Genomic DNA, 64,594 nt, shown 5'->3' with positions numbered 1-64,594 from the left:
ATTAAGTTTTAGGCTCTAGGTTTAATAACTGATCCAGAAGTTTTGGAAGCTAAACTGTCAGACTATCTATCGCTAGGGCAGTGCCCAGTGCTCTGAAGCTTGGCTTCACTATATTGAATAGACAGGCTTAACTTCAAGCAATCATTTCAATTCGGAGATTAGAAGCTGCTCAGAATCAGTATTCTGTGTGTAGCTGGTATTACCTTTCCACAGACACAGTAACAAAGAGTCGCTGTGTCTCCCGGCATGGCCCACAGCCTGATGAATAGGTTTATAAACAGTCTTGTCAATGACAATGGGAACAAGCCACCTGATAAACCCAGCGTAGGGGCTGCCTGCAATCTGCGCCTCAGTCGGGACTCTGAAAGGAGGGGGTATTTTTATAGAGGTGGAGGAACGGGTAAGGAATTGTTTTAAGAAATAAAAGCAAAGCAGACATTAGCTTTTTTTTTTTTTTTTCCAACTAGCTGTATGTCTTTTGCCGGAAGAATGTGATTTTTGTGACTTACCTTTCTGCTGTAAAGAAAGGGAAGATTCTGGCTTTCGGAAATAACACCCAAATCTCAGGTTATTTCTTTCTACTTCCCAGTAGACATTTTCACTTCTCAAGCTCCCCTGAGAAACTGTCCTCCCCTTTTTTTGGCAGAACTAATTTAGGATTTTTGCATCTACTTCATTTGGGACAAGACAGCTGCTGCCAGCCACAGGCTTTCAGTGCCCTGTGACTTACGGCTTGCTGGTATGATACGAATCAATCAGAAACGTAGCTCCTTGGCCTCTTGCTAGTCTCAAGGTGTTTCATCTCCATTAACCACATTAGTACAGCCCTGCTTTACAGTGGCTGCTGCTACTGAAATATTGTTTGGCTGTTGGAAACAGAGTATGGGGCCATCACAGGCACAGGCAATGCCAGTCCTCATTTTTTCATGCTTTTCACTAATTTAATCTCCTCCTTACAGCTCCCTCCACAGCTATCTCCATTTTTGGTAATGTCTTTGGAGTGAGGAGAAGGAACTAGTCCTGCTTTAAATAGAAAAAATTCTATCCCCTACAGTAAAGCTGCACCTATCTTCCTTCAGGAGAAAATATCAACCAAATGGAAGTGTGCAGCTATGAATCCCAAGGGAGGTGCATTGCTAACTTCTCATTTTTTAGAAGCTCTTGACAGTCGATGCAGGACTCAGACTAGTTCATGTCTCTGTAATGCTACAGAGGCTGATCAAACATCACAGAAGAAATGGTATCTGTCTCAAATGTACAGGAAAGCTGAATGCTGGAACCTGAAAGCTGGCTAGAAATTGCTGCCTTCTTCCTGCACAGCTATGCCTAGGTATTTCTAGTTATTTATCCCAGCTCTCTGAAAGGCCAGCCTCTGAAGCCCGTATTCATTATGGATAGTGCTCCACAAAGGCTGTACTGAGATCAACAGAGCTGTTTTTGGACAGAGCTCTATATGCTGCAGTACAAGGTTATGGGAACCAGGCTGAAATTCTGGCTCATTGGAGTCGATGGGACTTTTGCCATTGATTTAATTGGAGCCAGAATTTCCTGTCACTAACAGTGTTAAAAGCAGGCACTAATCCAAGGGCATGAATGCAGAGGTTTGCTAAAGCATTTATTTTAGCAGCATGGCCCAGGTTTGCTGCTGCAGGAGTGCGCTTGGTGCTGGTGTAACTTCCCAGGGATTGATGGGATGGCAGTGCCATGACCCAGTGTTCCCTGCCCACAGAGGACAGTTGGCAGCTCTGTTTGCAAAGTTCTCTTCAGACCTGGATTTTCAGCTGGAGGCTCTGTTTGTTTGCGGTGGAGCTTTCTGCCATGTCTGGGGAGAGAGAACAACAGCATGCGCACTGTGCTCCTGACACCCTTTACAGAGAAATCATAACCTATTAGCTACAAATCTGCCTGCACTATGTTTGTTCTCGTTAATAAATTATGCTGGAGAATAAATAGATGCTAAATTACATCCTGGCCTGGCCAGAACTTTTATCTTGCCTGTCAGGACTGTGTAATGTTAATTATAGCCTGCCTCAGCTGCCCTCAGGGAGAGCTGGCAAATGGCTGCAGCAGTCATCTGTGACTCTCCTAGCTCTTATTTGATTTTTCATTTAATCAATGCCCAATAAATCTGTAATCTCCTGAGTTTGGACATCTGTGTTTAACGTATCCAGGGAGTGACCTAATTAAATTCCAGTTTACACCATCCCAGGATGGGACTGGACACTTGGATTTCTGCTTTTGCGGCATCATAGCAGTGGGGAAATATCCCCATGCTTGTCAGTGACCTTTGTGAAGCCCAGGGAGGCCCAAAGAAGAGGATTTCGGGAATAAAGCAGGACAAATCTTTTGAAAAGTGTTGCAGAGGTTGTTTGTTGTTCGCGGTACACTCAAGGCCCTGTGCTTGCTAGGCACAGCTGCAAAAACATGTCTACTGGAAAGTACTCCAAAGAAGAGCTGCTATTCAGCTGAGCACATCCTATACTGGCGTGTAAAGGACAACCCTTTCCTGCAAAATATCTATCCCTCTGGCTCAGCAGGGACTGTGGATTTTATAGCCACCACATTTGTGTAGTGCAATGAAGATGAGCCATGCCAGCTCTGGTTTTGGGTTGAAGCGTTGTGTCTTGCAGAACAGGTCTGAGTGTTGAACCTTTGCTTTGCACAGATCAATAGCATGTTTAAGCAGGAGCCATTCCAAGTGTGTGCAGCTTGAGGAGGCTGTTAATCTCTTTGAGGTGACCCACTAAAAGTGAGCATGACACAGACTTCATTATCACAGTTTATGCAAAGAAATGATGCTGTTAAACCCAGCTTAAAGACAGGGAACGGACAGACAATGCTTAGAATTACTGTACTGAGTTTCACGCCCTGTTTTTGGCAATAGCAGTAGTGAATATTTAGAGATTAATGCAAAAAGCATAGAGTATATGTAGTGCTGCTGTCAGACTGTTAGAGTCTTAAGGACTTCCTGTGCTGGAGGGCACCTCCAGACCATCGCCTTTAATAGATACTGATGACTGATAGAATGACAGATAGATTTCCTGCTCTTTGGTAATGCTTTATCAATCCTGTCCACAGTGCTTTGCTTATGGCCATGAACCAAAGCATTTTATCTGCAACTAACTTACTGCTCTCAACCTCTTAATTTTCGGAAATGCTTGCTCTGGATGAAATGGATTAACAGGCCATAGTTTTAATTTCAGATGAACAGATGATAAATTGTTATGCTGAGGAAGGAGATTTGCTGTTTGTGTGTGGTTGGTAATACAGTTTAACCTTCCTGTGGACTATTTTCTCCACTGAGCATTATTTCCATTAGAAAGAACAGATTTCATTATTTTATGGGTTAAGAATCTGATTTGTTTGCTTTGTGCTTCTTTCAATAAACTTCGTTTAATAAACGCTAATTGTTCTTAATGCCTTAAATTAATTACAGTCATTTTCACTGCCCCTCTGTTTCTATGCTGCATCGCCAAAGGATCTCCATGGCAACTTGCTCACCAGGGTGAACATGCGCATTCAGCTTCTCCTTGGGCCTGATGGTTCACAGACAGCTCTGGGCCTGGAGACAGCACAGGCTGTTCCCTGCCCTCTTGGCTGATGGTTTGCAGGGTGAGGAGCCCAGAGCGGCTCAGAGCAGTGGGGGATGAGGGGGTCTTGGTGTTACAATACGAGCTGGGAGCAGCCGCAAGGTCCACCCCCACCGGCCAGATGAGCAATGTGCCTCACTCAGGGGCCTCAGTTTCCCCTTTTGTAAAATAGAGATGAACCCAGCTCCCTCTGACAGGTCAAATGCTTTAGGATCCACTGATGGAAAGGAAAATAATTGGTTTACATCTCTCTCTCTACTTTTGTGGATGGGATTGATTCTGTATGAGGTCAGGGCCCTCCAATTTCTCCTACAGAAGGAAGCACAGACATCCCAGGTCCCAAGACTTTGCCTGTATCGGCAAAGGCTCACACGCACAGAGGCCTTGGGCTTCTGGTTGGCACTGCGTGGCCATGAAAGTGCAGCGATGTTGCTGGAGAGAGGAAAAAAAAAGCAAGAGGAAGTTGCTAAAACAAAGGAGAGAGAAGTGTGTGTGCCTGAGCTCTCTTGCAGCTCGAGGGAGGAGCGGGGAGCTGCAGTATGCAGGCTGGGGACAGAGCCTCTGGAGGGGAAGGCGCTGCACCGCCTTCAGTGGAAGACAAAGCATCCCACCTGACCCAGGGGAAAGTGATGAACAGCTACGGCGTTTACACCTCGCAGGCATGCTGCATCAAAGAACCCACAGAAACCTAAACCTGGACTGTGGCCGCAAGGCTTGGCAGTGTGCGTTTCCCCCTTGACGTGCCATCTACTCTGTTTCCGCTTAAATTACAGCTCTTTCATCTTTCCTCTTCGGAGTGTGCACTCTTGGTTACTGCCTGCACCAATTGTCCTAGGGAGACCTGGCAAATGGCTAGCAGAGGTAAACAAAACAGTAACAGCAGCAGACCGGGTGCTGGGGTGCGAGGAGAGGCTGGCTGGGGGCTGGGGCGCGGGCACCCCGTGGGGTGGGTGCCTGGGAGCGCTGCCTGAGGGCTGCTGGAGCCTGGCGAGCGGGAGTCACTCTGCCACCTGTTACAGGGTACCTTGAGAAACAAGGGTTAAAAGTAAGAAAGAAAAATGTAGAGAAGATGCTTTGCAACAACTGCACCTGGTACTTAGACATACTAGAGATAAAGACTGTCTTCACTGACTCTCTGCTAACTAGCAATAATGATTAGCGCAAGGACGAATCGTAGAAAAATAGAAAAGACTGCCAAAATAGTGCCCTAGAGTTAACTTGTCTCATTATAATCTCATTTTAATACTAAAAAACACACCTCCTAGGTAGAGAAGCCCCAACCCAATTTAGCCCCCTCCTCTCTGAGCATGCGGGGTGAATTAAAAGAGAACTGTAACTTTCAGATGAAGTAAGAAAAGTATTAACCAAGAGTTAATTAAGGGGTAGCACCAGTCGGCGTAACTAACTTTGTTCTAAATCCCTTTTCATGATTTTAACGCGGTGTGCAAGCTTTGTGGAGAAATCCCCCTGCACCCGGCGCCGCAATAAACATGCCTGCGTTATAACTCTGCGTGAGCTGTGAAGTTCGTTGCCGCGTGTCACACCCCAGCACCTCGCCGAGCCCTCCGTCTTTGGAGGTGGGACCGGGTGGTCTTCGAAGGTCGCTATCCCCTCTCCCTGCCCGCAGCTCTGCTTCCAGCGCGGGGTGTCTCCCGCTGGCCCGAGCAGCGCGCGCCGGCAGGGCTACAGGCGTCCCCCAGCGCCGGCAGGTGGCAATGCTCCACCGCGCACTGCGTGGCCACGCCGGGAGCCGGGGAGGCAGCCCGGCCCCGCGGCCGCCCAGCCCGGCCGGGCCCCGGGCCCCGCGCCGTGGCGTGCCGAGGGCGGGGAGCCGGCAGCTCCCCGGCGTGCGGGGAAGGGGAGGGAGCGCGGCTTCGCGGCAGCCAAAGTCGGGTCCAGCTCGGCCCTGCTGGGCCTAGATCAGCCCGGGGAGGGGCGCGTTTTGGCAGCTGCTGGGCCGGGGGTTTGGCATCCTCACAGAGGCGGCGGAAGCACGCCCCGTTCTTGCTCCGTTTGGGGTACCGGTGAGAGGAAAGCCTACTTCTCCCTGTCTTGTCTCTGCGAAGGGGAGCGCAGCCCTTCTTCACCCCTCCACCCTCTCCCCTGTCTCCGCGGCTGCGGAGCTCATGAGGAGGAGAGAGGTGTTCCTCGCAGTGCATCTCTAAATCCGCCCGCCCCTGCATATGACAACCCCGCTCCCACAGCTGGAGCTTCTAGCGGCTCCTAAGGGGAGGATTTGGTGGGCCAAAGTAGTGCGAAGGAGACGGGAAAGAGGGGGCTCCGAGCGATGCATGGGACGGTTTTTTGCGTGACTGTACCCTGCAGAAGCAGGCGGGCAGGCAGGAGTGCTGAGCAAAGCCACACTCCCCCGCCTCCTCCAGCTCCCATCTGGGGTGGGCTGCAAGGGTTGTCTGTCATGCATAATGTACAGCTTTGCTGCAGTGATTCTAAGTCAGTTGGCTTTAAAACATTAACATGACGGGAAGAAATGCTGTTTTTTTTTTGCTCTTCTCATACGCTTTGGGCAGGAGCCTTAAAGGGACAGAATTGAGATTAATAAATGGGAAAGAAGGAAAATAGTGACAGCTTGTCTGCAGATGTTTGAGCAAACTTCCAACGTATAATTCACCATTGGAGAAAGAAGGAACAGCCTCGGTATCGGCAGTCAAGAAAGAAGGAATTGCTAGTATGATGGGGAATGTGCTAATTTGGGACCATTATGTCTGTTCCTTCCTCTGACACATACTTCCCGCATGAACTTGGTCAAATCCCTTAGCCTTTGTCTGCCTTCATTTTCTGACTGCAGGGCAGAGGCACAGCCCCTGACCGCTTGGAGGGCACTGTGCTAAGGAGTGCTGTCTGAGTCTGCTGTGGGCTCCGTATGAACAGCAACTGTGGCCAAAAGCAGGAGTGCTTTTGAAGTGGGCATTTTAGGTGGGATACAAAGAGGCAAGGATGGGGCTGCTCAGTGACGTTAGTGACTAGACCATATCCATTCTTACAGTGTCCCTCATTTACCTTCCACAGCATGGGTTTCTCAGTTCAGCAGCTCCACTGGCTGGGGGAATGTATTCTGCTTCTCTTCCTTACTATTTGGTATTTCTTCATGGGCCAGTGACTCTGATATTCATTGCTGCGTTGTTGGGAAAACTAAATGAAAACATAGGGCAACAAATCAAGGAGCAATTGCTTCAGTGGCTTTTGATGAACTCTTTGCAGCTGAGCGTGAATTTTTCCAATGACTAGCATACACGTGCATTTTCCCATGATGTTTGTTGCAAGCGGTACAAAGTCCTAAGTCTTGCAATTATTTTGCCTCTGAAAACCTTACTTGAAGCAGGGTGGGTCTTCCTCCTCCTGACAGCCACTCTGAATTTGCTGACACACACATGGGCCTGGGAGCCCAGCTATCCACATGCATAGCTTTGGTATTTCCGGGCTATCCAGAAAATGGCCAGGGCATTGCCTCCGCCATTGCTGCTCATGAATGTATCAGCAAAGGCAGACTGACGCTTTTCTGCCAGGGAAACTCTCTTGCACAAGAGCCCTGATGCTCTTTCAGGGGCACACAGGAGACTCCAGTTTCTTAAAAAAATTTTGTATTGGTGGCGTGTGCTTGTGCACTCAGCAGGAGTTTGAGATTGCTGGAGGTTACCCTTCAAGTACAAGAGAAGCAGCACTAACTGCTTTTTTAAGCAGCATTTGTACGGATGGGAGCATGGCCTAGAAATCTAATTGAGTCCGATGTTTTGTGTTTCCTTAGCTTCAGAAGACGGGCGAATTGTGCCCTTTTCTTATATAAGCACTTTCAGTTCTGGCTTATCTGGGTTTCTATGGTCCTGTTTAAAATGGCCTCCATCACAGACAGTGAGTCTTCGCTGCAGATTCCATGCTAGGAGCTCTTTTCTTGCTATGGAAAGCAGTATGTTTTTAAATTGACTTAATAGCCATTGGACTCTTTTTTTTTTGCTTAGCCTGTGCCTCCAAAATACTCATGAATTTTACCCTAACGTCTTGAAACATTTCTTGTCTTGTTACATTAAAAACATTTTCCAGAGAATGTACAGGCTGTAGATCAACCATTTCTGGTACCATTCTAATTTAAAAGCAAGTAGATATTGTATAATTGCAAATGTCTTGGATAACTTCCTTCTGACAAGAATCTTCCTTCTGACAAGAATCCTCTAAAGGCTTGTTTGTCCAGGTTTGGACTAGTGGGATGCGATTTTTCTTTTGCTGAATTTCTCTTACAAAACATTTTCAGTTACAAAACATTTTGCATCTTAGTCCTTCTGTTTTTAGTACTGTGGATAAAATCTCCTGAGCTATTACTATGACTTGCGTACCAGACATTTGAGTCAGACTTTGATCACTCTACATGGAAGAGTTGAAGAAGTGGGATCTTTTTTAGCGGGTGGAGGAAGAATAGCAAAGGTGCTAAGCTCTCGTTCAAGTACTCTGGGAGAAGAGGGTGCAGACAAGTGTCTAAAGAAGGAATCAGTAGAAGCAAAAATGGAACAGTAGGAAATCTGCAACATTGTCAGTGATTCTGCAACAGATGTGACTTTAGATCCTTAGGAGTAAAGACACATCTCAGCAGCTGGGAGGAAAGGCAAGTCTAGCAAGTCACCTGCTCCCAGCATTGGATGTGCATTTCTCCAGCTCAGCAGCATGCAAAGCTCTCTCGTCAATACATTCGCATTTCAAAATATGCGTATAGCTTGGCCTCCTGAGAGCTCACTTAGCATAACATCTAAAAAGACCCCAAACCTTCCTTTTTTTCTCTTCCTGGTGAAACAAGCATGAGAAGGCTTTTCTTTTATTTTTTTTAAATTAGTGTCTAAGACTGACCTCAAAACAGCTGAAATCCTTCATCATCGAAAGCAACCCTTGCCTCAGCTGGAAGTGATCAGCATCTGCATTTATTGCTAGGGAGCCACTACCCTAGCTTTGCTTGGGAAGCCTGACTGTTGGATCTGAGAGTGCCTAGACCATCCTTTGTATGCAGCACAGACATGGGTGGTGAGTGGATGGTTTAGTGTTTTTATGCTGTCTGTAAGGCTTTACTCATCAGTCAGAATATTGAACAGGTCAGTACTATCTATCAGCATATAATTCTAACTAAAGAATAGGAAAACAAAAATAAAATCACAGAATCAAAAATGAGTACATCTAAGAGATAAAAATTACTTGATTGCGTCCCTGTAAAGCTACTTTTGCCTTACTCTTTGAGATGTATTTGACAGGGCTTTTCAGAGCTACCTGTCCTTTAAATCAGCTCAGGAAGAAACTGATGCCAAGACTGACCTGTGCTTTGAAGAGACTTCACTGTTAGTCCCACAGACCCCACGTCTCTACCTTTTCTTCTCTGTCAATAGTTGAGATGGACTTCTGTGATTAATGCACACGATCTGGTGATGTCAGTCATCCTTCATGACAATTTGACTACAGTAACAGGCTGTGAGTTTGATTATGTAAATTTCTTGTAAGTAACCAGTGCAATTAAAACAGCAAAGTGCATCAGAATTTGCATTAAAAATATCCTAGTCATTAAAGTTGCTTGTGATTTTTCTCCATGATCCACAGCTTTGGAAAGCTTTTTTACCCCTTCAGTCCTACCAGTTAAAAGATGGCATTTTCTGTCTTGGAGCCTAAGAAATGGTCAGCAGAAGGAAATTGTTACTCTTAAGAGCCTTATTGCTTATTAATGGCGGTAATTAAATGGATCTAACTAAGCTGAGAATATCATGAAGCGTAAGAGCTGGTCTGAATACTACACTCAAATTAATAAAAAAATTGATGTAGACAATAGCTAATGTCTGGGAAATGCTCTTGAGACTGTAATGAAGACAATTGCCTCCCTTAAGCTTCCCTTCACTATAATATAGCTAAAAATAGCTCAGGTCGACACTTGGAATAGAGCAGCTGTTGTGCAACAGCATTAGCTGCCACAGAAACACCTAAAATAGATTAAGGGGTGGAGGACCCAGGCTGTTATCCTGCTCCTGACTTAGCCAAAGGAAAGGAGAAGGAAAGCAAACAGCTGGAGCAGAGCAAGGAGATGAGCTCTGCAGCGGTGCATGGAGGAGTTAGTACTGTAGGATGCTGTATCCGCAGCACCTTGGATGGTGAGATGCTATGGGATGCTGCAGTCACCAAGTGGGGTTTTGGGAATTCTGAAATGAAATATCTCCCTAGCCCTCCTGTCTGTCTAATGTGGGTGCTTGTTGGGCTTGGGAACATGAAGCTGGGAACATAAGACAGGACCAAATCAAGCAAATGCAGTAAGTGGTGTTTTCTCTCTTGTCCCTGCTAAACCTGGATGAAGCCTAGCTCCCCTAGGTCTGAGGAGCAGGAAAGGATTTGAAACAGAAGTACGTGAGAGTTTGCTTGAGTGCTATCTCTGTGTAAATAACAAAAATTTGAAGCCTAAATGTGGTATTAGTGCCATTTCTGATGAAAGTCTCCAGGGTTTCCAACTTGTTATAGAATAAAATGGCTTAGTGTTTGCACGGCAGTCCCGGGATGCAGCCCAGGGCTGCACCTCTGTGCGCAGCAGAGCTGTGCCCCTTCTGTAGCAGCTGCATCTTGGAAGATGAGCCAATCTGGCCTGGCTCCCCAGGAGGGTCTCTAGAGGTAGGTGTGGAGCGAGAAGAGGTATGGAAGATCGACACTGTCAGTAAAAGCTAAGCTGGCCCAAAAACCTGATTTCTTTCTTCTTTGCTGAACTTCTGCAAGGCAAATGGGGACCATCTTAATAGTGTGGTGAATTACAAATTCCTTTGAGTCAATCAGTAGTGAATAAAAAACCTGAAAGAACTAGGCCCATATTATAGCGGCTTGTTCTTAAAAGTTCACTGAAGTCGCCAACTTGATTATTAGTGACACTGCAGGTATACTCAAAGCCATGTCTGAGATGATCAGGACTTCATTTGTGGAGTTATTGTATGGACATTTAATGAAAAACAATCCCTGCTCAGTGGAGGGTACATACTAGATGCACTAAATGTGGCGAGACTGGGAGCAGGGAATAGTGTTATGATCTCTGAGAAACTGTTTAGAGAGAAATTAAGGAAGCCTGTAACAAAAGTTAGAAATTAAGCAAGATCTCTTGAGTACCACTGTGTTATTTTTATGGATTAATCACAAGACAATCATTTCTCCTTTAAAGTGCATCCTCTGTTAGCCGAATGTCAGGCTGAAGTAGAAAATGCAGCCACTGCTGAGCTAAAGCATTCTAAGGCGTTTAACAGCTACACAACAGTGCTTCCTTATTGGCACTCTACAGTGGCAAGTGAAGGGCGAAAGAAAATGAAACTGTTGACATATTTACACTGTACATCCTTTATGCTGAGAATCTGCTGTGCTGCTTAATGCTATGTGCTGATGTATTAATATTTAATTCTTATACAATCACAGGAGAGAAAGGACTATTTGAAATTTAACCCACAACATACAATCAGAGTTGCAATGTTTTGTGCCTATGCTAACCTCATCAAAGTTGCAATTGTCCTGAGACTGGTGTAGAAGAAAACCAGAACCAAGTGAACAATTGCTTTTCTGGATAGCATGCACTCTGCTCTGGGATACAGTGTTAGGTCTTTAAGCTTGCTGAGCTGTTGGAACGCTTTGCTTAAAATGAGATAAGACACAAGCAGGAAGTTAGTAGTAAAATGTGGGTAGATGTATACAGAATACTTTGGCTTTCTGCTGTTAAGTGGAATACAAATTTTGGGTTCTGGATATGCTCCATATTTTGCTGTTTCTCAATAGTCCAAGTATTTGTAATGTGGACTTGACTTGAGTCTGCTGACTAGTAATGGTCATAGCAATGAGAAATCAATGATCTATTGAGCTTGCACAGCTTTACCTTCTGGGCTTTTGTGCCTACTAGACACGAAGAGTAGTTAACAAAACCCATCGAGGCTGATGGAGAATGAGTAAGTACGTGGGAAAGGCATGTGTGAGAGTATGGAGTATTAAAGAGTGTTTCCATGAGGGTAAACCCCTGTAAGAGCTTCTGAAGGGAAGAGGAAACTGCTGTTGACAAAAATTAATTAATTAGCCAAGTGCTCCAGTAATCTCTAACACATTTACGCAGCAATAATTTGCCTTACTCCAACAACCTGATTAATCAGTTTTCTCATGTTGTAATGTTGCCTGGTGGTGGAACCTGTCACTGGATATACTTTATTGCTTTGCTATTCACCACCAGTAATCAACAATGGAAATGAACCAACCAAAAACTTGCACAATATCCTAATACTGTGATAAAGGGAGGAGCTGTAAGAATTAAAATGTTTTTGCAGTGTTAGACAGCATTCAGTGACAGCTTGTTACTAGAAGGTACCACACACAGGCTAAGAAATAAGGCCAAGCTTTTCTTTGTCAGCAGTTATGTAGCTTCCCTCAAGAAGTCCTGCTTTGTTCCAGAATAAGGTTCACTACGAAGTGTAAATGTTTTTCCAGTCAGGCACACGCTGGCTGCCTGCATTTTCTTTCCCACTGGCTGGGAAAAAATAGGACCTCTGCTCTTAGCTGATCCTTCCTTGTAGCTGCATTAGATTTTGCTGCCTTAGGTTGAAGTTGGTAATAGAAAAGTTTATCTTTAAAAGCCTGAATGCAGCAACATTTGAGCTAAAGGAGCCAATTCCATTTAACCAGAGGCTCCCAGGATTGCTTGCAATCTTGTCCTGCATTGCTGAAATCAAGGAGACCTTGCAGGTGATTAATAACGGGAGCAAGGCCAAAGCATGCTAGAGCTGTGCGTTATAAAGCTCTTTCATTTGGAAATATTTTTTGCTAGGTATATATGAATGTTTACAATAAATGTTTTATCATTCACTCTTTGTGCAATGACTGGATGGGAGGGTGATCAGAACAATTAATCCTATGGTGGATTTATTGCAGCTCTCCAATAATTTATGAAAGGCAAATACTCAGTCCTGCCACTTGGATGTATGCTTTAAGGCACATGCTGAGGTCAGGAACGGTGCCAGATAAAACACCTTGTAGCAACAGCCAGCAGATCGATGGACAGTCCTCTGAGTAAAGTTTCTGATTTCCGAGAGAGGGAGAGGTGAGCGTTGCTGGAAACAGAGCTTTTATCGCTACTTAGCGTGAAATGGCCTTAGAGGTCCTGCCTTGAAGGGTGCTGTACCTGCAAGCAGACCAGTATGTGCTACAGGGGAAGAAGTTGTGTCCTGCCACTGATCCTATCTGCCATCATCAAAACTGGAGCAAATCAGCACAACTGAAAGGCAATGTGTGAGTGTGGTACCAGAGACCTGGGGTTCTGCCCTACATATCTCACGGGGAGGTAGTGAAGAGATGACTGTAGGCATGTGTCACATCTCAGTCTAATTTCATCTTTTTCTGCAGAGCAGTGTAAGTATGTGTGCCAGAGCTGGGTGTTTTCTCTGATGGGAGGAGACTGAGAAAAGCTGTCTTTAATTTATCCTGGAGGAAGAAAGACTAAAAATAGAGAAGAGAAACCAAGCAGGACAATGATGGTAGCGGGGAGAGGAATCCCTGGGTATGAGCACACATCACGGGTGCGTCCATTTGTTCATTGCAGAACTGAATTCAAGTGATGACAGACCCTTTTCTCTTCCAGAGGACCCACTGGCTCGTCAGGCCTAGGAGGACCATTATCCAGGCTTATTTGGCTTGTGTTTTGATGTCGCATTCTCCATTTGTTGATATGATGATGCAGGAGAAAGATGCCACTGGGGCAGGCTGCTGCTATCTAGACATGCAATTACACTATCAAATTTGCCTCTTGGTGGGTAGCCTTAAGTGTATGAAAATGCTGATCTCTACTATGCAGAAGGAAGTGGAAAATACAGCCATAATGACTGTTTTGTAGTGCTGAGCATGAAGTAGTGATTAAGGGTCTGATTTTTGTTTTGTTTTGTTTCTCCATTGCTTAATCCAGAGACAGTAGTGCCAGGCCAGGTAAGCTGATCTGCAAACCTGTTCTGGGTACTCCTGGCATAAACCAGCGAGTGGCTGGCTCAGAGGGACAAGGTACAAAAGATCTCATCCCTTGGGGCTCAGCTTGGACGCACCCAGGTACTTATCTGTACCTCAAAGAAAGATGTATGAGTCTGCTCAGGAGTTAATTTTGCCAGCCAGAGACTTTCCTGCATTTTGCATTTCAAGCAGGGTGGATATGAGGAAGAGGAGCAGGGAGACGGATTCTTGGGAAAGAAAGGTGTTCAAAACCAGCCTTCCACAGAGGCTTGGGTAGGGTGGTGGCATGGAAGATGCTTGGCAAAATACATTAGGGGTTGGATATGCGGAAACATGGAGATCAGGGCAAGGAAACCCTTTCTGGTTTGACTATGCGTTCTGTATTGGTAAAAAAGACTGCATTTAAGAAATCTGGCCTCTCTGCCAATTCCTTCTCCCCCCCGGAATACCATAAGAGACTCCAAATTTAGGCTAGTCACTTGGGTGACTTAAATTTGAACTTAATTGGTATCAGTACACAATGGAGATATTCTCCTCTTCCTTTCTAGATTTTTCTGACCTTGAAGAATGTCAGGAGGTGCCTTGTGCTCTCTCTGCCTTCTCCTTTTTGAACTCTCAGAAAATTGGAGATAAAATTCAAGTTGAATTTGATAAAAAAATTATTTTCATTTGAAAAACCAAACAAACAAAAAACCCCAAACCACCCCAAGCAGTTTCTCTGCAAAAGTCTGTCCTGATTGAAGTAAATAACCAAGCATTTTGTGGGGAATGAAAGACAGTTCCCAGCTCCTTCATGGGTTTCTGATTTAACTGTATATTAGACTCCTGATTTTTTTATTTTTTGCCTCTCCAAAGCCCCTAATGATCCTGAAGCTGTGAGGTGGGATACATCTTAATACCAGAGCCACATGTGTGCCAGAAATCAGACAGAAGATCAAACGACTTCTTCCTCCTGGCCCCTAGAGATGATTGCTGTCCTGATGCTCTGCTATTGGGAGAAGGCTACTGTGAACTGATTTATTTTTTTTTAAATCAGGACAGGATTGCCCTGAAACCACGGCTGAGATGTGGGTCACCTCTCTGTGAGGCAGCGTAAATATGCATGTGAATGTGTGAGCTCAGTGGAGAAAGTGCTGGCTGAGCCCACCGGACAGAGCAGGGCTGGAAGGGGCAGCGGGCTGGGGGTCTTAGGATGTACATGGCTTTCTTTAGGTCATGCGGGAGGCCCAGGGCAGAGGTAGGAAGTGAATCCAGTGCTCCCCACTCAGGCGTCAGATCTCTGTATGGTGGGTGTAAGTGTTTGGCCCCACTTGAGCATTGTTACACCTACTGTAGTCTGAGTGCTTGTGTGAAGCTTCCTCCAAGAGCAGAGGCAGAGGAAAGGAGCTGAATTTCAGTCTGCAGAAAGAGAAAAGAAGCTGAGATGTAGGAGTAGCTGATACAGGAAAAGTCTGAGTTCGTCTGCAGGGAGGTGGTGCTGGGAACTCGGAGCAGCCAAGCACACTCCTGGGAAGCTCTGCAAGACCGGAGTCCTCCAGGACTCCCCATGGAGATGGGGAAATCATAAAGCAAAAGACATTCCACTCCATGAGAAAATTGTTTAGGGAGGATTTACTAATGGCTCATTCTCATATATCAGTTACTGTTAGTTTGCTCTAGTGTGTTAATTAAAGGTATACTTTGTGTGCAGCTGTGTACGTTGTTAAGGAGCTGGAGCATGTGAATTTGCAAGAAAATGTCACCAGCTCCTTTGCATCTGTTTACTTCATTGCATCTTGGCTCTCAGCTCCTAAGTGAATGCTTTGTCACTTGCTACTGGTATCAGTCCCTCCTTGTGGCACAGTGGGAGCGCTGAGTGATGACGTGAACAAGGCCAGGGGAGCATCGTCTCCAGCAAACACCCTGTTTGCTGAAGACAAACACACCTCTCTCCTCTCTCTGAGCCCTGGGGCTGGTCCTCTGAGCTCTAACTTAGCCAAGCCTTTGTCTAAAGTGTTTATAGTCCAATACGCAAGGCAGTGAAAACTGTGCCAATTGCTTTCTGGATAAGCACTGTCTATTAACGTGTGGAACAGAACAGAAATGTGGCTCTTACTGAGACTGAACACTTGCATCTCTCTCCTCATAATTTTGTACCATAATCCAGGAATGATTTTTGAGCCTCTCAGAGTGCTGTAGTCTCTGGCACAGTGACTGATGAGACATCTGCTCTATGACGTGTTCTATAACAAACAATTCATTATTGCAAAATGGACTTGCAATCATTGGCCTAGGAGCTTTGATTTTAAAGTGGAACTCTGCAGTCTCACAAATCCTGCTCTGGGGTTTATGCATCATGTTTTATACCAGTTGTGAAACCTGAACTTAAAAAGACAATGGATATTTAACATGTTTAGCAATTTAGTTGACATGTTTACTTTTCTTGAATTAGTCCATTTTGGAGACAAACACGAAAGCACACAGGCTTATTAATAGAGATCAGTGTAGAGACCTGCACTGCCCAAGGAAATAATCTTCTCTGCTCTCACATTCTTGTTTGAAATGTCAACACCAGTATGTGGGGCTTGGGGAAGGGATGTGTTTGACCTCTTGGCACCAGCTCTGCCACTTTGGTCGGACCATAGATCTTAATAAAAGAGAAGGTAGCCAGGATTTGGAGGGAAAGTGGCTGTCACGGGACAGGACTCACTGGGGAGGAGGTGAGCAGATAAGGATGATTCTTGCTTTCTCCTCCCTCTCCCTCCTTCCCCAGCCCCTTCTTTTCAGGAAGGTGACATGACAGCTCCCAAACTGAGACTCATTTCCACCGCTTCCCTAGGGAAGGCTCACTCTGCAAGGGGCAGTATCTTGCTCTTCAAGCAATTGTGACTTAAGCAATGATTGTGCTGGGCTACTCACAGTGGAGTTCTGCCACAGCCCTCAGAAAAAGACAGCTTGGTTTTTGCTCTTTTTTGCTTGCCCTTTTCTGCTGCTTGTGCAATCTGCTATAACTGAATTGCATGGTGGTTTGTTTGCTTCACTCAAGTGGCTCTGCTTGGCTGGAGCTTCATGATAGCCCACTGAATCCAAACACATCCAAGGGCTCTAATATAATCACAGAGCTTTGTGCATCGCTCGAAATCTCAACTACTCTGTGTCGTCATGAGAGATAGGCACTACTGGTTTCTAGAGGCTGTGATTTAATGTGAAGATGGGGGACTGGAAGCACTAAACAATAGCTGTAGTTCAGTCTTAATGCAGCTCACTCCCTGTGAGGGTGGAAAATTATAGATAAACTTCTCATATTGGCAAGAATAGGCCTGATCCCAGGAGCTTTACTTAGTTACAAATAAGTATTTAATGCAAGCTGTTTCCTTGTCACCTGTTTGTTGGCTTGTAACAATTTGTTTGTCTTGGTTTTTTTTTAATATGGAATATGATCTGTCAGAGGAAAAACAATGCAAACACTGTCTCAGCTGCTAAGTTATGGCTTGAAGTTTAGGGTGGTTCTATCTATCCGGCAATGGGGGTGCCATTGGCATAGCAAAGAGGTTGGTGCTTTGGTCCTTGCATGGAGCCCCAGGGCTGCCAGAAGCAACTGAATTCCCTAAGAAGGGAATTTAGGATATCAAAGACTCACCTGCCAAGGTGAGGGTCAACTCTAGGTATTTTTGTCCATGTTGTTTTGAACACATCAGAATTGTTACCACTGGTAAGTCTTTGCTATTGTTTAAACGAACCCCCAAGCAAGATCACTGCTCACTAAATGTTCAGGTGTCTTCCTTCCACCCTTGATTAGTTCCTATGTCCTTTCACTGCTTAAAAAAATGAATAGCATCATTCAAAACCAGGTAACACTGTGAGTTGAGGAGGCACTGACACAGCTGAAGTCTCACATGGTGGAGCAAGGCTTGCTTTGTGAAATTCTCCTGAACCTTGTTTTTCTGGTTTGGACCTGTCCTTGTACTTCATCAGGTATATAGTTGAGATCAGCTTTTGGAGATGATACAGATGGGCCTGCTTTGTCCAGGTATATATCCCAGTTTTATCCACCAAGATTTCTGACCTGGTCTAATCTTAGCAGAAATGGGCCAATCTGAGAGATTTTGTGATCGCTTGTAATGGGGAGCTGTTCTTACACCAAGCCAGGATGCCTTCTGTGAGGTGCCTGTTCTCAGCCTGTGTGCCAAAACTCAGTGGAATACACTTGAGGTATCATGCAGCCTGCTCTCTGGAACGAGCTCTGGGCTTGGGATGGGGCAGCTGGGAGTCACACAGCCCAGTCCTTGCTCAAACAGATTTGTGATGCCAAAACAGAGGCTCTTGGGAAATTCTCAGCTCCAGTAATTAGAAACACACTAGTTTCTAGCCTCAGTGGTCACACCTTCTCAGCCAGTGTAACAGGGTATTTCTTGGAGTCTTCATCCAGTATCAGCAATGAAAAAGTCAAGGAAAGGAGCATGCAAGGGGATGGAATAACACAGGACACAGCACAAGTGTGACACTCTTCTCTGCCCATCTCATGGCAAAGAGCCTGATCCTGTGCCAGCCATCCAGCCGTCAGGGCCACAAAAAAGCCATTGGGCTCCTCCAGTCCTGGGGGCTAGCAGGTAGCTGGCCTTACTTGCGAGAGGCAAGTTAAGTGCTAACTCTGTTACAGCAACTCCCAGATGGAGATCTTTTTGGCACTAGCCTCTGATGGTGGAACAACTTGAGAGGCAGCTGCAGACATGGGCAGTGCACTGCACGGATATAGCTGACATGGATCAGCCGTATGTTATCCAACTCGCCTGACATGCTTCTTGTCTCTATAGAAAGCATTCAAACACGCTAGTGCACTAAAACAGAGGGGGGAGCACATGCTGCGGCTGGTGCTGGCTCACCACCTAACCGGGTCAAATCCTGGTGACTGTATTCATTAAGCTGTTCTTCCGGCCAACTTCCAGCAAGATGTGATTCCTTTCCTGTCTGCTAGGTTAGTGCAACAGAAACCAGATCTGTCAGGAGCTGTCACACAACAAAGGCAAGCATGGTGAATACATATTAAAAATAACACCAGAAGCAATGGATGCTGGGTCCAATACAGCCACGTCTGCTGCATTAGCACAGCTCATATTTTAATAATTGTATCCACTGCTCAGACAGCAGGTTATGCTGCCAAGGATCCCCCTGGGCTTTGCAAAGAAAATCAGGCTGGATTTTCCAACTTGCCTGTCCACCATTGCAGAATGCTAGTGAAATACATACACAGGCTTGCAGGCACAGCTTATTGTGCTGTTTGTAATTGCTTTAGTGTCACCTAGGATGCCCCTTCCACAGGGATTGTTGTCTGGCTGTGGGTTTGTACGGTATCTCGCACAGAGACTCTGATCTGAGGCACACTGTAGTCACAGCAGAGGAGTAATAATGAGAAATAACCCAACTCATCTCAGTATTTGAATAATTCTGGGCACAGAGAAACTGATGATAGCAGCTATCCCTGGTGTTTGAGGGCCTGTGAGCAGCCTGCCTGGGTTTGCAGTAGTGGTTGGAGAAAGGTGTCGGTGTGAATGTTCACCATTGCTGAAATGCAATTGACTCTTTGGTGCTTGGTGTGTTCTCCGATGTTTGGTTGTGAAGTCAGGGTGTTCTGTCTGAGGGCGAGTGAAAGATCTGACCTCACAAGACCTGTATCTTTCACTTCTCAAGCCATGAGTTCTTACCAAAAACAAACATCGAACTTTCACCCACTCTCAGTAGGATCCCTCAGCCCTCCTGCTCCAGCCTGTTTTACCTCATTCCTTTTTGATGCTCTCCCTCTCTCAAAACCTCTTTTGTCGTTTTCCGTCAGTTGAACCCAAGGTTTTATGCAGCAGCCCTTCTGGTGTTTGTCTTTGCAGCACAGACCAGGAGTCTTGACCCAGCGTGCTGAGTGCCCCGAGAACTCAAGTCTCAATATATGAACTTCCTTTGGAGATCCGGAGAGGAGTGTGAGCTATCCAAAGTTCACAAGCTCCTTTAGGGACTTTTAGCCAGGTTGTTTTCTGCCTTAGTTCTGTGTTTCGTAAGAAAAGAAAGAGGAAAAAAAGTTTCTGCTCTGCAGCTGAAGGTAAATCTGCAAGGGGACTTTTCTTTCTTGAGTGACTTTGTGGAGTTTTTTGTTGAGATTTTTCCATGCCTGACTGCTCAAGGACCTTGAAAGGTCAGGCAGATTGCGCTGACAGTCTTTCAGTACCATGCACAGCCAGTATGCCTGCACAGATGTGTGCAGCAGCAGCCACGTGCTTCCCTGGGAGGGTGTGTTTTCTATCTGGACATGAATCATGTAAAGAACAGGCCCAGAACAGCCCCTACATGGCCCCCTCACACCAACAGCACATGAAGAAAAACAGCTGATTCTCCATGTCAGGCTTTCAGAAGAAAGCCTTATCCTCCTTTTTATCAGAGAACAGAAGGCAGATGGAAAGAGTCAATAGAGACAGACAGTCAATAGAGACAATATGGGGAAACTGGAGCATAACGCTGGCTGAGGGTAGAGGGCTGGAGGTCAACAGAGGTGAGCTCTTGGACGGGAAAGGAAATAATCTCTGTAAATGCTAGATTCACCATTATTCTTGAGCTATATCTGGATAGACAGCCCCTCACAGAAGCGGTAATAACAGGAGAATGGAGTAAAAATCCCTCCCACAGTAGCTTCTTGACTAAGATAACAAGTGACTGAGCTGGAATGTGCCTCTGTAGCATGCTTCCAAAGCATTTATATCATCCTGGGGATGGCAGGGAGTTGTAGTTGACAGCAGCCTTGCAGTGAAAGGCTGCAGGAGGTGGGGACACAGATGAATAAATGCAGGCAGGAATGCATACGTGCTCGTGCAGGAGTGCAAATGTGCATACCATTACACTGATGGATGTACTGGGAGTGTTTGAGGACACATGAACTAGCAAGAAGCATGGGACTGGGTGGTGTGTAGGTGTCGGGGGGGGCTGAACACGTCTGGCTAGCCATGTGGATGTGTATGGGTGTCAGAGTATGAAACAGTGTGGGCACAAGCCTTAGTGAGAAAACAAATTTCTCCCCTGGCACAGTGAAGTCTGATCTGCATTCCTGAATGTCAGTCACACTTGCCAGTTACGTCCTGGACCAGAAGGAGAACGGATGTTTTCTTTGCCAGAAATGGTAATGCTGAAAAGCTCTACAGCCTGAAAGGCATAAGGAAAAATTTTCTGCGTTTGAAGGAAAGTGCTTTGGCGGCGTGGGATGCCTTTTTGTGCTGGGGCTATTAGCATTGCCTCGCTGGCTCTGCACAGGGTGACCCCTCCACGGACCCTGGTGTCAGCAGGCTGCTGAAGCTGAGCAAGCCCCAGAGCCCTGCCTCAGCGAGTGCAGCAAGAACGGACTCCTGAATATTTGCTTGGAGGTGTAAATGTGGTGTTTCAGCTGGGACCTGGCTCTGTTACAGCCCGGTGTTGCACGCGGGATCTCCAGTCTGTATTTGCAGAAGCGTGGCCTCCCCATGAAATTACCCTGTGGCTGTGCCAGCTTCTCCCCCCCGGCCTCCTGTGCTGTACCTCGGCAGAGGCAGCGGGGCAGCCCCGGTGCTATTCTGGTGCCTGGAGCACGCACCTCATTCTGTCACACTGCTCGTAGAGACGGTCTTGCTACAAAATCAATAGGTAGATGTTCCCTGCTGTGTGTTTATGCTGGGGCTGGAGATAAATCTAACTCGTTTGGATGAATACACAAGGGGAAGGAATTTAGAAAGGAAAAATGCCTTGGTGATGTTCAGCTTAGCTTGTTGCTATGCAACATCGTGCTGTAACCATAGCAACGCCCGGAGAAGCACCTTCTACAGACCTTCTGATAAGGGCTGGAAAGAAAATGCAATAGAGATGCTGGGTGCTCCTCCACACTAGGGCAAGTATGGGCTCAGTAGCCCAAATCTGTTCCAGTATCCTGTGGGTTCACTTTGGCAGCTTGTATTCCTACGGGTGGTTATTTTCTGCAGTTACTGCTTCACAAAAGGGTTGGGTTTCACTGCTTTTTGGACTGGAAGCCTTTGTGTTAAGGGGACCTGAACAGAACAGCAACAAAACTTCTGGGAACCCAACTGGGCAGTAGCTACATGGAGTTATGTTGTCCTGTAAGCAAAATAGCAATTTTTTTCTGTGTTACTATTCCTGGTAAAGGGAAGAGAAGCATGTCCTTGCCTGAGACTCTAACTGTTCCTGCAGGGTCAGAGCAATTGAAACTGTCAGAAATAAATACCCCCTGGTCTTACCAGTATCAGATTCTTATCCCTTCTCCTGGGGAAATGGCCCCAAATGAAAACAAGGAAAGTAGTGGAAAACTGGAGATGGGAATGAGGTCAAAATGAGGTCTTCCTGAACCAGCACGAAATGTGAAGCCCTGGGTGGCTGTCCCAGCAGATCTTCCTTTTCCTGGTGTCCAGTCTGCAATCTTGGCTGGGGTGGAAGGTGGCTTGCTAAGTCAGCTCTTCACATGATAGCTCCCTTATGTACTCAGAATAGAGGAGTCTCCTTTGCATCTTTTTGAAATGTGGTACCTGCCAGAATGCAGCTCAAGGCACATTGTGTTTTAGAGGATATCATAATTATCCCTTCTCACTGCACCAGGAAGGGGAGAGTTCTTGCTCCAAAGGTCTAATACTTTTACGTGGAGGAATGCACAAGCCACAGGATAACGTAACAGAAGGTACCAGCTGGAGACACTACTGCGGAAGAGATAATTAAAGAGATTTTAAAGAGAAAGCAGCTTTCAGGAAGAATGAACATGCACAGAAGTAGGAGGCTTGGAGTAGAATATGATAAATGTTTGGGATTAAGCATTAAACCCAGAAGGGGAGAGTAATCTGGATCATTCCTGAGGAGTAGGAGTGACTGACTATCCATCTGGAGTGTTTCATAGGTATGTGGGTGAAGTGAGCATGTTTCTGCTGGTAGTGCAGATATGCCGATAGCATGCTGAAATAAGGATATCCATCCTCCAGCCATAGTCTCTAAGGGGATCCCAAAACCTGTTGAAAGATAGGACCGGTGGTCGGTAGGGCTAGTTTAACCAGCCAGATTTGCTGGCTAGGTTTACAGTAGCTCATAGATTTTATTCTGCTTTGCTTTAAAAGTCATTGTGGGAAGTTAGCTCTGTAGTTGAGAGCAGTAATCGCCCTCCAGGGAGAAGAAAAAGCCTGAAACGGTTCTCCAGATGTGGAGCTGAACAGGAGGCAGTGACAAACAGCCTTGGCTGCTGTCTAGCTGGGGGGACATGGCGCTTTGCTTCTGCGTGAGTCCAGAGACGTGAAATTTGGGCAGTGGTGCTGTATGCTGGTCCCTGTGCTGCTTCACCTCCGACTGTGGAGCCTGAAGCTGATGGGTTAGAGCTGGTGCCTGAGTAGGACCACTGCATGGCCACTCCCTGCCGGCAGGAGCCCTTTCAAGCTCAGCCTCATCAGAGGCTCGGAAACATCCTAATTAAATGAACCGCAGGTGCAGAGGTTGCTAAGCAACGCCATTATCATGCAGCAGCCATCCCATGCTCTCACCTGCTGGAGCTGCCTCCCCTCTCTCCCCGGGCAAGGTTCCCCCCTCCTGCCTTGGCTGACACAGGGAAATTTGCAGGGGCAGGTTTGAAGCAGGAGCTGTTGTTTGCATATGGACAGCCGAGCCCTCTTCGCTTCTGGCTCCTTGAGAAACCCCAAGCAGGGAAACTGCCCTGGGGTTGGGGTAGTTTGTAGGTGCTTAAGAACTAAGCAGGCAAGCGCAGCGTCAGGCTGGGAGATCAGCAAAAGCTGCTGAGACACAACAGGGCAGTCACTATGAATGCGAGCTTGAGTGCAAGATGGGAGCCTTGGAAATGCACCCATTGATTCTCCTGGGCAAAGGCTAGAACAAATTCAGGCGGCCTCTGGAAAGGAGTCCCCTTTGTCTTTCTCGATGAACTGCAGTCATAGTTCATTAAATGCCTTCTAATCCGTAAAACCTGTTAGTAGGACACTTGCAGTTCATCACCAGGCATTACAGGGCAGCCCTGGCTGAGAAGAAGGCCCTCCGAGGGGCCTCCGGTGCTGGGGGAATAGTGAGGTGTGTGCCCCAAATGCACTGCCCTGCAGCATCACCCAGGTGTCATCCTCCTATGGCATCCTTCACTTTGTCACCTGGAAGGGTTGAGTCAGCAGCAAATTACTTCCCTTCCATGGTTTTCCGTTCTGCGAAAGCCACAGTACTGTCAGCCCTGGGAATAAAGCTTCCCAACCCCTGAGTGGGAACAAGCCGGTTAGTTGCATTGCTGTTGTGAGCACTCATGCAGTTCCCACTAGCCAGCCCTGAAGGAGGGGGTGCAGGAGGCATTATCCTCTGCCCACAAGCCCCCAAAGTTGTGAAGGATGGACTTCAGCAAAAAATCCAACCCCTTTTATGTCACAGGAATGGAGTTCAAGACAAAAGGCAGCTTAGGACAGCTGTGAGGTTATGTGGCAGGATGGGGAGTCAGAGTACTGCTGCCTGCCTGCAAGCAAATTCTCCTTTCCTCTTCTGTCTGCCCCCCCCCCCCCCCCCCTTTCCTTTTCTGCCAGCTTATTTGCTCAGAACTGGCTCCAAATATTAGGGCTATTCACAGTTAACCCAATATTCTCTCTCGAGGTAGAGGAATTTAAGCAGCTAAAGTCTCAGCAATTGCCTCACTGTCCTCTGAAGTCATAGGCCATGGATCAATTCTGACCAAGACTGTACTTTTAGGTCAAATCTGTAGCAGGGAGGGCTAATATTTATCTGCTGTCAAGGCTAAGTAGGGGACAGGCTCCCACCCTCCTTTCTTCAGCAAAAATGGTGAGGTTCATGCCCTGTGTCCCATGTGTGAGGAGAAGCCCTGCTGCTGGGTAGGTGCTGCAGATTGGATGCTTTCACCCCCAGCCAGGCCCTATGTTTCCCTGTTAAGCGACCTCTCATGATGTGCTTTGTCTTCCCATGCCTTGTTCCTCCATCTGAAGCCTCAGGGTAGAAATGCCAACCAAAACAAAAAAGTGCTTGGGGACGCCCAAGTTCAAGAGCTCAGTCTCCTGCTGATACATGACAAAATGTTGTCTCTCCTTTGAAGTGCTGTTGTGGTAGATGTGGGTTTTGAGTTTCCTTCTCCAAACCAGAGTTTTCCGCCACTACTTCTGCCATTTTTTACGGCAGATGATATTTAGTCATTGACTTTTATTACAAACACAGTCTTTTTATTAACTTTGAGGGAAAACTGTTTCCCAGGTGATCATTCTTCCACAGAGTTCCAGACCAGCAGCCCACAGCCTCACTTGCTAAATTGAACTTCCTTATGCCAGTATTTCACTGGCAGTAAATCCATCCATGCTACCTTGTCCTGCTTTTGAAAAGCCATGAAATTCCCATGCATTGCCAGTGAAATAACCACAGTAAGGAGACGTATTAAACAGATTGAAGTTCAGTCCGAGCCATTGTGTTGCTTGGATCAAGATAGCAGTTATTGATACCAGAGGAATATGAGATTTGCAACATTCAGTGAACAGCTGCTGGCTTAACTCTTACAGAGAACAAATTAGAAAAGAAGCAGGGTTTTGTTCCTTTGGTGTTTGCCCACTATCTATAACATTCCTGAGTTTCTTCCGAACTCAGAGAGAGTGGCAAAAAAAAAAATCTCCTCTTCACCAGGGCTCCAGACTTAGCTGTGGGGGATAGCAGCACCCAGGGACTCTGCTTGTGGTCTAATCTGCTGAATGTTGCAAACTGCCATATTGACCGGCAGGTTCTACCGCATCTAGGGCTCTACTTGAGACCTGCTAGCAGAGTCTCGGAGTGCCTACCAGCAGTGCATTCAACAACAGAGTAATTGTCCCTTCTTCCTGTCTTCCATACCCACAGGGGAGAAGACTGCAGCATGTTTGCTCAACTGGTCCGTTCACGTTGCTTATCAGTAAAAGTGAAGTCAGAAGCTGCAGCCTTTCTGCTCTTGCTGAAGGTTGTTGGTGTTTCTCAGACGTTATAATTGGTTAGCGACGAGAAACAGTGCATGTGTTCCACATATAGGTGAGTTTATGTTTGTGTGTGTGGGTATTATATCCTCAAAAGAAAATTCTCCAAGGAAAGCAGACACAGAAAATATTGCATGCAGTCAGAAAACCATTTTCTCAGTTTAAGCACAACAATAATAAAAGCGATTACAATAGTAGTTGAGCTGCCCCTGTTATGTGCGTTATGGAATTATTTGTATTAGTGGAGAGTGCCATGCTGCTGAGTGATGCATGTTAGCATGAAAAGATCCAGTCAGTGCACTGAAGATTCTACAGTCCCAACAGGCGAGGAGGGGAGGGAGAACAGCGATGCAGAGAGATACCGGTCTCTACACCAGGCCAACAGCAGAGCTGAGCACTGATTCTAGCTTTACCGCTATTTGAGGTTGGCAGCAGCACTCAACATCCGTGTTTCTTCTCTCTCTTTTTTTGAATGCGAAGTTGTGAAGAGATTTGTGCGCTCTTGTTCATTGACAGGTTACAATTGGGTCCTTCCCTGTGTTTGTGCCTTACCACAACTCCCTGTTAATTTGGGGTTTTGTGCTGAATAAATAGTGCCTGGATATTTGATTATTTTTTTTAAACACATTTGTGATGACAATAAATTGAATTGCTTTGTGATGTTTGACAAATGTAATTTTTCAATTTTTTTTTACCCACAGAGAAAGATTGCAAACTAAAAAAAAAAAAAGCAAAACCAGCCATCAATTCCAGAATGCAAGAAAGTACTTGACAAAGTGCATTTTATCAACAGAATGAAATTAGATACCTGTCAAAATACATTTGTCCTCAAAATAACTATTCATGTATTTGATTTTCCTGCATAAATAGATATTCATCTGCTCTCTTCTGTCTGTCATTTGCTACTCAGAATCTAGCACTGACTGTGGGAGGGAAATATTTAAAGACACTTCCAAAGCAATAGGCAGGCTGGGTTTATATAATTTCCTCTGGCTTTCTTAGCACCATTCACTTTATTATGAATGAGAAGGAAAACATCTATTTAAAATCAATCCAATAATATTGTGTTCCAAAACATTAATTCCTAACTGCAAAACCCTGTTTGGTTTCAGGCAAGCTCTCTGTCAGATGAAGAACTCCTGTGACTTTGCTTTCCAGGGCAGGGCAGAGCTGCTTTTGGTGGTTGGGGAGGCAGGGAGAGCCAGGGGTGTTTTAGCTACAGCCTCCGGGGAAAGGAGTGTTGAATAGGAGCAAGGGGGCATTTGAAGACCCTTTGCTAAAGGAGGGCTGAGTGCCTTTTGGTGAAAGACAGCCTGGGAGTGCTGGAGACACACACAGAGCTGGAAGATTAATTGGCCCCAGGGAGGCAGGCAGCCCTTGCTGTTCCATGGCTGAGTAGGGACCTGAGCAGCCCCTGCGTGCTGGGAGCTCGGCGATCTTGTCTTTGCCCAGGCTGAGAGGGTGCACAATTGCTCAGCAGCAAGAGCTTGTCCCTCGTGTCAGTGCCAAGCGGGGAATTGAGTACCAGGGTGCAGCCTCTTACCTGGTCATCCATCCTCCCTCTGTGAGTATCATACTTCCTTAAAACACTTGAGCAGTTTCTAGGTTAAAATTTCCACTGGAAACAATTTGGAAGGTATCTGTACCCGTGCAGCTGGATATTGTGAGCTCTCTGATGAAACGGTAAGAAAATCTCAAAAGCAAAACTTCCGGCTTCTAGTGGTGTTTCTAGCTAGATCAAAACTATAAAGATCCTGGATATCATCTAAAAAACCACTTTGCAGCACAATCTTAGGGCCAGTGGGATTTTGAATTCAATGTGTTTTGGATCCAGCCTTTATAAAGCAATGCTTTAGATAAGAAATGGTTGAACTTCCATACCCTGCTTCTGAGATTCGGTAGCTTTGCCTTCTCCCCTACTTTATATGACATAGGCAGCTACTTTCAGGCAATCTCAGAGGGAATGGAGCAGATCATTTACAAGTTTTTCTGAAGTATACTGACTGCTTTTTAATTTGGCAGTTGCAGCACTTTGTTGAGGGGCTGCTAATAAAATTTTATATCTTGTTAAATCTTCCAGTGTGAGTAAAGTGCATCTGAAAATTTTGCAGATAAAAGAACATTTTGACCAAAAGGAAAAACATGTATTTGAAGACTGCACAACCAACAACGCTCATTAGCCTATGCTTTTCTTCTATAGTGGTTCTCAAGAGTAATGCAAACAGATTCAACACTGTGTATGTCAAAGAAACTCACTAGCAGTTCAAGAAAAACAGGACTTGTGACAAAATCATGGTGTCAGAAAACACCTTTCCTGGAAAGGTGGTAAGAACATGCGTGTATGTGAGGCATGGCTATAGTGCTGTCAGTCCAGACCGTGCTTTGTTACATCTGGCTGGACAGGAGTGCAAGTGAGGCTGCAAAGCGGGTCTGGGGAGCTGGTGGACCCTTGGAGCACCAGGATTACTGTGGTTTTTCACCTCCTACTAGGTAGATCTAAGAGACCAGCCAGCTTGGTGTAGCTGCCTCCCTGCTGCTTGGCACCACGTGCGAGTATATGCCCACACATGCAGGGTGTAAAATTGCTATAGGGGACTTTGGAGGGGGCTCAGGCAGCCGGTGCCTCGGTACGATGCATTCTGTCTCCGAAGGTCACAGGCCAGAGGCAGCCTAGACGCTGCTCCAGCGCAAGGTGCACGCGCGGCACAGCTGTCACTGCTGTGCTCCCTGGGAGCAGCACAGGGCAGCAGCATTTCAGCCCCCCCGAGCAGTTCGCAAAGGTGAGTCCGGGCTAGTTCTGGTCCCAAGCACCTCGCAGTTCAAATCAACAGGGCAGACCCAGCACGGGGCAGGTGAGGAACAGATACTGCAGTGTGTTTCTGCCCCCAGGGCCGGAATGGTGAGCGAGCTCTGTACAGCTCTAGTAGAGTGCTGAGGCTCCCCAGCACCTTGCGGCGATGCAGAGAGGGACAGTGGAGGTGCGGGATGGTTAACATGGCATGGCCCAGCCAGAGTCCAACTGGTTTAGCTCCACTGAGAATCTGGCCTTGCTCTGTATTGGTGGAGGAGCACTGCAGCAAAAGCGTCGTTAAATATGCAATTTGGAGTTGAAATATCCTTTATCAGAAATTTATAACCCATTTTAAATGAATCCGTTCAGGGCTCAGTGAGGGTCCTGGCTGAGGGAGGAGATAATTCCCCAGGTTTATTTATACAGTTTGATAGCTTTTATGCCAGGTTAGTAAAAAGGAGTCTGTGCCAATATAATACTGTATCTGCTGGTAAAACTTGGGAGTGATTTATCTGCCCTTTTAGCTTTATATGGGAACTGGTGGAGGCAGGCACCAGAGCGGAGGGGAAGCCTGGCCCAGTGGGTCTGCATTGCTCGCAGGTGCCTGTTGTTCAGCCTCTCTCCCCAGGATCCCAAACCATCCCTTGGTATGTGCTTTTCTGACATCTGAACCATCCTTGTTGTCCTCTTTGAGGGCTGCTTATGTGGGTGGGAAGAGAGCCTAGACAAATTAATGGAAGGAAAACCCATCAAGGTCTAATCATTTTCTGTCTCATCAAAAATCCCTTCACCTGTCCAACGCAAATATATCACCTGGAAGGCAGGAAGTAAAGGAGGTGATCACCTGGAAGGCAGGAAGTAAAGGAGGTGAGATGCTGGGCCCTGGGCAAAGTCTCCCTCTTTATTTGCCCTAGTCTGAGACCCTTTCTACAGAGGCAGGTATTCAGCTCCATGGACTGTTGGTCTGTACTGATACGGCCTAGTTTATATTCTTACGTTCATCCACTCGACTGCACAGCTTGATGAAGCTCTGCAAGGTTTTGATACCAGCTAAGAGGCGACAAGCAGCAACAGTGGTTTCTTTCTACTTGTTAACAAAAAGAAGAAAAACAAGTGGGAGAGAAAGAACCTGAAATTCCAGTCCCCACGGGGCAGATTTAGTCCTGGCTTCTTATGCTAAGGTCTCCCCAGACTGAGTTTACTGCTTGTGTAATGAGCACAGCTTTATCATGGTAGTGATCGTGGGATAACAATAGCTCTAATGGCAGTGATTCTATTGTAATACAATTTCTGCTGCAAAAATACTGTTATTAAGAAATTTACTGTGACTGGATTGTAGCTGGGGAAACGTTGAATAATCCTCCACAAAGTGAAGCAGCAGGACAAGACAACAGAACTGGCTGCTGCTGCTGCTCAGTTTTGTGACCATCCCATTGTTGAGGGGACCAGAGACCCACACCTGACAGATACTGCGGTGGCATTCAGGAGTAGGGTTCTTCCCCTGCTTTTGCACTGTCTTCACCTGTGCTGAAAACTCACATTCTCAGAAAGCATTAGGAAGATTTTCCTCCTGACTTCAAAGGAGGTTTTCACCTCGGAGAGAATGGCCTGCTCAGCAGCTGCTTCTGCGTTTTCTGCTCCTGTTTCCAGCTGATGGACCTGCTCTGGAAGAGGTCTCAAAGGCTTAGCATCAGAATTGGTTTAAGTAGCTAAAGGAATTAGGTGTGTTAACAGTGACAGTATCCAAGAGAATGGGTTACAGGGAAGTTTGTAATTTGACATGCTGTTATGTAAGAAGTTTTATTCATGCTTTACCCAGATAGACCACTGAAAACAGATGGATTAATGGAAGCATTTATCATTTACACAGAGAAAAATAAGGTGATCAAATCAGAATGTATTTTCCCTTCCTTAGAGATAGGAGAGCAATTACAGGACAATATAATCTGTGAAGAACTGAGAGGGGCTATTGTATCCACACAATAGAGAGCAGAAAGAAAACTGTGAAGAAAAAGAAGAGCCAGAGGGGGAGACAGTGACAGAGAAAGAAACAGAAGAAACTGTATTATCTGTGACAAGGACACAATGTAAACTTGCAACATCAAAGTGACAACAGAGGCTTTGCAGAGAGGGAATTTAAGCTGCGATACCTGCTGATAAGAGGGAACAGCACGTGTGCTATGGGGCTGCAGGAGCCCGCACGGCATATGATCCATCCCTGCAAAGGCAGGCACTGGGAAGGCATTAATGCTACAAGCTCCTGCGAGAGACTTGCAAAGGATGTTGGATGTTCATCAGAACTGGTGAGGGGGCTGCTGCAGGGAGGAAGAGTAATGGGAAGCCTCTGGACCCTGGCAAGACCAGCTTTCTGTGCATCCCCAGATCGCCTTGGGATCTTGGAGTACTCTTAACTGCATGTATCTTAAGGATGATGTTTTCCTTGCAGAGACAGGCAGCATGAGGCCAAAGCTAGAACTGTATTGTGGAACCAAAAGGAATAAATTGCCACTGGCAGCTTGTTTTATCTACACTGTCAGAGTTTCCTACCTTTCATACCTGGCTTTTACACCCTAATTAAAATCCTTTAGTACCTGGCAAAGTCTGATATAATCGAAGGCAAACCTGAGACATTCATGGCATTGGCTATCTGGCCACTGCTTAGGAGGACAGAATCTAGGGATATGCGTTGCCTTTTCAAATGTACAAGAATGTCTAACTTCTCACCTTTTCTCATTCTAGGCACACAGTTTTTTTTCTAAATCCTGGAAATGTAGTCTAGATGATTAAACAAAAGAAACTCATAGGAAATACAAGCAGTTTCCAATGGGAGTGAAAGTTAAAACATAATGTGCTCCAACACTACTTCTTGTTCTGCAAGCCTTTTCTTGCCATCCCTGCACCCCACGAAAGAATCCAGGAAAGTACAGTTAATGTAATGAGCTACAATTTCTAACTATGGAAAGCAATCAACCACAAAGCAGAATCCGGTGAAACTCTGTATTACTGCTATTTTGCGCAACACTTGAACCCTTGAGTTCTATGCACAGCAGTCTGTGCTTCAGACTAATAGCTGGATGCAAATCCCTCAGTCATTTCACTTTCAATGCTCCCTAATTGTATTTAGGCCTGTTTCTACAAACTTTAGCGACATTTAGAGAGAGCAATGCAGGGTTTGCTATTTCACAGTGAATATACCACTGGGCTGGGTTATCTGCTTTTATTGCTTTTACTAACAATGCAAGTTATTTTATTTTCACCACCTCACATATGGATCTGTGTAATGAAAGCATGAGGGTAGTACAAATATTCTGTTGACTTAAAAGAAAGCAAGAAGTAGTCCCAAAAGGGAAGCAGGGAGAGGTTGTTGATGCTGGTGACTTGTATTTTGCTATAAAACAAATCTGGATTAGGGTTGACACTAACCAGGCTTGTCAGCAGGCATGAACAGTGGCGTCTCCATGAGGATGTGCCCTGCCCTTCCAGAGGAGGAATGCAGCGTCTGGGCCAGCTCAGCCTGTCATGCAACAGGCAGCGTGCTTTAAAATTGTCCCAAGCAAAAATTCTACTTGGATATTGAGGAAGAGCTGATGTGAACAGAGAGGAAAATGAGCATGAAGCAATCTGCAGCCTCTACACAATGGCTTCCAGGATGGCAACTTTGCAGACACTAATAATAAGAAGGGGAAAATGCAGTATACAGATAAAGCAGTCATCCCCCCAAAGGTATTTAGGAAAGCAGTGACATTTAACAGACCCAATGGTGCCAGCAGAGCCATTAAAAATTGTTTATCATGCAAGCTCATCCAATGTTCTGGAGATTTTGGGTCAGCCATTTCATTTCCATGAGAATTTGATTTCAGGGTGGTGAGTTCACCTTCCAATGAGTTTTGGCTGTGTTGGTTGTGTGTTTTGTAATAACTCTGAAAAAAAAAACCTTGAAAAAGCTATCACTAAAAAATCACCTGCCCATTCTGAGCTCAGCGGGAAAGGTTGACCGGCGCTTCTATTATTGATGAGAGAAAAAGGGAGCAATGCAGCCGAGCCCTCAGGAAGGGTGTTAAACACTTCATTTCTGCAGACTCCAGCAGACCTGATATGTCTGCAATACACAAATATTTAACTGGCTCATTTTCAGTGTCCCAATCTGCAAATCCCCTTCACAGATGGCAATAAGAACCTCTATATGCCCCATACCCTGTGCTGGGTGAAGTTCCACCTCAGCTCTGACTAGTTTCTTGTAACACAGAAAGAGAACATCACAGTCTTCTGAAACAGGCAGAAACAGGGGAATATTTTTCATTGTGAACCATGGCCAAGTTAATAAATTAGTGTGCTTCTCTACCGAATAGCTGGCTGAAATCTTTAGCTTTGTATGTTTCCTATCTATCTATATATGCATAAACCAAGCAGTTTCCTAAGGAGGAGTGACAGTGCAAGAAGGGGATGGTTCATCAAAAATTAATCCTGGATATTCTTCTCTAGTACTGATGTGGAAGATGGTGCTGGACTTTCTTACTTTGTTTCTCACTAGTCCATTATTTCTCTGCAAGGAATCTGGCTGGGGGACACTCCCTTGGGTAGATCAGTCTCTTTAACACTGCCCTTTGTCCGTAAGAGTAGTGATTTCTGTAAAATGGGGGGAAGTAATCTGTAGTCTTAGGATCTTATCTGTTGCCCAGCATTGTGGTTTTGAAGTCACTTTCACGTAAGATGAGTAACTAGGCTTGCAGTTGACTTTTCAGAGTTTCCAGCCCTTCTTCCTAAATGGCATTAAATTGCTTTATGGTGATCTTTCACTCCAGACAAGTCACAGGTCTCCGCTAGCATAGGAGTTGCCTTGGCTGACACACAGAGCTTGGGCCTCAAAGATATCAGTGATCCCAACGGTGGCTCAGTAATAAAAATAACCTCTTGTCAGCGACGCTACTGAAGCATTCCGGTCCTGAAGGGCAGGTAGAGAAGAAAGCATGCCGACGGGCCTATATTTCCATGCAGTTGACTAGAGGATATGATAGAAAGGAGAAAAAGGATTTATCTTCCCACAACCCCCTGTCTAAGCATAGGCACTAGCAAAGCCACGGTGATTCTCTTACCCTGCTGCCTGGCTATTGTGGGAAAAACAATTAATCATCCTTATCTGATTCCATTCTGGGGAAAAAAATGAAAATTCTATTACAATCCCAAGGCAACTCTTGCTAATGAACATTTTAAATATGTTACCAAGCTTTTTGTCTTTTATAATGAACTTTCTAGAAAATATGATACTATGTTTCTAATTATCCCCTTATTGAGGTGTTCCTGATTTGGAGAAAAGTATACTAACATGTATTCTTCTCAGGTCTCTGGATAAGGATGGAGACTTGTGTTAGCCATTTCCTCTTAAGAGGTCTAACTGAGCATGGGGTTGCTGTTCAGAAAGCTTTAATTTCTTACTTGGGATATTAGTGACCTCAACATTTGTACTGCCGACTCTGCATATGAGTAGCACTCTTCTATTATTTCTAGCCAAATAGCCACAGAGGTAATTGTTTAAGATGAAAGATTTCTTCTTTCTTGGTAGTATCACAGAGTGGACAAAGAGTGGTCCTTCTTGTTTTAGCTGCTGCGTGCACATCTATCCGGAGGTGATCCCTCCCTGAAGCGTCTGTGCAAACTATGGTGACAAGGCACAGAAAGCAAGAATGAGTAACGTAGTTTGCAGCTGAGCTGTCAGAGGCCTGCAAAGCTGAGCTGGTGGCAGAACAGCAAGCAGGGTGTCTTCATAAGTGCACAATTAATAACTCGAGAGGTAAGTCCCATCCACGCATCACTCCAGAGGGGATGGGGCTGCACTCATTCCAAACCCAAATTACACTCTGGCTGTTGTTCTGGATGACTGGGCAAGTGCAGTCTCTTGGGTCTCTCAGCATGCGCCCAACAGCACTGTGGGCATGGGGATGCAGCTCCATTGCTCCAACCATGGACAGAAAATTGTCCAGTTCCTGCTCTGAAAGCGGTCAGCAAGTCTCCTTTTTACATAACCTCTGGCAAATCAGCAATACCACAGAGACCCACATATCCCCCTTGCTGATAGATGGATCCAGTTAGATCAGCCCCATTGCCAGACCCAAAATCCTGGTGGAGCATTAGCCAATGCCACTTTTTGAAACCTACTGTCTGCCAGCAGTGCTGTTGGTAATTAATGGTGTAGCAGCATGGTGTTTTGGATAAACAAGGCATTCACAGCTCATATTACTCTGTGGTAAGTCTCCAGGGTTGTTTTTCTGCATGCCTTGAAGCCAGTCAGTGGAACACACTGAGCCATTCTCCAAATGACCTCTAATTACAGTCTCATTATTAATGGCTATTATTTTTCAGCCTCTTCCTATTACACTGCTCCTCAATTACAGAGGCTTGCTCTTAGTTTCTATGTCCCTTGCATTTGCTTACTGCCATTTACCAAGTATTTTCAGGTGTGAAAAATACACAGAGCCCTAGATGGGTAGATATTTTGTTCCCTAATTGAAGCTACATGCAATTCCATTATTTTTCAGACCAAAATTGCAGGCAGGTCTGGAGAGCAATGGCTGTGAGAAAGGAGCACCAGGAGTCAATTAAAAATCTTGAAAGACCATTTCTGCTAATAGCATGCCAACACAGAAACCCCACTGCAGACAAGGTGGCAGGACTTCACTCATGGGTTGTAATGATGGAATTTTAGAGAATTCCCCACTAAATTAGAAAAAAAAAAAAGTGGACTACATCAGCCTTACCCATCTATACACCTATAAGTCAGGTGCCCTTGAAATCACTGTCAAATAAATGTTATTTGTTACTGTATTAACATATTACAATTATGCTTAGCAGTCCTGAGCTCTGGGAGAGACCTCTCCCTCCTTCATGGGCAAAATGCAGAGACAGTCCCAGCCCTGAAAACTTTAAAACCCATGTAGACGAAATAGAGAGAAGAAAAAATACCCATATTTTACGAACATAGAATTGAGACACAAAGAGACAAAACATGAGCTGGTGGAAAATTTTGATCAAATGTTTTCTTGATTGAAGACTGCTGTTTGGATTTATTGAAGTGTTTTGGAAATGTATGTAAATTTCATCTATTTATTTCATAATGCAGCATAAAAATAAAAGTACTTTGTTTAATCTTTTTAAAAAATTAATCACTGCATTTTAAATTTTGAAATGATGTTTCATTTTAAAGTTAATTTCAGTTGTATTAAAAAAAAAGCCCTGAAAAATGAAACATTTGTTTCCAGATTAAACATATTTTATTTGACCCAGTTTTCTGTCAGTTTTTCCTTTGCTGGTGATGAATGGAAGTATCAGGTATTAGAATTAGTCTGCAAAAGATTTCTTCTCACTGGGATGGGCGCTGTGGCAGAACAGAGAATCAGGCTTTGATGCCCTCAGACTCTTCACCGTTAATTGTGCTACGTCTTCTCTCACTTCATGGGCATGGGATGAAGTCCACCAAATGTAGAGGTTAAATGAAACGTTGCAATCAAACCAAAGGTAGTTGAGACTTGGGCTTCCCGAATGCACTGTTGTGGGCAGTCCTTGTGGTAAGCCAGCTATTTCAAAGCAATAAATGAAAGCTGCCTGACATGCAAGCGGCTTTGCTTTCATGATGCTGAGCGCAGAGATAGGAGATCCTCCAGCCATCTTCTGATATTACCTGAGCAAATGGATTGGCATCTCTTTCCTGCCCTGTTCTCTTTCTCCACTGCACGGTTACTGACAATGCGTGGTGAATGGAGGCAACAGGTAAACTCTAGCAATTTGTGAGCACAGTGTGTTCCTTAACGTGGCTTTTGGAGTTACGTGGTTCCACCATTAAATGCACAGTTCTGTCTAATGACTGTGAGTGAAAGCACATGGCAAGTCATCATGGAGTGCCAACACACTATTTGTTATAAAATTCATTTTTCTAACTGTTAAAGTAATAACTATAATCAATCTACTCATTGCCAAAGCACAAGGATCCCTGTAAAACCAATTCTCAGCAAGTAGGTGCAAAATAACTTACGTCAATAGGATGAACATTGCTTTAAATGGCACAGAAGGACAATGGCTAATGACACATTATATACACATTAAAAGACTGTTTATATTTACATCTCTCGTGACAGCAAAGTGTGCAAGCCTCTGAACCTTCACCAAACTAGACAAATGAGCTCTGGATATTGCTCAGAGTGGTGCATGGCTCATAGTCTCTGGTAATACATCCATGGGCAGCTGGGCCACCGCACAGAGAGGGAGCAAAAGGGCCAGTCTCCTTTTTTTTTTTTTGCAAAATAGCAGGTTTCTAGCTATAGTTTAACAGCCATTGGGAGAAAAAATGTTTGTGCCTCCTCTTCTATCCTTAGAATGCAAGGTTGTTTCAAAGTGTACTCCTTGGGCTGTGGCTAGAACTTAAGATCACATGTATGTATATTCATACAGCCGTCCCCAGCAAACTCAGACTGCTTCTTCCAGCACAGAGCAATGGTGTGCAGAGCCCATGCGAGCAAACATATCTGCAAGGCCTACTATGCAAACTACCTGTCAATGTGTTGTGTAACGTATCTCACTCAGCAGACGTGGGATGGGTGAGCACAGTGTACCTTGAGGACCACAATGGAGGTTGTTACTCTCCTCCTCTCCCTTGGTGAAGAAGCATAGCTGATGCAGTATAGGTAGCTTAGCAAAGTTGTTAACAGTCTTCCCTGCTTTGAAAGGAAATAGAAGTCTTTACTTCATGAAATTTGCCATGAACTGTGAAGCACAACCAATCCTGAGCAACATTTAGTGAGGTCCTGATGCTCTCTAATAGCCTTGCTACCTTGCTGGAGACTCTGCTCCTTTTAATGTCAAAACAGATGTGTTTTTCAGGAAATTTGCATCCTTTCTCCAAACAGGCTGCTATTGGAGGCAAAAACCCCCTTCTGTTGCTGTCACCCACGTTAGCTTCAATGAGCTTGTAATTGGACACTGGGATGCTAACTGGACTTTGCAATAGGTATTTCCTGGTTATAGTTTGCCGGATTCTCTCCATGGCTTTCTAGTTGTGAGCATAGTACTCACAAACTTGCATGTGTTTTCATTGCTTTGTGTTCCTTCCATTGCTATCTGCCCTGGAATGGAATACCCTTGTCAAAGGCCTGTTATTGATGGGAATGTCTCCTCTCCTTTTCTATGTATTTAACCTTACTGTGAGAAATAGGAGACTCTCTTATAAAACCAGTTCAGTATTGAACACATTATAGCAATGCCGAACAGATATGCTTAAAACATTGTTTTGTGTAGAATAAGGTAATAGGGTTGATAGGAGGTCTTGGGAAGGAAATTTGGTCTAGAGGTTAGCACATGAAACAAGGATTTTGAAAGACATGTTTCACTCCTAATTCTGCCGCTGATCTAGAATATGAGTTCATCTCCAGCAAAACTTTCTGTGCCTCTTTCCTTCCCAACCCATTGTGTGATCCAGCTATTTAAGTTACAGGCTCTTCAGGGAAATTTTCTGCTGTGTTGCTGTTAGCAGCCTGAGGGAGATACACCTCCTCCCCCAGGCTTTTACCTCTGTAACTTGTTAACCTGCTAAGAGATAAGGGCTTGTCAGAGCCGTATGCTCATTACTCAGCCATCTCATTAATTACCATCAAAGCACCACATTGTAACTTCTTTAGCACAAATATCAGCTGCAGCCCCGTGTTGTATTGCTGCTCTATTCTGTGAAATTGAGCAAGCCATTTGCCCTCTCTGTCTCACCCCCTGAAACATGGCATAGCAATTCCATTGCAAAATTGGAAGCAATTTCTCTGCTTCATGAAGAATTCATTAGCTAATGTTTGTAAAGTGCATGAAACAAATAAGTATAACTCCACTTGGACTAGTTCATCACATTGGCTTCTTTCATCAAGACAATTACTTCCTGCATGGTTAATGTCACATTCCCTGAATGAACTTTCAGAGTTTACTGATCTATGTTCTTATGCCCAGAGTAGTCCATGAGCTTTCCCTTAATTAATTTCATACTCTTGCTTTGCAAATGATTTGATTTCTGACAGGTTCTCAGTTGATGCCATTAGAGTTTGAATTAACTTCCAAAATGGGCTATGAAGAAGATGGGAGAGAGAATCTGATGGCGGTTTGTTGCAGCCAGAACAGTTTTGACTCGGGGAAGTTTTACTTAGTTTAATGCATTGCCAATTAACACAAACTTCTAATAACTGATTTGGGTATTAAGAAAAAAGAAAACAATTAAACAAATACTTAAGCAAACACCTCTCCTTCCCCTTTTCCAGGGTCAACTTAAGCCAAATAACTGTCCTCTCCATTCCTCAGTACCAAGTTTTCACCACAAGTTACACTCAGTCCATCCCAATTTCTCCTGCGAGGCAATCGGTAGCACAGGAGGTTGGGGTCACGTGAGTCATTATTTCTGCCTGCTGCTCCTCGGTGCTTATTACTTTGTGCTTATTACTACACAGGGTAATGCACGGGTGCTAAGAGCAAAGCAAAATGAGAACAGTCTTTCTGGACTGAGGACACTTTCCCTTACAAGATTTTCAGTTGTACAAAAATCCCCCACACCTACAGAACTTCAATGCAAACTTTCCACTCCAGGCTGTTGTGCACAGATTCTCCATTTGGTGCTGGGTGGCAGGCAGCTTCTTGGCATGCCTCGGCACTTGCTTCTTGCAATGCCTTGAACTGGCACCACAACACTTGCTGCAAGCAGGGTTCAGTTCCAGCATGTAAAGAAACTGAGACAAAGAACACAAGAGATCTCTCTGCTTCGTCAGTACTGGTTTCTTAGGGTTTGTGACTTATCTTGTCTATTGGCTTCCCTAAGCTTGCACATACTTACTCAAGTAGATCCCTAGATGAATTTGTGTATGCTGATTGAACACAGCAATAGTTCCCACAATGCCTGTCCCAAAAGCCACTTGAAGCCAGGTCTGTGCTGGAGCAAAGCAGCTCACCGCTGTTGGAGTCACCAGAGTGCCCTGATTTACAACAGCAGAGCAGCTTGGGACTGCACTTGGTGGGCCAACACTGGGTGATGCTGGCTTAGGCACTGGCCCCGGAGACTCCATCCTGAACCTCAGAACGGGGGCTGGGTGGCTCTGAAATTCTCTCTCTTTGGCTCAATTTGTGCTGGTTTTGATTTCTGGACTTTTCTACCTGGGTGAGCTTTACTGGTGTGGACATGCCATTCATGTCAGGCCCAACGGTGCCTGCAGAAGTTAAAACCTAAAGATATAGGTGAGCAGATGCATCTATCCAGCGCATACAGAAACTCGAAGTTTACCTATTAGTGGGAGTGAGCTGGCATTTCGTTATTTTCAGCCAGCTGGAACTCCTGCTAGGGCTGTGATTTTCTGCTGAGACTCATTCCTTGTCTGAACTAATAGAAGCAGAAGAGAGACAATCAATACTTTGGAAATAGCCTATTTCTTCATCTGCTCTTTGAATGTTAGTGACATTTCTGACCCCTTCCCAATCTTGATTCAGAGTCTGTAGCATAGCGTGTGTACGCTCTGTACCGGGATGGTGGATGGAAGCAGTCCCTTGCAGACGAAGGTATAGGCTACCCTGTGTTTCTCAGTCCAGCGTGTTTGCACTTGGCTCAGGCAAGGCTCACATGGCTAGTGGCACGATGCATCTCATTGGGAACGAGGTCTGGACTGTATTTCAAAATAAAAGCTGTAATTACAATTGGCATTTCTGAGTCTCCTGCTGGCAGCAGCCGGCCACCTCACCGGCAAAATGCTGTTATTTGGGACACTGGCTGTGTGTGGGATCCCTGGAAGTGGCACTTAACCAGGTGCACCTGTTTACACAACATTCAACCAGCTGTTAGCAAGAATTCATGCTCTCATTCCTGTGCCCTTCCAGCACGACGAGGGAGGGAAAGAACGAACCCCACGCTTGCCCGTTTGCCCTCCTTTAAAGCCTGTGGTGTGGACCATAGCATCAGCAGACAGTGCTGGGGTGCTGCTGCAGCCAGGGATGGATTTGGTGCGGTGTAGCCTAAAGTAGGACCCAGATGTAACCTGAATTTTCCAGGGCTAAGTAGACCAAGATGCAAGCTTAAATGAGGCCCAACCTCCCCATGCTTCTGTCACCCAGAAGCACCTGGATGCATGATGCAACCTGCATTGCCAGCTTTATTAGGATGGGGATGGATGTTCTGTTTTGAGACTCCAGAGACATGAAACTGGGTATTAAAGTGCTGCCAGTTCCTGTAGCCATCTGTTCCCAAGGGCAGCCCTTTGCCCCTCCCTGCATCGTGCAGCTAGCTGCAGCAGGCTTTCCTGAAGGCAAGCGCTCTCAAGCCCTGCTGCAACCCAGTGATTGACAACTGGCACACAAAGGGAAAGGCAGCAGAGGAAGTACTCCAGTCAGTGAAGCCACAGGAAATATGTAGAGTAATCCTGGATTCCTCTGCTCTGCCTTGCTGATAGCTGGCTGATATTTATGGCAGACTGTGGAAGCAGACAGTTTACCCTTTAGTATCCTTCAAAGGCTTTATGTAAGTGCCTTTTGTGCATTTCAAATGCCCTTCTGCTCACTCTTCTGCTTTACCTGTCTGGGCTTTCTTTGTTGTGACAATCAGGTATTGGTACCATAGGTGCCTATATGGCAAAGATCAGGTCTGCTGTTTCTCCTTGCTCTTCTCCCATAAAGGCCAGCAACCCTTATTCCTGAGCACATAACTGCACCTCAAGCAGCTGCTACTTATGCAAAGATGACCATCACGTGCTGTGCTTTGTCAGACTAGGGCTAGGGGCAGACCAGAGCCATATTGGTGCAACAGCTCAAAAAGCACTACATGCGTTATTGTGGTCAATGATTATTTTCCCTTACCTGTGGAAGATTGGAAAGCACATTTAAAATAGCTTCATAGCTAAAAAGCAACACCCAATAGAACAAAAACCATGTTAGTAATTAGCATTTGCATAGAACTTTCCAGCTGTGTAGATCATAATGTTTTGCAGTGGTGGAGCCATTTTATCAGGACATAGGCAGGGAGGTTGACCCAAATGGCCTCATACCCTATCCCCTTGGTGGGAGGAGGGAAACAGAACTCACTTCCCTTGACTCCCATTCCCGTGCATTATCATTTCCTCTCAGTAATAATCATACTAATTCAAACTATGGTTCTTGCATGGCTAAAGCAACTGGTATCTCTTCTGTGCTGCAAATCTTTTTGCCATCAGTGAGAGAAAGTGAGAATCTGTGTTGAACTGTGAGCACACAGTCCATTTTGGGGAGCTTTGCATTTTATTGCAATGTTTGTTTTGAGAGTCACCTTCACACCACACAGCAACCTGTGTGAAGGAGGGGAGCATCCATTTCTAAGAAGGGCTGTGACACAGCAGTCTTGAGCCATTATTTCTGATTGTCTTCTGGTAGCTAACCAATCCCTGGAAAAACAATCTGCTGAGAAGCCTGGCTAAGGAGTTGGCTGGAGGTTTTCAGTCTGAATGTAAGGAAAAAGGAGCAGGAGACTACATAAGTAGAAATACTCTCTGATAAAACCAGAGGTCACATTTGCAGGCTATGAACCTGGTTGAGGGTGACGCCTGTTTCAGAGGGGGACCCTGTCTAGCCTTAGCCTAAGAAAACCCCTCAAATGGGTGAGGATCAACTGCAAGGACAATAAACCTTGGATGTCTTGCTTTTCAAGGATGCTGTAGCAATGAGAGTTGCTGTAGATTTGCAGTCACGTAAAACAGATGGGAGTTTTGTGCTCTGAGGAAAGAGGGTGGCCATGGGGCAGACAGATCACTCTGATGTCCTGAAAAGGTATGGATTCTGATGGGATGGAATTTAGGGACCAGTTCATCGGATGGATTCCACAGCAGATTTTAAAAGAAACACTCTGATGAATAAACTGACTTCATCACTTGCTCAGCTTCAGTAAGAAGCAAATACAAAAAATCTGTGAATGCTGCAGGACAAATGGAAGGCAGGAGGGAGACATTTCAACATGGTGTGATGCTGGGGGAGCTTTTATAGTCGGGAGATTTAACAACACATCAGGATGGTTCCTTGGAGCACGCCCTGTGGGTAATAACATTGCCTAGGTTCCTGCTCACAAGTAGACCGTTCCTTTCTGTCTCTGATGTTTCTTTTAATTGCTTGCCTGCCACTTCTTGCTGGTGCTTCCCAGGCAAGGCAGCCATTTGGGACAGCTCCTCCTTTGTGCACTCCTTGGGGGGCAGTCGGTTAGTCACTAGTGTGTGCCCAGCTAGACATTGTGCAATTGCCAATGATCTGCCAAACATCTTGCCTGGGTGCAAAGATGGAGGAGAAAGGGACAGCTGGGCTCAGAGTGAAATCTCCATGCTGCACACACAGCAGTCCTTCACAAAGCTCTGCTTCCCTGGCATCCTTGCAGACAGCGGTGCACACCTAGAGAAACCTCGAGAAACCTCTTCAGCTCCTCCCCATGTGCAGACCGATTTTCTGACAGAGACTAAATCTGGCAATCCCCCATAGCATTGCACTCACCATGAGTGTGCTCGGATTCCCACATGGGACACCTCCACTGCAAGGACAGCAATCCTAAAGCCGTAGGGCTAGGGTGGCCCAAATGCCATTTGCAGTGGCAGAGGAAAAGCAGTAAACACAGGTGCAGCAGGATCCCCTCAAACTGCTCTCCAGCTGACCGCCAACACGGCTGTGCCGCAGGGCCAGTGGCAGGAGGAGGCACACGGCAGCAGGCACAATCCCTGCTCAGGGAAGCAGCTCTGCCACCAGTGCTGCTTGCAGGTGGAGGTGACAGGACGAGCTTGACTTGCCAGCTTGTTTACATCTAAAATTAGAAGTGAAATGAGAGAATATTATGCTTACAATTTCCGGACAATTAAATTTAAATATAGTCATTTGCTGGGGTGTTCTGCAAGGTGCAGTTCAGCAGAGCTCCATTAAACAAGCAGGGGCGTTCTTGTCTTGCTCCAGGGGAAGGTATCATGTGCGACCAAGAAGCTGTCTGGCCCGGGGGATTAATGACCCTATGTAGTCTGAAAGCCAAATTGGGAGGAGAGAGAAAAAACACTGAATTTTTTTTCCCCTTTCTTTTATTAGACTCTAAATAATTAACAGGCGAATCCTGCTCTGTGGCTTAATGCTGTTTTGCAACCCAAGTGGTCCCTGAAGCAAATGAAATCCATGACTTGCCATTCTCAGTTCCCTAGCAACGAGCCAAAGCACGGAAATGTGCTTGGCCTTATCACAACAAGATGTTAAAGCAATTAATATTCCTCACCAATGTCTTCCTGCATTGGAAGCGAAGCCCCCTACTCAGAAAGAGCAGCCCTGGTGTAGGGACAGACTTGAAGAGAGACGAAAGCGTGTTAGTCCGAAAACAAGAATGCACATGCCTGCATAAAGAGGCATGTCTGAATGAGAGAGCAGTCACACACTTGCCTGTGTGCACATGTGGAGCCTGCACCCTTGAAAATAAGGGCTTTCTCTAGCACAACAAATGGGTGAGAGGTGCTGTTGTGCATGCAAAGAGAGACACATCTGAAGGTTAAATCTTGTGGTTCCATGTGATTCTGCCCAGCACAGCACCTGCTGAATTACTTTTGCAGTTTCAACCAAGCTCAGAGAACAGATTTCTTAAGCTTGCTTAAGAAACTGCCACTGTCTTAAAATCCCACACATAGCTGGTGACCTGGTAATTGAGTTGTTCCATGCTGCGGCAGCAAATGATCTTTTGGGAATTAACAACGGGGGTAAATGGGAGAAGGGGTGCTTTGCCTGCAAGGGACAGTGGAAAACAGCCGCAGCTAATCACTTCTGTGGGCTGGGCTGGTGGGAGGATGGTGAGGCAGCAGAGAACCAACCTTTTGGTTAAGACAACAACATTCAGAGAAATAAAGTCAAGTCACCTGTGTGGCATAGAGGTATCTTTTTTCCAGGGATGAACTGGTTGCGACAGCAGCAAGCAGCAGGAGTTAGCGGAAAGAAGGCAAGCGAGTGACCGAGTCTGGCATGTGATGCTGGCATGAACGCCAGAGAAGGAAGGGTTGTGTGTGTTGCATGGTGCAGTGTCCCCAAAATTTTACATGTGCTCAGGCAAATTTTTTTTTGAACATGCCTGTGTTGCAGTGGGTGTTGTCAGGTGATTCGGTGAGACAATGTGTTAATTCCTGGCTGCTGCAGTGAAAGCTCATTCCTTATTGTGCTTAAACCACGATACTTACCCTGCTCTGAGATGTGCAGAAAGCTCTGTAGGGAGATGGATAGCCTGACTGAGAAATGCATTTTACTTTCCTACAAAAGCTTAGAGCAAACAATGCTATATTTGTTTCATCAGAATTCCAGGAGAAAATCGGAGCATGAGAATGTTAATAAAGCAAACAAACAAAACCCACAGGCCACCTGATCCACCTTCTCTCTCTTGTTGCTCTAACTCTGGGTTTACCTCGTGCAGCGCTGGCCTATACGCCACCCTCACGGCTGTAGTGACTGGTGTTTCTAACGGCACAATGAGAGCTCTCAGCAACAGGTCTGCATAAGCCCCAGCCGGTTTCTAGCTCCATGCTTTGGCAGCGTTTCCACTTGGATAACCACTGAAGACCTGAAGAAAAGAGTGGGGAGAATCAGGAAAGGGAGACACGTCCCTCTCTCACATATTTTAATTTGGCAGTGCAAATTCCCAGATCCATTTTCAACCAAGACTGTAGAAGCACCCTGAGGCTCACTAAGTCCTTAGCTTAAAACAGACTGGGACACACAAGAGTCCCTTCCTGTTACTGACTTGCTTGCTTGATTACTACAAATGCAGTGAGTTTGGGCCTGTGTGCTACAGGCAATGCTGGATTAAGGGAAAGGGTGGTCAGCTGCTACTACTCAAAAACGTGCTGATAGCATTTTTGTTGCCTGCATCTTTTTGGGGATGCGAAGCAACTTCAGATTTCCTTCTGATATAATAAAGGTCTCTGCCTTGTCGTGCCAGCAGAATAGGATGCAGGTTAACACACATTTAATTGACCCCTGGCTCATTAATTGCTTACAGGGGGAAAAAGCAATAGATTTAGAATATTTAATTAAATGCTAAAATTTGGTAGCAAGTTAATTAACATGTAACATTTCCCTCCCTAACAAACACTTCTTAAGACAGGGTAGGCAAGGCAACATTAATTGTAACAATTAATTAGGAATTAAACTGATAATGGGTACAGCTGCTAACAATTAACAGCTAATTATGTCAAGCACTTTAACCATTTCAGAAAAGAGCTGAAGGCTGGTGGGAGGTGCAGGTGGGAGAGGTATAGATAATTAGCTTTAGCCTTCCTGAGACCTTTATAAGGAACCACTCCCAAGGGGGCTTGTTGTGCTGCTTCATTCTGTTTGTGTGTAAGCAGTCTGTTTGGACCTTGATGTCTTCTCTGCACCATGAAGTCTGCACAAGGTAGGGCTGAAGTTCTTGTTTTATGTTTGTGTTACCCACAAAGTAATGTCTTTGGTATCTGTGCTGTTTAAGCATGTTGGCTGGTGTACAGCTATGCTCCTAAATATGGAAGGATGGGTACTAAATTTGAGCAAGTATTGTATATCTGAAGTGCTGTAGACTCTGGGTAGTCAGATTGTAAAGCTCTTCCTATATTGTCCATGTGTTTGTGTGGTGTTTGGGTGGATGTGTCTAGGGTGCCTGGGATGTGTCCCAGTGTTTTGTGCTGTACTAAGTTGATATCCTTAAGAGTGCTCCCTAACGAAATGTGTCCCTGCTGCCAGGAGAGGGACTCTTAGGCTCTTGTCTCAGTCTCCTGATATATTGTCATGGCCTTCTTCAGTCTTGACCACATAGCTGTAGTAGTACTGTTGCTGTGTTACAGGGATTTGTTACCCACTGAACTGGGGCTAGGAGGTATGTTATTGGTTTGTAAACAAGCATTTTCTGAGCTGTAAAGTTAAAGTCATTCAACAGGGAAATTGCCCTTTTCTGGTGCTTTTTTGACTGGCCTCAGTGTAGCCCCAATTAGCTGAGCAAGGTTGTAGCAGGGTGTTGTGGTTTAACCCCAGCCAGTAACTAAGCACCCCACAGCTGCTTGTTCACTCCCCTCTGGGTGGGATGGGGGAGAGAATTGGAAGGGTAAAAGTGTGAAAAGTCGTGGGTTGAGATAAAGACAGTTTAACAGGTAAAGCAAAAGCTGTAGGTGCAAGCAAAGCAAAATAAGGAATTCACTCACTGCTTCCCAGTGGCAGGCAGGTGCTCAGCCATCTCCAGGAAAGCAGGGTTCCATCATGTGTAAAGGTTACTTGGAAGACAAATGCCATCACTTAAATGTCCCTGCCCTTCCTCCTTCTTCCCCCAGCTTTATATGCTGAGCATGACATCATATGGTATGGAATATCCCTTTGGTCAGCTGTGTCCCCTTCCAGCTTCTTGTGCACCCCCAGCCCACTCACTGGTGGGGTGGTGTGAGAAGCAGAAAAGGCCTTGAATCTGTGTAAGCCCTGCTCAGCAATAAGGAAAACATCTACAGCACAAATCTGAAACATAGCCCTGTACTGGCTAATATGAAGAAAATTAACTCTATCCCAGCCACAACCAGCACACATGGCAATCCAATGTCTCGGGGTCAGCCTAGGCTATTGTGAAGGAAAGGAGTTTGCTCACTGTTACCTGTTTCCATGTGGACTTAACCATGTGTGAATGGACATAATTTGCCCCAGATGAACAGGTAACTCTCATTAGAACTGACTTTAGAGAAAGGAGTAGACAAACTCCCTCTGATCCTAGCACTGCTGCCTTGGCACCGGGCTACAACAGTCCTGCTCTCCTCTCCTTCTTCTTGGAGGAGGGCATCCATGGATGGTGCTGTGGTGTCAGAGTTGGAGAAGAAACAATGACTGCCTGTAGAGAGGAAATAGTTGAGGGTGGGAAGAATAGAGAGATAATGTGATGTTCAGGAGTAACTTATTGATTGGGATCACGGGGAATGGATCAGATCTTGTATGTTCCCATGTCGCAAGGAAAACTGGCCTGCAGGAATCTCTTTGGGTTCTAGATGTTTTCTAGTGGACTGTGGGAACAATTGCTATTCCTGTTATGGCAGAGCTATGCTGAACATGTTTAAGCCCTCTCATCTGCCTTTGCATGCTTATGTTGGGCTTTATTTGTGCTTGGCGTTAGCAAACTCTGAGTTGAGGATCAGGACCACAGCAATATGCTTTTTCCCATAGGAGGATGGAGCCTGAGACATGGGGAAAGAAAATCTAAGCAGTTTACAAAAAATAAAATCCAATGGGGGGGTAAATTGGGAAGATAAAGGGTTGTGTTTGTAGCTGCAAATAAGGCTCCGGTCATATGGAGGTACTTGTGATTTCTTCTGTGGAGTGTCTAACCAATATTTTTTCAAATGGAGCTAAATGGGCCAGGAATACACTCAGTCTATAAACTAGAAGGCAGTTTCTAACCATCAGAAGTTCTGAGACATTTGTACTATGGGGATTATTTTGGGATCAAGAAATTCAGCTGGGTTCCAGGTAAGGCTGGAAGTTATGTGATGACTGAATTAACAAGGACTGTGAAGAGATACCTTACAAAAGAATCTGTTTATTGAAGGACTTTGATCAAAGGCAATTATGTAATCTTTATCCATGTTTGGAAGGCTTTCAAGCCCTCAGGTTTTAGAGGAACATCAGCATTTTTTTTATTTCATTTTAATGGGAACAAATGTTTTCAAGAGGTTTCATTCAATGAAAAAGCTGCCATGTCTCAATACTTTGTTATTATTTTTCCAAACCAAGAAGAAACAATCTCCTGTTTTAAATGCCTCAGGACTCTGCTTGCTTCTAAATCCTAAAGTCAGTGGTGCATCCATTGCTGAAAAAGTAGAAAGCCTTGACAGTTAAGGACAGCAAAAGTTCTGTTACGACTGAGACTGTAATGTGCCCCCCATGGAGGGTCTGCCCACTGCCTGTGCCTTTAGCTTCATTTATAAGGGGGGGAAATTAATCTACTTCTGTTCCTCTAGCCATGACAGAGCAGGAATTCTCCCACTGCAGAGCACCAGTGCTTTTGACTGTCAGGAGAGTGAGTACTCCAGGCTAGATATACCAGGGATGCTCCAAAGCTATGGCTAAATTTGCTAATCATGCTCTTAAAAAGCACAATGGCAAAGAAAATAACAGCACAAGGCTTTAATGTGTTATTAGGGCTTGGTATAAATTATGGAGTATCATCGAGACAAAACATTAAATAATAGATATAATACAGTGGCAGTTTTAGGAAGATGAATTGTTGCAGAAGCTATAAATAAAAGGAGTATGTGAAGTGCTGGCACTGTCCCAAAGAATGGCTATGCTGCTCGGGCACAGAACAGCAATAGTTGTCTGCTAGTTCATGTGCTGGGAGCATGTCTGCTGGAGGACGCCTGCTCGCTGCCAGGCAGGCTGGTGGTATCATGGGCAGGGAGGAAGGAAGGGGCAAACAGCAGCTCCCAGGTACTGGCACTCGGTTGTATGCTGGAGAGTGCTCCTGTCCCTCTGGGAGCAGGTAGGACAGAGGGGGCAGGAAAAGCTGCTTGCAGATTGTCTCTATCCTGGCTGTCAAAACTTCGGTGTTCTGTGGTGTGGAAAGCTAGCTAGGGTCAGGGTGTAGGCTTCTCATAGCTTGTACTGAAGATATTACAAGCCAGTTGCTTTTACATCCCTTTTAGCCCTTTTATTTTGGGGGTCACTTTTTAATTTTTGCCTGAAAGTACCATAAAAATAGGTCTGTTTGATATTGTGAGAACCTTGAGTCTCTCCTGCTGGTCTAGACAGCTTTTCCCCAGGTCACCCTTGACAAGTGTTTCTGTAACTGTTTCTTGGAAGTCTGACAGTCTCCTCAAGCAGCTAGTCCAGCATGGAAAATGGTTACTGCATTGGTGCAGGGCAGGTGGCAGGAGCAAAAAGATGAAGCACCCTCTGCCCTGAAGAACAAAGGGTGAATAAACAAGAACAAGGCTGGAGGCATATTCTGAAATTATTTAGAACTTGGTTTTTTTCCACCTCAGCAAGGGGAGAGGGACTCAAAAGATAGGTTCCAACTCCTCCAAAACCATGCATGGAAGAATTGAGAAGGGGCAAGGTGCTAAAATGTGACAGAGCTACTACCTGAAGTTGAAACAAAAGTGATGCAATGTTTTCTCTTCCAAACTTTGATTGGTTTCTTCGCGCTTTTTCCTGTGGGAAATGTTAAGTTTTTCATTGAAAGCATCTCTCATGGGCAAAATATAACACTTTGACTAGTCTGGGCTCCAGGCTGACCTTAGAGCATTGTCCTCTGGGTTGAACAGAATGTGCCACATTGCAGTTGCCCACTTGCTTTTCTCTTGCAAAATAACAGCCTGTCAGCAACCCACGGTTGTTTTTGTGTCATGAAGAAGCTTGGACTTTGCCAGCACAAGACAATGAAATGCAGTAATTCAAGCTGTAAAATCCATCTGTTTGAGCACACTGAGTTTTTCCATGATGTGGAATTGCTTGTGCTTTCCATTTATATTTAAATTCATGCCTGTGGAGAGATACCTTCCTTTGCCAAAGCAGCAGAGCTTCTAGTTGCTGGAATGAGGAAATAGCTGCATACAAGCACTTTCCAGAGCTGAGATCAGGGGTACGGATTGTGCATCAAGCTTGTTCTGCACCTCGAGAAATGCAGATAACTCAGTTGCTGCTGTTACTTCCAAGGTTTACAATGAACCTTGGAAATGTCTTGTAGGATTGTGGGGAATTTGGGGGCTAAACTCTCACTGGTGTAGGTGGTCATCACTTACTGGTGTTCCCTGAAGTTGCCATGAGTTGACCTGGGAGTGATGTGCAGGTCCTGCTTTCTTCTGTCCTCACTGTGTTACATGTCTGGCGGTTTACCACAAGACAGTAAAAAGAGTTTGCATAAGTGAAAACTGAAGAGATGTTAAAACTACAGGGATGTTCCTCTTCCTCTGATGCGCAGTTTCTCATTTAAAACAGCTATTGTGTTAAACAGCTGTAGGTTTGTGCCATCCCAGTCAAATCTATCCACAGCCCACTGCATAGTGTGTGGGGATGACTGGGTAACCTTTGCCTGAGACCCTTGACAGGTATCTGTTATGCATTCATGTCAGAGGATTGAGCCAAGCTGGCTGTAGGACTTTGCCAGGAAGGACCCACTGATGTGTTCAGTGAAGGATTATAGGATAAGTGGGATGGTCTTGGCAGGAAACATGTGGCATGCATGGTCTTGGACCATAGCATGTAAAATTCTGTGCTTTAGCCTGTTCTTTGGTGACAATAACCCCGTTCCCTGGACACACTGATGTTCCTTTGAGCAATGGTTTGCTGCTTTGGCTGTGTGTTTACCCATTTGAGGTGGTCAGACTGAAAAATTATCCTTAATACTTATTCTGAAGTCTTCTGAAGTAAGCATGGGTACCATCTTAAGGAAACCTGTGTCTACAGTTTGCAGGGGTGCAGGCTGGTATTGGACTCAACATAGGTGGCTGGTTAAATTCAGCTCTTTTATTTTTTGTCAAGGAAACCACAAATGGCTTTTTCTACTGTGCAAGAGAAACAGATCCATCAACAGGCAGACAAGTAGGAAAGGAAAATGAGTAGATATTTTCACATGTGCAGAAGCAATCGGCAAGAAACTATTTTAAGAACTGTAATGTACTTAAAGGAGCGAAATTGGGAGGCATAGAAACCAAAAATCCCTGTGTGGCCATCAGATAAGCCTGGCAGTGTGAAAAAAACAAAGCTAACAAAATCAAACCACATCACACTTGAGCAGTAAGAGAATGCAGGAAAACACTGATGCTGGTTTAAGCTGCTTTCACATTAGTGAAACTGTTGAATACTGTGAAATTACTCATGGTTTATGCATAGATGCAGGAACAAAGAAGTAGGCATAACAGTGGTCTGAAGTAAAACTTTCCTTTGGCTTGGTAGGCAATGGGGCATCAGCTTGCTGGTGCAGGGTATGTTGCTTAATTCCACCCTGGCACAGTGCAGCTGAACTCCTTGCTCCACTCCTTAAATGAAAGCTTCTGTGGCTCTCCCCTCTCCAATGATGTTGCAATAGGATATGAAACCTACACCGAGGCATCATCAGTGACCAGAAGATTGAGTCTGCAGTGTGGCTAGTTGTGATTCCAGGAGATCAGAGTTCTGGAACATTAAAAAATAAATACATTCAGCTGCTTTAATGCAGCAAAACACAAACAGCTCTCACTGAAGCAGGAAGGTGGCATCATATGGAGACTTCTCTCCTTAGCAGTTACTTGGTTTTGATGATCTGTTAAGGATACAAAGCAAAACCCTGAACACATCACTCTCCCCTCCCTGTAATACTCCTCGCTTGCAATTATCTCTCTTCTGCAAGCACTTGAATTGCTGGAGAAGCACTTAGCGCAGAACAAGGAGAATAGCTTTTGGTTGCTCTTGATGTTTTTGTTAGAGATGGACTAGCTGCCAGGTAGGAAGGGGGGGGGGGGGAAACCCCAGCTTGCAACTGTCTTCATGAAGTTGGGGATAGACCTCAAAACAAAGATGAGCAGCTTCTATGTTTCTCAATGTGCTGATCTATCAAGATTAAAATAACAATTAAAAACAAGCTTAACACTCAATGTCAGGTTAAAGGGAATGTAGGTTTTGTCTTCAGTGTTCAAATGGAGGCGCTGTTAAAGCAGTGACAAATGGAAACAGGCCAGAAGAATTATAAGGCTCGTCAGTCACAAGTTTGTCAGGGGTGTTTGGAGAGAGGGATGATGCTGCTTCATATCATGTAGTGGAAATGTTTCCTTGTCACATTCTGTCCTATCTGACACTCACAAGGCATGTGTGTGGAGCAATTTACATGGGTCACTTGGTTTATCTGTCAGTGATATCAATAACCAACCACATTTAAGTGTCTGGGGCAGTGTTGCCTTGGTGCAGTGTGTTCTTATGCCAGGTTGGGATAGGGCTTTTCAAGCAGTGGTTCCTCAGACTCTTGCCAATGCAGGAAATTCTTGTCTCCTCAGCTCCTCTCAAACTGAAGTAACCACAAAAATTAAAATAAAACCAGAAAAAAAGCATTTCTAAACCCTTCATTTTGCTAGGATAGCATGAGACAGATGTGTCTGGATGCATTTTGGTTCCTGTTACTGTTTTCCATTTTAAATGGTTTGCAGTGAGGGTATTTAAAAGAAACCTATCCCCCTTCTGCTCCCAGCACAACAGATTTGCATTCCTAATGAACTTTGCTGCTGCCAGAGCTGTGTTGCAGAGAGTCCATTACTGCATGAGCGATTTCTCCTCATACTGAGACTCTCCATTAAGATGCAGTTTACATAATAATTTTAGAGGCATTGTGAGCCACTGTGAATGTTATGTGTTAGCCCTTTTCAAAGCAAGGCAGACATCAGCTTCTCAGTTGCTTCTCCTCAGAGGATCTGTATCTTCTGTGTGTGTATAAAGTTTCCCTTCTCATTTTTTTTGTTACCTCAGTTCTGTTGTTAAAGACATCTGAGGCCTTTATATGTACCTGGGTAGACAGGGACTTTCTCTGCAGTAAAAATCTTGAACAGAGCCATGAAATGGGTATGGTTTCTTGGCTCCAGCCATAGAAAATGCTTCCATGACTTGAACTGCATGTGTTTAAACAGTAAAATATATAACTCAGAGGTGAATGTGCAGTAAGAAAAAGAACAGTATGAGCTCACTTAAACTTGGGTTTTCTCTGCTTCTGAAGTTGTCAGCATATTTAAGGATGCTGTGTGGCCTTGTGTTGAATATTGCCCTCCATTTCATCAATATAATTTAGGGCAGATATGGGATTGCTGTGGGTACATTAGTGCAGAAGAAAACACTTGCAGAACGTGAGTGTAATGGAGCCAGCACAGGTAGTACTGGCAGTGCAGATGCAACAGCACAGGGCTAGGCGTGGGTGAGCAATGAGACTGTGCAAGTGGCATCTCTGGACAGGTTATATGTGGATTGCTAACACATTGTGTGACACCTTTTGCTGTTATTCATATTGACTAGACTGAAAGTAGCATGGGTATGCCAAATTATGCCATAGTTGCAGTTTTACATTAACTGCAACTATGACTGTGACTAAGTGAGAGACTGCTGCTAAGGAAGCAAGTTTCTTCTGGAGGAAAGGCGTCCAGCTCAAGTAATGAACTTTGGTAGGCAGAACTCTTTAAATGGAGTTTGACTTCCCTGCTCACACCTCAAAATACTTAATTCTGTGGTTTGTGAGCCTGTTTTTAGTAGGAGGTCTAGTTTCTCCTGTGAGATTATGCAATAGAAACTAATTGTTTGAGAAGGAACTGTCTCTTTTGCCATGTCTGTATGGCACCCAACATAATATAGGTTGCCTTGGTGCTGCTGCAGTATTAAAGAGAAATAATACCATTAAAAACATCCAGTTTACTTATCCCACTTTAAATTTAGTCCTATTTAGTTTAATGAGTTTGACCTAATAGTAAATGCCATGTTTCCTTTTATGGGAAAGATATCCTATAGGAGAGAGGAGATCTGCTCTTTCAGCATTTACTCTTTGGGAGCCAGGGTGCAAAGTGATTCATGGTACCTGCTGAGTACAGAAATTACTCAACTGGTTTATGAGACTAATCAGGTGCTTCACAAGAGCTGCTGGTGAAAGTTGATGTGGTTTTGGATACTTATTCATAAGTCAGCACTGATAACTGATTGTATCAGTTTCAAAACAGTTAAGAGAATAAATTTAATTGCTACTTAATTAAGTGTTCAAGGCTTAAAGCAGCATTTGTAGAAGAGCATGGAGAACATTGCCCTGAGAATTGTGAAAGCAGCACCAAGCTGGTGCCAGTGGCAGCAGTCATGCAAAATAGCAGCATAGATATTTTTGGATGGCTGGGGCCACTTTCATCTCACAAATGGCAGAGGTGTCTGGGACTGCAAGGGAGGCTGGCGCTGTGCGAGGAGCACCAGCAGTGGTGGGACACATGAGGAGGGAGCACATGGACAAGGAGAGGCATATTTGAACAGGAGGAGTTCCCTGAGCACCTGGCAGGGTGGGAGATTTATGCAGGCAAGAACAACCAGCCCAGCTGATTGCAATGGACAAGCATATATACTTCCCAGCAGTCAGGTGTGCAGCAGCATGGTGACTGTCCTTCAAAAGGCAGTGTCCTCTGCTTTTCCTGAGCTTCTAGCATCTGGTAGAAACAGTGCAGCCACAGAGACAGAGCTCCTGTTCAAGCATGTGACCACCCGGGTTTGCAGCTGTGGGATGTCTGCAGGGATGTTCCTAGAGGTGGAGAGTGATTGTGAGCAAACTTCTGGGAGGTGTGATGAGATTAATGAACTGCTCTGCTTGGTGGAGGTGGGCAGACTGAGGAGTACTTGGTCTGAGAGGGAGATTGATCAATGAAACAGTACTTTGCCATCTATGATGTATGGAAGCCAACTCAGCATGGCCACTAAGGAGGCAGGTCCAGAATCTGCTTTGTGCCAGGAGAAAGGCAGCATGACAAGGAGGAGTGGAAGAAGGTTACAGCACAGAGCAGTAAGGGAAACACCCCCTTACCCTCCAAGATACCCTTATGAGACCCTGGGTATGGTAGATGAAGAGCATAATGAGACAGAGGAGGAACTTGTGCAAGTGGTCTTGCCAAGGTCAGAGACCAAACCCTTGCAACAAAACCTGCATTAAGACTAGTGTTGAGAAGAAAAAACAGTGAGTTTATGGTTATTAGTGATTCCCTCTTGTGTGGAACAGAAACTCCTGTTTGCATACTGGACCCTCTTTTCAGGGAAGTTTGCTGCCTCACTGGGTCCCAAATTAGGGATGTCACCACAAGACTGAAGAGCCTAGTACAACCTTCAGACTATTATCCATTCCTGCTTTTTCACATGGATACTAATGATGTTTCAAGAAAAAGTCTGAGCTCAATCAAAAGATTTTGGAGCCCTGGGAAGAATGTTAAAAAACGTGGAAGCACAGGTAGTGCTTTCCTCAATCCTCCCAGTAATGGGAGACTTTAGAAGAAACAGACGAGCCCAGGATATTAACATTTGGCTCCAGGACTGGTGATATGAGTCCCATGATTGGAGTGCTGGGAAGGAGGGCTGCAGGCTGTTCAGGAGGGATAAGATGTGTGGGAGTGGTTCAAAGCTGCATCAGGGGAGGTTTAGGCTGGATACTAGGAAGCATTTCTTTACCGAGAGGGAGGTCAAGCACTGGAACAGGCTTCCTAGAGAGGTGGTCAATGCCCTAAGCCTGTCAGTGTTCACGAGGCATTTGGACACTGCCCTTAAAATGCTTTAACTTGAGCAGTCCTGAATTAGTCAGGTGGTGGGAGCAGATGATTGTAGGTCCCTTCCAACTGAAATATTCTATTCTATGCTTATTCTAATTGGGCAATATATGCCAGTGTCGAGGTTAATCATCTGGCCAAGAAACAGGTCTGAGATAGCAATTGTTCTGATTTTCAGCTTTAATCTCTGGAGGACAAAAAAAAAATTGCCCTGGCAAAGTTGCAAATGCTCACACAAAGATGTTGCTTCAATAAAGACATCACAGGCTTAATGAACTTGAGTGATACCTGGGTGGCAAACATTGATGCAATTTTGAGAAAGCTTTCTATCTCTAAAAGGTTCCTTGCAAAAGCTTCTCTGTTAAGTTTCTGTCATGTGGCAACCTCTGCTACAGAGTGACTTGAGTGTGAAGTAGACAGCCAAGTATGTTGGCAAAACAGTGCAACTCAATTTGCTCTGGGTGTATCACATTCACTAACTCACCTGATGACAGCCTCCTACCATTACTTGCTGACATGTTTTCTCTCATGGCTCGAAGTGCTGAAGAACTTAAATCAGACCAAACAGGGGATCTACAAAGAACTTTCTTGGAGGGTAAAACAATAAATATCTTGTTACAAACTCCATGTTCTTTTCATAGTGCCTCCTTCAGTCATCAGTGGCAAGTCAGCTTTCTGCGGGAGTTAAAACCTATGATCAAAGGGGCATTCTGAACTCTGAAGGACTATCCCATTCAGGTGACAGATCAGAGGGTAGTGCCTCTACATTGGTTGTGCTACCTGGCACCCAGCTCTTGTTGCGTCTTCTCTTCTGTTCTATTTAATTTGGGGAGAAGAAACTTGAATGTGAAGGCTGAGAAAGCAAAAGGAGTAGAACAAAACCTAAGATGAAGCTATAACCTTGATATACTTACAGGAAACTGAGGCAGGTGAGATATAAGCCCCTCAGACAAAAAAGAAAGGTGATTGTTATGTTAAATCAGCTGCTCCCTGGTGTGGCATTTTTCCCTCAGTCTCTCTGCAGGCATTTCTAGCAGGGATAATCCTGACCTCTGGGGTACTGCTCAGCTGAGGGAGTCAGAAATATCTTATGAGATGCGTGTTTGGTACTGAAATACTTCCAGACATAAAGTTCATATATTTTCTTAACTTGTATCCCTAAATAAAGCATAATGGTTATTTTCAATATTATGTTATTGAAATGTTTAACTTTCCATTATCAAATGACTGTCTCAAAATTCTGTGTAATGTTATTTCTGCAAGGTGACTAAAAGCTTAATGATCAATAGGAACATGCCTTATGAAAAGGACACAGCCAAGTGATTTTCCATTAACTTCTGATTCTTTGCATGCCTTTAAAATTGATCTTCTATTTCCAGATCAGGATACATTCAATTTTTCTTTATTTCAAAATTGCTAACAAACCCTGGAATAATAATCCATGCTTTTGGCCAACTAATACTCATATGTAGCACAGAGACCCTTTGCAAATGCTTGCAGAGTCCATAGAGGAAAACAGATGGGGGCAGACAAGCAGGAAGAATACAGTATATGAATGATCTGGGAAGAGCAGTGCTGCATGCAATGTTTTGAAGATGTAGTGATTTTTTTCTTTAAACTGATAGTCTGATAATTTCAGGCCTGATCTAATGTTCCCTTTATAGCAGCTGTAGAGGATTAACCCTAGTTTGAGGTAAGCAGTATCCTGAAAAAGATTATACATGGTCTGTGTTTCTAGGATGTGGGGATGTGTATGTGCAGGGGTTTTAAGACTCTCTAAGGGCTCAGTGCAGTGGGAGCTGAGTGTGAGAGGGTGACAACCAGGCACTGAACAACATCTAATACTACTTTTACCAGGTGGTATCAAAGTGGAGGATGATCTCTATAGTTTCTGCTTCAGAGTAGTGCCCATGCCTACAGGGAGCAATTTCCACCTTTAAGAGGATTTCTTCCCCCCAACCCACTTGGTGCTCAGTTTGGGCTTCTCTTGCTGCCTTTAACAGTATCCTTGTAGGGTTGCTCAAGCTGGAGCCACTTGCAGGCATGGATTCAGAGCTCATGCTGATGCACAAGAGTTTATTTTTAAAGCCATGGATGTTTGCAATTATCTTAAGTGTGAACACATGCTTTCTCCTTGTGGAAAGAAAGCACTAGCCCTTAATGAGATTTATTCTTCCAAGTCTGAAACAAATTAACCATGGCAGCATGAGCTTTTTCTGCAGCAGTGCAGTGAAGCTGTAAATATTTTAAAAATGATCTAATTATTTTATATTTTTCTCCAGGCAGTAGCACTTCCAAGTGTTTCCCTTTTAAGGCTCCTTCTCCACCCAAATTCTTCTTCCATGCAGTCACTGGTCTGGTTTTGGTCCTCCCTGTTGGCAAAACCCAGGGTGTTTCCCCCTGCACTCAGCACTTTGACAAAAACGGGTTAAAAGGGAAGCTTGAGGCCAGAGCCAAGAGAGGAGTCGCGTGATGGCTTTAGGGGCATGTTAATTCCAGCCTGAAACTTCTTGTACGTACAAGGTCCCTGGTTCCTGGAAGCATATTCTGGACAGGAGGCGGTGTTGCTGGATTTTTTGTATGCTTTCCCTTTGTTCTCAGCGGGCTGAGCTGCAGACAGGATTTAAGGTTGTGGAGGATCAAGTTCTTGGATGATGCCTTCACCTAAGGCCCTAGCTCCCGAAGGTGGCATATCTTCAGGCTGCGGTGCAAAGCTTAGCCTCTTGTGCTCAGGAGAGGAGCTGGTGAAGAAGCTATGGCAAGAGGCTGAGCATCAGCCCTGACCTTGTACATAGCATGTATCACCACCAGGGATGCCTATTCAAGCCTGGGCAACTCACTTAAATCCATCTGTGCCTCAGTTTCTGGTCAGTAAACTGTGGTTAAAAGCTTTCATTTCATCCCTATTTCAGACTGCTCTAGCTGTAAACCCCTCAGGGAAGAAATTAGTACCAGAAACTAGTGACTTACTGGGAAGGTGACATGCAAGATGAATGTAAGCCAACTAGGCAGCTTAGAAGTTTGGCTTGTATTTCTCCTCCAAGTCAGAAAGGCTCCCAGCTGTTTGCACATTAGGGGTCTGTGTATGTGGTTAGATATGATGTTTATTTTTGTACATGAGATGGCTGGAAAAAGATTGCTCTAATGCAGTTTCTCTCCTGCTGAAAGGTCCAACATGCCAGTAATTGTCTCAAGTGTCAGCTCTTGTCAATAAAAGTTTAGGTTGTCTAAAGAGTAACCCTACCACAGGGCTCTAGTGTCCACTGCAGCTCTGAGTAGCAGAGATGGTTCTTGTGAACAGTGAGAAACAACAGAGGTCCAAAGCAATATGCAAAGATTTCTTATTACAAGGAATAAAATTAATTAAGAATCACATTTGCAGGAATCTCGCAGGTCTTAAGAGTGAGTTTCAAAAAAAGACAAATGTCTGATTCTGGGATGTCATATGCTTGCAATGAGTAACTTGATTAATGCTGGGCAAAACTCTCACCTGGTGGAACAGATGAAGTGTGGTTTTTAGCAGGGCCTAACAAACAGAAGGAACCCCAGACCCACTGCTTTCTTAACATTCCTGGCTTGTACTCAAGGAAAAATGTTTTCTTTGAACTTATTAGCTATTAATTCTATGTCCTTTGGGTGTCCTTTTTTTAAAAAAAGGCTTTTATAGCTTGATTTTAGATGACTTAAAAACCTAATTGACAGTTTAATTTTACACCATTCCTTAGAAAAACATTTGTGAGTTAGTGTCATAGACATAGTTCTTGCAACTCCCTGCACAATTCCTAAAAAATTTTGCCTTGTTTCACCAAGGTTTAATATGGGTTAACAGTCCCTCTAGATTCACCTACTGAAGATTTTGGGGAGTTTTTAAAGACGGAGGAAACATGGCTATAATACATATTGAATTATTTGTTTCCTCTCTGTAAAGTTAACTCCCTTTATGTGTAAATGATTGCTGAATTTAAATTAATTGTCTAGGTTTTAATGAATGGATTTTCAATTGGCTGTATCATGTAAGAAATGCTTGCATCCTATTGTTATTCTTGAATTTTCATCATTATTTACTACTGAATACCAGGTCAAAGCAGAAAACCACCTATTTCTTCTGCATTATTTTGATACAAAGTATCAGTGTTATGTGGGGTTATGGTTCTTCCCACTTTCTAACCAGATTTATTTCAAAAGAATCTGAAGAAAAGCTTTGGGTCAATATTATCTTTGGTTATATTGTTTGCTGCAATATGGGAAAGTTTCAGAGACCCACTGAGCTTGACAGGCTGCAATCAGACCTTGCCAGCTGGGTTAATATAAGCAGTGTTGGTTGGATCTAGCCTGGGGGCAGTCAGTAGCACTGACAGTTTTATGGCCAGCCAGAATCCACCTCTTCTGCAACATTAAATGCATGGCTCCATCAGAGGTAGCTTGGTATTTCATCAGTCTGTATAAACTATCAATTTTTCACCTGCCTCTTCTAGCAGAAGAACCTTTTTAGTGTAATAATCTCAACTCAGACTTTTTTTCCTTCTAGGCACCATTAAACTGCCTAAGTCTTTTCAGTTTGGCTTGTCCCTACTTGCATGTAACCCATTTCTCTTAGCTCAGGGGCTGACCTCATCTCTCTGAATTGGCTTCTTCAGAGTTTATCCTCCATGCCCAGGTGAAATCTCCTGTGGACACTACTCATGCAGAGATGCTCAGCTCATTGGGGAGCAGTCCTTCTGCTGACTGGGACTGACCTTCAGTCAGGTCTAGCCTGTTGAGATGCAGTAACTGGAACACTTGCTGGGAACTGTACTGTACTGACAAAGATTCTTTATAATTTGTTGGGACCTTTTTTGCAAACAAGTGCTAATAATTTGGCACTCAATTTCCATCTAAATGGAGGCATTGACTCAGGAGTCCCATGGAGGCCAGCTGAAGTGTGAAGTTAAATACAGTCCTTATTGCTGCACTGTCTTATGCTGCTGGAGGTAAATAAATCCTGATACCTCTTAATGAGTCACTTTCTTATGTGATGCCTTTGTCCCTCTGCCACCTTCCCCCTTGCACCCCCACCAAGCAGGAGGAAAGGGGCTTAGTGTGCACTCACCTCCCTTGTACTTTCTCTTCTCTGCCCTGGGCCCAAACTCCAGCGACTTCTAGTCCTTGTGCCTTTTTCCATTCCTATCTTAGATGCTCTTTCTCTTTAGGCTGGGTGCATGAGGGTGGTCTAGCTGACCTCAGTAATCCCTCTCAGCCCTGACTCCTGGGGATCTGAGATCCTGCCAGCCCATACCCCTCTCCCACAAGGGGCTTGTCCCACAGAGGCATCTGATATGGCTCTCTGTGTCTGGGGGCAAACTGTACTCTGCATGTGCTGATGTGGGCAAATACCACATCTCTAAATAATAAAAACTTGTGTCTCCACTTGGGCTCATCTGTGCTCAAGGGAGCTCGCCATTCTCCTTTGAATCCCTTGGCAGATGTTTTATAAAAAGGCCCTAAATAAAGCCAGCTGCTTGCCCTTTCCATTGGTTTTCTCATTCCGATCAAATTTGTTTTGTTCTGGCACAAGTTCCCATCCCATAACTACTGGCTTCCCTGACACAGACGCCGTGTAAGGAACTAACAGACCTCTGAGGGAAAAAAAGACTCCAGACTTGATGGTTGCTTCAAACTGTAAAGTTAGCTTGGGTGTGTTAGAGGCATGAGTATTTGTGTTTTCCTTTGTTTTCTTGCACTAGACATGTAATGGTCTCTTTTACACAGCTGACCATGCTTGGGAGTTCAGTAGTGCAGGCTCTCAAATGAGTGCCTCGCACCTGTCTGAATAACCTGATCCAAATTCCCAAGTCTTACTTCTGCTTGGTACAAAGTCTGGGTTTAAGAGGGACTGCTGCCAACCAAGTTAGTTACAAATGGCTGTTCTATGGGGAGAAGGAGGCTGTCAGTCCTTTGGATGCTGTCCCCATGGTTTACTCTACCTGAGTAAGGTAAGAGAGCAGTGTAGTAAGAGGGTAGAAGGAATAGGCGCTGTTTCTGTATGGAAGAGTACTCAAGTGATCAATCCCTGCCTTGGCCCAAATAGGAGCTGTATCTCAAGGGGGGAAACTGAGGCTTTAGGATGCCAAGGTTGGAGTGTAAACCACCTTTCTATCCCTGTAGCCCTGATAGAAGCTTCCTCCAGTCTGTTCCTTCAGGGGAATGAAGCCACTCCACCAGTTTCACTGCTTGCAAATTCTTGGTGTGGCCATGCTTCCTGCAGAGGTTTGGGACAGGCCCTTCTAAAACCTTTGCTCTCAAAACTAAAAGACAGCTATAGCCAGGGCCATGGGGCTGTGCCAGGCCTTTGGGTTTTCCTTCTGGTTGCCTGCTTTATTCATAGCTGTAGGCTGTCTGTAATGGATGGCACTTCAACATGAATGTCAGGGTGTTGGCAGGAAAAATGCGCTCTCTCCTGGTACAGCTAAGGGAAGGAGTGTAGTTCTGAGTTTGCAGCAGAGGAGGCAGTGCAAAAAAGTGCCTTCTGAGTTTCTGTGAGATCTGATGTCTATCCCTGAATAAAGGCTTTGAGAAATCACAGGATGCTCTTGCTGTGAGGAGCTGAGCTGTCCATCACTTCGATGCAATGAAATTAATGACTAGGTTAAAACACAGCCAAGGGAGCCATTGCCAAAATTGCTGCATTTCTTAAGTCAGTAAGATGCAGTGATCTGCTTATGGAAAATGATGATGGCTATTTTTAGTGCAGGAGCATTCAGAGGCCCTGATGTGCCAAGTGTTACACTGAGCCAAAAGACTATTGTGATCTCCAGGAACTTATGGTCAATCCTCACAGATATTCTGTCAGGTTGCTCTGCTTGCTGCATTATGGCTCTTGCAGGTTTGTGTTCCGGGCTAGAGAGCAAGTAACTGGTACTGACAATGCCTTAACTATTTTCTGTAATGCCCTTGCTTCCTCTGTTTGCATTTTCAAGACACAAGCTGATTAAGGGTTTCCTGGGCTTCTGCTTCACCTGCAAGCGGGCTGGCTCATAAAGTAGGGCTGGTAACTAAACTCTGAGGAGCTTCATTTAGAGGACAGACAGCTTATTCAGTTTTGAGATGTAGCAGCGAAGAGCTGCATGATTCCCTGCTATCTGTTCAGTTTTGTACTTGGGGCCTCTCTGGGAACTGGGGCGGTCTCCCATGGGTTGTGTGTGAACATGCTGAGGCTGGAACAGCTCTGTGAGCTACTTTTGTATTATCAGTGATGGATGAGCTAACCCAGGGCACAACTGTTTGTTGCATTGGAGCCTCCCATGGTTGGACTGGTGGCTTTAGAAGAGCATTAGCTTTTCCATTTTCAAGTCCAGAAGGGACCATGAGCTCAGGCTAACTGCAAAGTATGGGCCAAAGTTTCATGTTGCTACCTGTATCTTGAGCTTGTGAAGGCTGTAGAGAGTGAAAATGTGTGTGGGGAAACCCTGAATGTTTTGAAACATCAGTGGTAAAGGAAGCCCAAGTTAGTTTCCATATGATCTTTGGGTGACTGTTCAAGTTGTACCATCTCAGTCTGAACCGGCTCACATGCTTTTGTCTGGACCCAGCAAGGCTTTCTTGCTTCATTAGCACAAATGATCAGCTATTGGCACAGTGCCCCTTATGGACTTTAATGTCAATTTTTATTGGGATTATTGATTGTCAATTAGTCACTCATTGTTACTAAAAAGAAAATCTTTCATTTGGCACTAGTCTCTGACTCAGTTTTCTTTGAAATGGGTGCAATTTAGCTTAGCAGATGGGTTGCTGTTTGATATTAACAGCACCCCCTTGTCAGCCATTTTACAGACTATTAGCAAGGGGTGGTCCAGGGATGCGCCTGGAGAGCATGAGGGCACCCCTTGTGCACTTCACATTCATGTGGCACTGCTGCATGTTTTGCATAGTGTAGGGAGGTAAATAAGAGTGGAACTGGGGCTTCAGTTCTTTTCTTGAAGGAAAACTTCTCCCCAAAACAAATTCTGAGTCTTTAAGAGAGCATATGTTTGCAGCATATGGGAAACAATGTCTAGGACTAGATTCTGTTTAAAAAGCCAAGCTGCAAAGTGGGGAAGGTACAGAAGCTTTCTCACCCCTGGGTGATGCTGGTGAAAGGCATTTTACTAAGACACTTTGGGGATAAAAACTGATTTCTGGACAAAATTGAAATTTTTGGTAGAATTTCTTTTTCACATAGCTTCTTAAAATTATTATCATGAAACTCAATCTTGGAGAATGTCATTACAACTAAGTCTCAGCTTTTCACTTCCCAGTTTTTCAAAGTGGAAACATTTCAGCCCCTTTTCTGCATATGCTCAGCACATAGCCTGGGCTGTACAAGCCTCCAGGTCTCCCTTGGCAGCAGTTATTCCCTGGGCAGAAGGGTTGGAAGGACTCATTTCATGTTGTTTCTCAGGAGTCAGAAACTGCTTTTTTCTGTCATCTATGGTTGTTTCTATTCAACCCTACAAATCTCAGTGAATGAGCAGATAGCTAATAGAAGCCTCCCCCTGCATCAAGAAAGTGCTGTTATCTAAATAGAAAAGGACCTTTTGGGCTACAAAGGACTGTGGACAAAGTGAGACAGAAGAGGGAATCTCTTCCAGGAGAGATGAGGCAGTGTCGTATGCTGATGTCCACTGAATTGATTTTTATAACTGGGGCACTCCAACATCTTCATTTTTAAACATATTCAGTGGTCCACACATAAAGCCTTGGGAGCTCAGTATGCAGCATCATCTGTGATGCTGTAAAATCCATCAGGTAGAAGGATTTTGGCAGGAAACCTTTAAAAAGCAGCTCTTGAATTGAAATTCTCAGGCATAGGGTTTTTCCTCCTCCCCAGAGCAAAAGGGAGCTTTGATGCCAGAGCTGAGGACAAAACAAGCAGGAATGTGTGAAGAATTAAACATCTTGACAGTGCTCCTGTCTCTCCCAGCTGCAGAATTCAATGTACTTCTCAGTCTTTTAAGCCTTTGCAGCCCCTGTGGGTGGGGACAAATGAAATTCGCTTTGATCTGAGGCCAA

General features: G+C 44.9%; 1 long non-coding RNA gene across 1 annotated transcript; it reads left to right on the top strand.

Annotated features, from left to right (window-relative positions):
- Nucleotides 1-9,601: 9,601 nt before the first annotated feature.
- Nucleotides 9,602-26,411, top strand: LOC132319293 (uncharacterized). The gene is made up of 3 exons (XR_009484490.1): nucleotides 9,602-9,718; nucleotides 25,416-25,580; nucleotides 26,227-26,411. It is a non-coding gene; the product is annotated as an uncharacterized LOC132319293 (long non-coding RNA).
- Nucleotides 26,412-64,594: the final 38,183 nt, after the last annotated feature.

The sequence above is a fragment of the Gavia stellata genome, chromosome 26, assembly GCF_030936135.1.
Source record: "Gavia stellata isolate bGavSte3 chromosome 26, bGavSte3.hap2, whole genome shotgun sequence".
Lineage (NCBI taxonomy): Eukaryota > Metazoa > Chordata > Aves > Gaviiformes > Gaviidae > Gavia > Gavia stellata.
This window is presented reverse-complemented; position numbering and strand designations above follow the sequence as displayed.